This window comes from Acartia tonsa, chromosome 13 (genome assembly GCF_053477335.1).
Source record: "Acartia tonsa isolate MP-2025a chromosome 13, ASM5347733v1, whole genome shotgun sequence".
Lineage (NCBI taxonomy): Eukaryota > Metazoa > Arthropoda > Copepoda > Calanoida > Acartiidae > Acartia > Acartia tonsa.
The window spans coordinates 8,424,727-8,496,183 of NC_137272.1; the positions used below are offsets into that span (position 1 = coordinate 8,424,727).

A 71,457-nucleotide genomic window follows, 5' to 3' on the forward strand; every position below is an offset into this window, starting at 1 on the left:
TTAATTTCAAAATAAATCTGTAATCATTTTTAGGAGTGATTCTTTTTTCTTGGGGTGGGGGATTTCTCTTAGGGGGGCACCCTCTCCTAAAAAAGTTATAAACCTTCCAAGGACATATGAGAAGATCGCTGCAAAGGATAAACAGATCGGTTCAGCGGTTAGCGATATCCTTCGGTTAAGGCAGACAAACATCCTGTTACTTTTATACAATAATTGTGCAAAGCTTTAAAAAAGTACAAACTTAAAATATTTTTTTTTAATTTCTTGTAATTTATCATTATTATTAGCTTATTAATTGATATGTCAATTAATAAGATTTATAAAAAAAATATTAAATGTTTTCAAATTTAATAATGTGTTTAAAATTTTAAATTGATTATTAAATAGAATGGCGGTTTCTATCAAATTGTATTTAGTCCAAGGTAGAGAGGGGACAATGTGCTGTTTAATACACTGGTCCCCAAAGTTTTATAAGAACCAATTTTTATTCTTTTGGGACTTTGGAGAATTTTGATTGGTTGATTTATTAAGTTGAGTGTTCAAACTTATGACCACTAATCTTAATCTTAGGGATTGATATTAATTTTTAGCAACTCTATATTCGTTACCAGATAGTCCATATGTCCATTTTAAACAAGTCGAAGTTTACCTCTTTGACAAAAATTTTATGTATGATATATTTTTTTATTTATTTGATTTTTGGAATAATGATTACTGGGACAATAAGGTACAATATTAGATCATCCAATTGGTACCATGCAGCTAGTGTTCTAAAATAAGTAAATACTAGCATCTAGAGGCTCCTTATTCAAAGGATAGGCACAAAAATAGCCTAAGGCCGTACCAAGACTTGAATTTAAAAATAAAATAGCCTAAAACCATCCCAAAATCTATGTCAAGCTTTACTAAAACAGAGAACTCCTCTGATTCAGTAGTTATCGATATATTAAGCTACAGACTAAACCTACTACTTTATATGATTACTAGTTTATGACGTTATTGTAGCATGGGTAATAGGTGAATACATAACAACATCCTTTATATTCATATCAATATTGTATATTTTTATAGTGTCTTATCACAATTCCCCCTATAAAATATCATTATCGCTTATCATCATATACAATATACATTATCATAATTTTTATTTTGAACCAGTAGTAATCGTAATCTACAGGTAATAACTTTTCATAAGAGTTGTATTTCTATAAATAACATTTAGGACATTGTTCAAACTTTTCAACCAATAATATGAATCTACAAATGTTGTTATTTAACCACGTTATCTTATTCGTTGGCCCACAATTTTTAAACTTATTCAATTTTGATTTGTTGGTTTCTAACTAGAAGTGTCTAGACAATTTAACCAATAATATTAAGATGATCATTTATTTATCATCCATTGTCTTATCCCTTAAGATCACTGAGAAAACGTGGATAAAATTACTTTTAATTTTCAGAATATATGGAAAATAATTGTTTAAAATGTCAGAATCACGCAAATTGGACTATGAAGAGGTAAGTTTGTCTTTTTTAGTAGCGTAGCCTTGCTACTTGACAATTAGGTCATGGCCGTACGTCAATCATTGTAATATTGGAGTATGAGGAGGTAAGTTTGTCTTTTTAGTAGTAGCCTAGCTAGCTATTTTACAATTAGGTTATGGTCATACGTCCATTATTGTAAAATTTATCTTTAAGAGGCATGTTTGTCTTTTTAGACGTAGCGTAGCCAATTTACAATTAGGGTATGGCCATACGTCCATAATTGTTAAACTGTAATATGAAGAGGTAAATTTGTACTTTTTTTTGAAGCGTAACTACTTTATAATAATGGTATGGTTATACGTCTTTCATCGTTCCAAAAGACAACCAACCCTTTGAATTCAAAAACCCTTACTGTACATTGCTTTGAGTTGGATCAGTTTTGGGCTAAGGCATTCCATCTATTATTAATATTAATGAATATCTGACACACCAGCAGCAGGAACTATTTTAAACGTCTTTAGTAGGTATAACGTTCACCTTAACCGAGATTCGAACCCGACAGCATATTAAAGTTATATATGCTATATTATTTGTATTATTTTATATTTTTTAAATCTTCCCATAAACAAGAAAATGTTCATCCTTTAATCAGATGTACATAAAATCAGAGATTTACAGGGATAATACAACAGCCCCAATGTTGATAAACAAAATTACCTCTTCCGTAGATTATAATTAGTGGTTGAGTTGAAACGTTCGAAGACTTAACTTAGTTAACCAACCAATTAAAATTTATTAAAGTTGCCAAAGTTGTTAAGCCAACGAATACGAAAATGTTATTATAAAACTTTGGGGACTAGTGTCTATCTCTGACATAAAATATCATTTATTAAGAAGTTTTCTTACTAAAAATGTATTAAATTAAGTAATTATATGATATTTATGTGTTATATACATCTGTTTACTGTATTAAGTTTCATTTATCAATTTAATATAAAAAACAACATGAATTATGTTCATAAGGGGTGCTGCCACTTTTACCACTAGCAAAAATACAACCACTGTGTTTTTGACAAAAAGTGGGTGTGTTTTTGTCATTTCGTTTTTTGCTGTATTTTGGCAATATTTTTTTATCCACTGTCAAAGTTACACCTTTAATACTATCATATACAAAGTTATACTGTCATTTTCACAATGCATTAACTGTATTTTTGTCATACCTCCTAAAAATGCAGGTGTTAATTTGACAGTAAAACTGTGTTTATGACATCAAATCACTGTGTTTATGACAGTATTATCACTGTATTTTTGCTAGTGGTAAATCTGCCGTGTACCCGTTCATAAGTAGCGCAGCATTAGAAGTTTATGATAGCTTTAATGAAAAAAGAAAAATAAACTATTAATTTAAAATAACAGAAAGTTTTTGAAAATATTGAATGGAATTAATCAATTAAATGAATATGAATGATAAAAATACTAAAAGTCAAAATTAATTCTAAGATAAAGTACTTTAAACGCTGTGAAGTACGGACGGACGGACGGACATACCTTAATCATAAAGAATCTGTACTTCTAACAAAGGAAAAAACAAGGATAATAACATCTGTATGTCATTACACGCAAAAATATAAGTAAACGAATAGAGGAGGCATGATGAGCTATATGTAACTCTCCCTAAAGGGCAGGGACCATGTCCTGATCTTATATTGGGTCATTGGAATCAGCTGATAGCCCCGGAAATATAAACACAGCCGAGTCCATGCAAAAGAACAAAAAGAAAATTGCTAGCAGACGTGAAGGGTCTCTGCCACTAGGGGCAAGTAGTTGTCTGGATCATACATCTATACTAATACATTTATTATTACAATATCAAAATTACAAAGAGAAAAATACTAATGCAGATATATTATAGATTTATATTACAGGTTATGGAATATATCGGAAAGTTCGGCAAATACCAGCGTCGAGTCTTCTTTTGGCTGTGGCTGCTAGCCGCCGCCGGCGGTTTGGCGGTTGTTGTGTTCTCTTTCACAGGTTTGGACTTATCTTTTACTGAACCCCAAGATAGGAGAGGACATTGGACTGTAAATTATACTGGTACCCAAAGTTTTATGAGCAGCTTCTGTTATTGTTTGGCTTGAAATCGTTGGGGATTATTATTATTAGAAATAATGCTACTCTACAGATGGGGTAATTTTGGAATTATAATTGGAATGGTACATCAATTTATCGTTTATTGTCTTATCTGTTAGTATCAATAGTCATATTTGCCCTTATAATTAAGTAAAATTTTACGTATCTTAGCCGTTTTGATTGAGTTTTTAATTTTGATTAACAGTTGTTCTACAGGATTAGTACTTTTGTATAGATTGCTTGCTTCTAATTTCAAGTTGTCCTAAAAATTTATAATTTTTAAAAGCGAAGCTTTTCTATAATTAGGGTCGGTCCGTCTGTAAAGGATAGCGTTTTTCGTTAAAATAGGCATGTGTGAATTGTTCTATCGATTTCAAACTTTGCATGGTGATTCCTTTGGTAGTTAGGTACGATTTAGAAAGCGTAGCAACTCTATAATCATTATCAGAATGTCCGTACGTCCATTTTAAATATGTCGATTTTTTTTACTTTTTTAACAACAAATTTTCATGTGATCTATTCATCCGATTGATCTGATTTTTGGTATATTAATTCCTGGGGCAACAAAGTATAATGTTATAAGCGAAGCAACTCTATAATCAAGTTCTTCAAATGTAAGTATGTTCATAAACATTATCCTGTATCCAGCAGTTTTCCAACAAATTTACTTACAAATTATACATTTATATTTTGATTATTCAGTTCTGACACTTTACAAATGTTAATGTCTGTTTGTCCTACCGTTTCAGTGCTTCGCTTTTATGGATGTTGTCATCCTTGTTATTTTTAGCCTTTATACCAAAGCACCGAGTACGAACAGAATGTGACGAAGGGGACTCTTACTTCTTGGAGGATGGAAGGTAATACATATTTTAGTAATTTCCCTCAAAATTCCCAGTCGAGCACAGAATCCCCTCGCTCCAACCCTTATTTTCAAGCTATTACTAAAATCACTAAAATATGTTCATTATTAAAAGCCTAGCAACTGTATAAAATGATTATTCTTTTTATTTAGTCTACCAGAATGGATAAAACCCTTGGAAGGAGACGATTTTGCCCTCATGGATAAGGATTGTAGGTAAATAAACCTTGCTAGAAGCGAAGCTACTCTACAATGCCAAATGTACGCGTGTCCGACCGCTTGGAACGTTTTGGTGGGAAACTTGATAAGTGGCGAAGCTACTCTATAATTCTAAATATCGTTTGGAACATTTTGGAAAACATAAGTTTCTCATCTCACATTTAAGATTTTTCGAGAAGATTCTCCATAGAAATCTTCAAATATTATACATATTACTTGGTCCAAAAGCCATTTATAAATATCCATATAAAAGGATTTAGTGATTTTTCATTTATTCTTATCTTCTCGTTCTCTCCCACTTTGTCCTTTTGTCCATACAGGCTTTATGTTTATGGATGTTGTAATTAGTAAAGTAAATTTTTGACAAGCAACTAAACCCAATTTTGCCCTGTTTAACTAAGAAATGCTATATTGGCATCAAATTGAAATACTTTAAGGTATCAAGATATGAAGGAAAAAGTGGGATGTCTATATTTGTAGTTACGAAGCTACTCTATAATTCACTTTGTATGTCCGTCCGTAAGGCTATTAGGGAAATGTGAATTTCTCGGCTGCAATTGAAGATAGAGTCTTCTGAGATAAGGTACAAATTAATCTATTATATTTTTAAGGATTCCTGAAATAACTAGGGATGAGAGTGGAAAATGCATCAGAGCCACTTATACAAATACGGTAGGAAAAGTGTTTTTTTTTATTTAGCGAAATGTCTGTCTTTCTGTCCGTACGTCTGAAAGAAAATGAATAAGGAAACATAATATTTCTCGGATGCTGTTCCAGATGGAAGGCTCAATTTCTTTTATTAAATTCTCTGTACTTATGAGCAACCAGTATATAATTTACTTTGTCTACCGATACCTCAGTCATGCTACAAAAGACGATTGCATTTTTATGGACAGGGTTTAGTGATTTTTACTGTTTAGTTTATATTTGCTTAAATATGTTGCTGTGATTGGGGAGGTAAGAAATGAAAAACGAAAGCTAAGTGGGCTTGTAAGGGTTATGAAATTAAGAAAACTTAATTCACTGCCCTAAAATTAGAATAGGCCTTCTAACAACAATACATACAGAACAACTGAAATGTACACTTATAGAGTAGCTTCGCTACTAAAAATGCTACCTTACACATGTATTTTTTTGCAGAGTAAAGAGTTGGATTCAGATTCCCTGTCTGAGTTAATATTTGATGATGGAATTATGACCTCCTCACTGGTACAGACATATTCCTTTCTTTGTGGAAGGTAGGGATGAGTTTTTTTGCAAAAATATATATTTTTGAGGTCATGAAAAAATAAATCAATATATAAGAGTAACAGGATGTTTGTATGTTTGTGTGTATCTTGCTAACTGATGAAGCAATAAGGTTCTTATTTACTTTCAACCTCTTATAGGTCCAGTAAAAGATTTTGGGGCAGGGTACCCTCACCCTCCTATTAGAGATCGCCGCTTGAACAAAATAACGCCCGAACAAAATTTTTTCTTTTCTTATGATACTAAAATAAGCCCCCTCCCTCATTCCCTCATCTCTCTAAAGGCCGAAAGTAATTGAAAAGAAATTTTGAAAACTTGCTTTTTAAAATCAAATATTTGATCAAAAATCATTATAAATGTAAATAATATTTGTTTTAGAGCTGATTTAAGAACATTGTACAATTTGATCTACATGTTTGGTATGCTCTTTGGATCTTATTTTATGGGATTCATTTCTGATACTTATGGAAGGTAACATACTCTTTGCATGATGTAGACTCTTTGTAACTTTTAATACGACAGTACTCTTTGGACACTAAAGGAGCAGGGACGTAAAAACAGATTGCAAAGGATAGTCCAGAAGAGAAGTGGGGAATGATATTATTTATTACTACATATCTTTTATGCCTGGTTATTTTATTACAGATTTTTAAATATATTTTGTTTTTACGTATAAGAAGCATAAAACTGCAGTTTTCTTCACAATTACAACTAAGATCTAAAATTAAATAAAAAAGCATGCTCTACTCCAAAAGTTAAAGATTTCCAGCCTTCTTCTATAACAAAATATGGTAAGTACAAAACCAAGGACCTTTTTTATATGTCCATGCTCCTTATTTGATTTTACTAAAAAAGTTAACTATTTTTATGTTTCTAAAATAGTTTCTTTGTAAAATTTTGATTCTTCATTAGATTTTTATAAAAAAAATAACAATATTTTTATATGATTTTTTAGAAAAACAGCTTTGATGTTGGCTATTGTGCTGGTATCTGTATCTGGTGCCCTTGGGTAAGAACTTTGATCAAATTAAGATTTTATTTTTTAGTTGATTTTTATAAGGTTTTAGTTTTTAAAACTGTATTTCAAAAATTAGGAATAAACAGTTTAGCTTCAGGGCAGTTTTTAGTCCCTTGCTTGCAAGAAATAGTCATCCTCCCCCCTATAACCAGCAAATCAGTGCTTACTAGTTACTGAGGTGAAAACGCCCTAAGATTTGTTCTTTTTCAGGGCTGTTTGTATTGGTCCCGGTGGCCAAGAAGGATATGGATTCCTAAGATTTATTACAGGTAATTTTAAGCATAATGGACATATAGACCAAAAGAGGTATTAAAAGAGTATATTCGTGGAAATGGTGTATTTGTTCAAAGTGCCTAGTTAAGCACTAACCCCCCCCCCCCCACCCCCCACTATGTTAATTTTTTTTTAAAGGTGGGGAGAAGGAATAATTCTTTTGTTTGTTTATTACTTAAGGTTAGGCTATATTGGGTACTTTTAGTCTTGCAGGGGTTAGGCATAGGAAAAAAATCCTCCCCTCGCCCTCCTCATTTTTAATTTATTTCCAAAATAAGGAGAGAAGTCATTGCTCGATAGGCATTTTGAGTGAAAGTACTGGCTTTCATAAAGAATAAGAAAAAACGACTGCACATGTTCCATGAGAAGCCATATCAAAAGTTTTACATCAATACGACAACAACATCAAGTAAAAATTGAATGGAAACATTATCAGTATTGACGTATTTACATTTATCCTTAAAAACATCATGTAAAAAAAAATATTTTTTTCTTTCATTAAATTTTTATTAAAAATTCCTAGATTTGTTTGAATGTTTCTGTTACTATGCAGCATTTGGGCTTATTGGATCAAGAAAACGAAGTAGCGGGTTTCATCATGTTTTCACAATAGCTTTTGATAGGTTAGGTTAGGTAAATGTTAATGATTGCCCCGCAGGGTTAGGAAATAGGCCCCGCAGGGGCTAGAAATAGGAGAAAAGCTATTGTTAAAATCAAACCTGCTACTTCGTTTTCTTTCCATGATCCGATTGAATTTTAGATATTAAAAAACAAGTTGAAAAAGGATAATTGTTTATTATGTAATCTTAATCAAAATTTCAGTGATTACCCAAATAAAATCCACTTTTCAATTATATGCAAAGAAATATAATCTGGACTTAATTCAATCGATTTAAAGTTCAATAACGGTAGACAATATTATCCATTATTTGCAGAAAAGTTTGGACAATACTTGTTTTGAACCAATCAATCAAAATTTAAAATAAAAGATTTTAAGCCAACGAATAAAAACTACAGCTGAAAACACGTACAGGTTTCGTGATTTTTTTTCGAATTAATTACGTTTTTGGTATGAGCTGTAACAGATCTGACAATTATAAATATGAACAGAAAAAGTAGTTAGTATTTTTTTAATTTGCGAAGACTGAGGCGGGTTCTTAAAAAAATCAATCATCGCTATGGTATCCAGATAAAAAAAAAAATTTGCACAAATTTATCAATACATAAAGTGTTCTAAAATCATAGAAGGGTTATTAACATATGATTTTATTTACTTCTGTAGATTTTTTTATATTATTTTAGGGGATTTTTTACAAAAACGTTTTTAGTGATCCGGCTACCATCATAGCCAATTCAGCGACCCTTATTTTCAGAATCCACCTCTCATTTATCTTTCATTTATATATCCCTGTTATCAAATATATATTGCAACCAACGGAAGTAGAATTCCTATTTATTTACTACGGTTAACGCCCGTAAATTTTACACAACCCTCAAATCAATGTGTTGGTCAAAAAGTATATTGCTTTCACCACTATATTTTATTGAGGCTTCAAAACTTTGGGTACTTTAATTAAATTTTGAATAGTTAGTTTCTACTTTAAAAGTCCAATCTTATCAAAAATTAGTTTTGATCTTTAGAAATGTAATTGATGGGCTTTTTTCAATTTATCGTTCATTGTCTTATCCCTTTAGATCCCTGAAGTGAATGTACTCCAAAATAAATGTTACCAAAATGAATTAGTTTAGATTTGAGTGTGTAATTTTGCAGAATAATAAGATCTCTGAAACTGTCGAGCTAATCAAACATAATAATATTCATAAATCTTAAAATTTTAATTTTCTGATTACATTTTTATCCTCATGTAAACTAGCGAGTCGTATTTTTAATTACATCTAAATCTAAACATAAATACTGACCAAAGATTAATATTAGATCATTGCGCACTTTTTAAAATTATTGTAGCTGCTCTAAAAGTAATGTTTTTTTGGGGTGAATGATTAGCTAGTTCTTGTACTTTACAACCAAAAAATCTAATCTAAACGTCTTGAAACCCAGGAATCCAAAGAGATTAAGCAATGGACGATAAATGGATGTACTTTTTCAATGATAATAAATTAAATTATCAAAGGTGTAGAACTAACCTATCCCCTATAGCTTTGTTCTTAAACATATTTATGTACATAGTCATATTAGATTACTCAATAAATGTACTTTGTGAAATCCAAAATTTTTATTAAATTTTAAAGTTACTCATGAATATTATCAACCTTGTCGGTTTAAATTAAAACATTAATAATTAAAGCTAGATGTCAAAATGATATGAATTTTAATGAATACTTTGTTTTTTTTAATTTTAATTTCATGAATGCCTTTTGCCCAGCTCATATCAGCAATGAAATCAATTCGGGGGGAAATCACGAAACCTATACGTGATTTTCAGCTGTCGTTGGGGGGGGGGGGGGGACACTTAGTAAAATTGACGTCTGTTTTATCTGCTCCAAAATATTATTTTAGATTCATTTCGCTTGTTAGCTATACCTTATTTCTGTTTTTTTGCCATTTGAACACTATTTAGTTACAATTTGAATGGTGAAACCTTTGCTGCTATTAAATATAGATTAAGGTGGGTTGATTTCCAACTTTTTTGGAATTTCATATTTTTTCATATTGGCAAGGGTTACTGGGCCAATATAAAACCCTGTGAAATTTGAAAGAGGTTTTTTAATCAAAAAACAACGGGCGCGCGGGGGTTATAAAATGTGCCCGCCCCCTTATAAAACCAAAAATTGAAATTCCTTCAAACAAAGGCATGTTGCATATCAAAATGACCGCATTGAAATGCTGATTACAGATCTGAAAACCGCTTTGAAAAATATTTATTCAGTCTGCAATGATTTTCAAATAACCTACCAAAATGAACAATTTTGACTAAATCAGCCTTTTAGGTACTTAATGAGCTCTTATTCGAACCAGGAGCAATATTTTTCAAAACGGTTTTCAGATTCATAATCAGCATTTCAATACGGTCATTTTGATATGCAACATGCCTGTGTTTAAAGGAATTTCAATTTTTGGTTTATAAGGGGGTAGGCACTTTTTATACCCCCCGTGCGCCCGTTGTTTTTGGATTAAAAAACCTGTTTCAAGTTTCACAGTCTGTCCATCACGCAATTGAGCAAAAAAAGATTTATTTGGGAGTTATTCGAAGTTTAGATACTGTTAGTTTGTATCCAATAACTCAATATTCAACAAAAGTACCCAAGGTTTTTTATCCAACGAATCAGTAAAGTTGCTTTCAAAGTTTTTGGATACCAACCAGTGTAATTTACAGTCCAATGTTTGTAAATGAGATTTCTTTAGCAGATTTCTCTCTCTTTTGTCTGTTTGGCTTTCGTTTGTATTTCAATAAAATTCGTGAAGTACTTTGCTGCCTATGGAAATTATCATTCTTGTTTTTATTAAGGTGTTGGAGGCATCGGCTGTTTCATGGTTTGTTTTGTCCTTGCTGTGGAGCATGTCGGATCTAAGGTTTGATAGATAGATAGATAGATAGATAGATAGATAGATAGATAGATAGATAGATAGATAGATAGATAGATAGATAGATAGATAGATAGATAGATAGATAGATAGATAGATAGATAGATAGATAGATAGATAGATAGATAGATAGATAGATAGATAGATAGATAGATAGATAGATAGATAGATAGATAGATAGATAGATAGATAGATAGATAGATAGATAGACAGACAGATAGATAGATAGATAGATAGATAGATAGATAGAATTTCCTTTTATATTTTCATTGAAGGATGATATTCAAGTCTGTCTATCAAAATTTCTTTATATAATTCAAATTTAGTGATGCTTCGATATTTGCCAAAATCTAAAATAAAAACATATAGCTCCTAAAAATATTTGCTTGAACTAAGGATCTTAAGGAATAAGACAAAGGCCAATAAATCTCCAATGATGATACAAAATTACCCCTTTTAGTGATTAAAATTAGTAGTCGAAACGTTTGAACACTCAACTTAATGAAACAACCAATAAAAAAATCAATAAAGTCCCCATAGTTGTTGAGCTAACGAATAAAAAAACATTTGGGACTAGTGTAATAAACAGTTCATTGTCCCCTTTTTTCCTGGCCAAAATTTTAAAATCAAAATGTATAACTATTGAATAAATTTGTTCTAACTCTAGTTTTTAATTAAAGTGCATAAAAAATCTATCATCCTGTTGTTTTCTTGATTTTAAATACAATAGAATTATAACAGTAGATGGACTGTTACCAGTTATCAGTTATCTAGACGGAGCCCAATCTGCACCACTTTTGTACCACTTTTAATTCCGGTGACGTCATAAAAATGAGGGAGATGAGAGGAGAAGTAGAAAGAAAACCCCTAAAAAGAGATGGAAGAGAATCCCTTATTTTTATGACGCCACAGGAATCAAAAGTGGTGAAAATTGGGCTTCGTCGTTATCTGTCCAGCTAGCAGACAAATATGTTTTCATATATAGCCACATATGATTCATTCCAATAATACGAGTGACGAAATTTGTGCACGAGATAATTTCCTAAAAGCTAGACTAGTAATGGGATGAAATAAAAAATTACTGATATTTCTTACATATTTTAACCAATTATATGGACGGATTGTTGCTTCGTTGTGTTTTATTGGTTCAATTTACTTATTAGGGAGCTAAAACAACTTTATTTGTTTTAAATTTTATATTTATGAAATGTCAACATAAAAAATTTCAAAGATGAAAAATAATAAATAAGAAGCAAAAACTATGAAGGGAAAAAGTCATTCAATAAAAATAAAATTTGTATATACATAAATCTTTTTTAGTACACCATGTTCGTCGGAATTGCCATCGAGATCCCCTTTGCTCTGGGGGAAGCTTTAATCGGTGTTGAGGCCATGATATTCAGAGATTGGAGGGTGCTCCAAGTAGTGGCCTATCTTCCGCTTATAGGTAAGGTTTTAAGCTATTTGAATCTAGTGAAGAAATGATCTCCTTTCTATGAGTTTTTTAAGCTAAAATTTATTTGCTTAATTATATATCGTATTATGGACAGTTTCCTACGGATATAAAAGATTTCATTACTCGTAGAAAATGCCTATAATATTATACGATACATAATTTTCAGAATGGCTGCGAACTGGTTTTAATCCAGCTGATGTTAGTCAGATTCGAAGCCATGCCGGAAAAAAAATTTCTATAATTTTTTTATTGACACAATGAGTTGCAAAGCAAAAATAAATTGTGGATGAAAATATATATTTTCATAAAAAATAAATAAAAGGATCACGAAAGTATGTATTGGTTTTTGTAGTATGACCTACAAGTTAATTATATTTTCAATTAATTTTGAAATAAAAGTAGGAGAAGTATGTGTGCTCGATTAGGCGCTTTTAAGGAGACCGTGCCATCATAACCTTTTCTTTCATTAGCCCATCTAAATCTACATTGAGTACTTATTATGAGTACTACAAAGACTAGAATGAACTAAACATAGAACTAAAACAAATAAACAATAGAAAAAAATTTTAAAAAGCCATATTAAAACACTTTATAGATAACTAAAAAATGTTCATAAACTGTAGCGATCATAATTGCATTATCTGTTACTAAACCTATATAGTAGCCCATGTACATTGTACAATATGTACATAAAGAAAACAATTGTGACTATACACAAGCTATCTGCCTTCAGCCTGCCTTGTCCTCCGCCGCCTTCTCATAATCAGCAACCTGAAAACTAAAATAAGTCATGAGTAAACCTGCAATAGTATTCAAAATACAGTGTAGTGCCATGACTTCCTAGTTATATTTAATTATATATTATTATTTGTAAATGTATATGCTTAATGTAATGTACTTATATATAATTAGTTATTTATAATTAGTGGAATTAATAAATATCATCATCATCATATTTTTAGCCCTTCTTGGCCTGTATTGGGTCCTGCCTGAGTCCACCAGATGGTTGATAGCTAATGGGAAAAATGAACAAGCCAGGAAACAGATTAAGTAAGTACCTTGCCATGGATAAGACATTGAATTATGATAAATTAATATTTATACCCAAATGAGGATAAACAAAATTAACTCTTCCTGTAAACTAAAATTCTTGGTTGAAACGTTTTACACTAATAGTTTTAAACTAACCATGAATCTACGAGTAAGATAAAATGTTTATAGCTTTGGGTACCAGTGTAATTTACAGTCCAATCTCCCCTCCCTCCAATCTGATTTTTAAAAGTTTTTGAGCCTACGAATAAAATAACATGGTTATAAATCTTTGGGTACCGGTGTAATTTACAGCCCAATCTGCCCTCCCTCCCTGAAATAAAAGGAATAGGGTTAGTCCCCCAGCTGATTTTCAAAATGTTAAAAACTTAGATTAGTTTAGGCTTATCTAAAAGTTTCAGGATGTGTGTCTAAAAAGAAGGGTCCCGCTAACCGCTGGACCGATAGGGTTTTCCATTGCAGGGAGCTTTCTAAGTCATGGGGCGGTTCATAACTATTTTTGGGGAAGGGTACCACCACCTCCTTAAAAGAAATGCCCATCTAATACAGATATTATATTTTTTTAGAGATGCTTCAGAGATGAACGGTAGACAGATTCCAGATTATTACTACCAAGAGGTATCATTAAAATTTAAAAAAAGACATTCAAAAAAGCGGTTTATAGGCTAGATGCTGCTTATACCAATACCGAAATCATTCCAAAAAAAATACGAAATCTTTAAGTATTTTCAACTGTCGTTGGTTGTCAACACATTGTAGAATTGACGACCTCTATATCTGCCCACCCAAATATTATTTTAGATTTATTTCGATTGTTGGCTATACCTTATTCCTAGGTTAGACGCTTTTTGAGACGACCTATTTCTGAATTTATCTATATCCAAAAAGCTCCAATATACAACTTACTTGGTCCGTAGGTCTGTCGGCCATGCTACACTATTTATCATCATATATTACGTTTTCTCCCTCTTTTTTTTACCCATGAGCACTCTGAAATCATGTAGTCCAATTTTTAAAAGCGAAGCTTTTCTATAATTAGGGTCGGTCCGTCCGTACGTTCGTCCTTCCGTCCGTCACGGATAGTTTTTTTCGTTAATTTAAGCATTTTAGAATTGTCCTATCGATTTCAAATTTTGCATGGTGATTTTTTTTATAGTTAGGTACGATTTAGAAAGCGTAGCAACTCTATAATTATCACCAAAATGTCCGTACGTCCATTTTAAACATGTTGATTTTTTTACCTTTTTTAACAACAATTTTTTATGTGATCTAATCATCCGATTGATCTGATTTTTGGTATATTGATTTCTGGGACAACAAAGTATAATGTAATAAGCGATACAACTCTATAATCAAGTCCTAAAAATGTAAGTATGTCCATAAACATTATCCTGAATCAACCAGTTTTTCAACAAATTTACTTACAATTTTGCTTCGCTTTTATGGATGTTGTCATCCTTGTTTTGTATAAATTAAATGACGTCAAAAATGTTGTTATAATTTAATTTTTGTCCAGGATGCTGAAAAGACAAAGTTTGTTAACGAAGAAAAGGGAGAAACTCAAGGAATTATTTTCATTTTAAACTTTTATAAATCTTAATTATTAATTAAACTTTATAATGAATAATTAATTATTAAAACACTAAAAAGTAATAATAGCAATATTAATTTATCTACTAGCGATCTATCAAAATATCCATCTATTAATCTATCTATCAATCCATCTATCCATCCCAATCTATTAATCATCTAATAATCCATCCAATAATATACCCAGCAATCCATCTTTATATCCATATTTTTATGTTTCTACAAATCCATCTATCAATACAATGATCAATTCATCTTTCTATCCATTTATCACTCCATCTATTAAAACATATATCCACCAATCCATTTATCACTCAATGTATCAATCAATCCATCTATTAATTCATCTTTTAGTACATCTAACAATACTTCTATTAAGCTATTTATTAAATATTGATTAATCATTTTAATCTTTCCATTAATAAACCAATCTATCAATCAATCTATTTCATTGCTAGTTTAAAAATAAAAAAAAACTGTCAGGGCCAGCTAGAGCTACAATCCTGGACTTGTTTAGATCCAAGCTTATGATCACAAGAACTGTCAACATGGCTTTCCAGGTATAATAATCCTTTGGGGATACGGTGGGTGTTTTTTTTGGGTGGGGGGTAGGGACTATATTATGGAAACCAAATTTACAAGATACTATTCTATTTGGCGTAGTGTTTGAGCTTTTCATTAGACTAATTTAAAGTTATAGATATTAGAAACTCCTGAAATAAACTTGATGTATTTTTTATCAGAGAACAAGGATAATTTTTTAATACCCATATTTCTTTATTTCGGAAAACAACTTACCTTGTATATGAATATACTAGTGGTTACGCCCCTAGAGGCATATACAAGTACACATATACACAGAAAGACATGCTGTTACTTTTACATAAGTATGTCTATTCTAGTGGTTCAGCGTGACAATGTGCTATTATGGTTTGACCTTCGCCTCTTCAGATATTTCAGATGATACCTATGTCAACTTTATACTCATGTAAGTGAATATGATTTTGGGGAATAGATTCTGCGAATGAAGCATAAATGTAGAAAATGCGTACTGGCATGGGAATATTCAGTCTCCTACAAAAGTGGGGCTATTTGATTTGAGCACTTACTATTATAATCTAGATGCATATTGGCCTCAGATATTTCTTATGACACCTATGCCAACGTTACACTCATGTAAGTGTAATATTAATTTTGCGGAATAGATTTTGCGAATGGAACATAAATGTTGAAAATGCGTACAGGCAGAGGAATATTCAGAATTCTATAAAAGTGGGGCTATTTGATTTGAGCACCTACTTAATTTAGATACATATTCTCCTTAGATATTTCAGATGATTCCTAAGTAAACTTTATACTCTTGAAAGTAGAATAGAATGTAAATAAACAAAAGAAATCTGTAGTAGTAATCAATATTATATTATAGATGTTTGATTGAGATACCCAGTTATATTTTCTGTATACTGGTTATGGATATGTGGGGCAGACGTCCAATTTTGTCTTTTTGCCAGGTAAATTTTTTCCCTCACTGTTTTTAATCAAATAGCTTTATTGTCCACCTTTTTTTCCAAAAGTAGCCAAGAACAGATGTTGGATGGATAAAACAAGCAGTGGGATAGACAGAGTAAGTTATAGAGTAGCTTTAAAAAAACATCTTAATGAACAAATTATAGACAATTTCCAGCTAATTTGTGGAAGAAATCTAAAAAGTTCTGTACCTGCAGGGCTACCCTGTACCCATATTAACCTAACCTAACCTGACTTTAAGTGAACAGACAGTCAATGTAAGTCATACCCTAGTTATTAGTAGCTACACTACTTGAAAAATATTATTGTTTTTACAGTTATTGGCTGGAATATGCTGTGTGACTGTTGGCCTACTTATGGAGAGTGAAGGAATTACTGCTTTAAAGGTGATTATTATATTTCATAAGCAGGACAGGGTTATTGTAGGAATCAAATAGAAAAAAATTTGACTTCGATTTTACTGGCAGTAAAATATTTGAGACAGGATTTTTTATTAATGCTTTCAAAAAACAAGGAAAAATCTTTTTGTTTTTTGATTTTTCCAATGCTAATTAGTTTTCTTTAATAGTACAAGGTTGCAAGGGCGTTCAAGCTTTTTTATTTGGGGTTATTTTTTTAACCCCCCCCCCCAAAAAAAAAAAATAACACAGGGGTTAAATTGGCTTGGGGGGTAATTAACCCCCCTGAAATCAGTTGGGAGGGGTAAATAACTCCCCATAATCTAAAAAAATTACCATCGGGGTAAAAATATTTTTCTGGGGGGGGGGGGGGAGTAATTTAATAAAGTAAAAAAGTTCCTACATAATAATAAAGTACTGTTAAATATTTATTAGTATCTCATTACTATAAAAGAAAACACAATAATCAACTTACAAGTTTTGCAAACAGATGAATCAATATGAATCTCCTTTAAAGTGTAGCTTCAAATAGGTCCTGGTAAGGGTTTTAACTGGTTTTGGGGAGGGTACACCACCACCCTGGCAGCCTGCCAAGATAAATTGCACTAGAAAGACTTAATTTGTATAATTCAAAGCTTACTTATTATTGAACATTATTATTCTTGTTATTTTTATAGGTGACCCTGTCGCTCCTTGGAAAGTTTGGTGCCTCAGCTGCTTTTGCTATTGTATATGTGTATACTGCTGAATTATTTCCAACTGTTATCAGGTACAATATACTTACACACTTGAAGATACGCCCCTAGAGGCCTCTATAGACGGAAGGGGGGGGGGGGAATGATAGAGTCGACCATTCACTTTATATTTCATTTTTGATTTAAAGGAAGCCTGCAAGAAATAACATGCTTTAACTGCTGAAAGACTGCCATAAGAAGACCAAATACCCCAAATTTAAAGCCTTAAGCTTCAATAACAAAAAAGTTCTAGGCATTTCAAAATAGCATTTTATGTACAATGGAATTCTTGAAAGATTTCTAATGCTCATAAAAGAAAAAACAATATTAAATTACGTCGCCTAGACACAAAATTATAACCTTATCTTTGTCAGAAACTTAGATTGCCTGTAACTGATTACATTTTTACAATAAAAACAGCACATTTCATAGTCAAAATCTATGAAAAAAATTCGATTTAAATTGCATTTTTAAACAAAAATCTAGCGGAAACAAAAGGGTAAACTAATACAAGCTTAGCTGTGATTGGTTGTTAAGCTGATTCAGCCTTCTGATTGGCTACAGTACATTCGGTACAACGCAAGTAAAACTTATTTTTTTTAATGATTTTGAATATAAAAATGGGTATTTTTATTGTAAAAATATAATTAGTTACTGGAAACCTAAATTTATGACAAAAATAAGCTTATAATTTTGTTTCTAGGCCACGTAGTTTAATTTCAAAGTTTTCAACATGAGCATTGCAATTCTTTCAAAATTTTCATTGTACCCTTTTTCATTTTAAAATGCCTAGAACTTTTTTGTTATAGAAGCTGAAGGCTTCAAATTTGGGGTATTTGCTCTACTTGTGGCAGTCTTTCAGCAGTTAAAGCGTGGTATTTCTTACAGGCTTCCTTTAATATAAAAAGTTTTAAAAATGGTGGTCGGGTTATTTTTTCAGTGGAGATTTCTTTTTTGAGGTTGGAGTCATAAATAGTTATAAACCTTCCCATGGCCTAATAAAAGTTTCACTTTTAAGGAGAACCATATCGGTCTAACGTTTTGCGGACAGAAAGACAGACACACATACTCACATCCTGATACTTTTAAATAAGGATGTTATGAAAAAAGGGATGGATTTTTATGACGTCACATATGACACTTTCCAGTGCTTCAAGATTAGTTTTCATTTTCATTTTTTTTTTAAATAAAATAAAGATTACTGTCCCTATAATTTAGAGTAACCAAAAACAATAGAAATAACAATATTCAAGTGGTGGAAAAGTATGGAAACTTTTTTTCAATGAAACTATTAACTTATTACTTTCATTTTTAGAAATCAAGCTGTTGGCGTTTGTAGCTTAGTTGCAAGGTAAAAGTTTTAATTTCAACCAATTGACAGTCATATAGACTGACAAAAAATTGAGTTATAGAGTATCTACTTGGTCAGGGGAATTTTCACTAGGCATTTATTGGTCCCTTTGTTGTACCGTAGCTGATTCCCCTCTAACTTCTATCTTTCATAACATACGAGAAAATCTTCCCCTTAGATGGATGTACCCTCTACTACACCCCACAAGAATCTACACACCCGATACACCCCCCTAATAGCCAAAGGGATGTCAAAGTAAAAAATACCACAACCCCCTATATTTAATTTGGCTAAAGTGGGGTGTTAAAGTTTTAGGGTGTGCTTCGCTTACCCCCCCCCCCCCCTTCTAGCAAAACCCTCTGCACGCCACTGATGGACATTTAGAAATATTTTGCATTTGCTTCTAATAAACAGGCTGATATAACAGGCATTATAACTACTAATTTAACTACGTTACCTACTAATTTTCAGGATTGGAGGTATGCTTGCACTGGCGCTAGACCTGTTGAAAGAATTCTGGTTACCTGCCCCCGTTTTCATTATGGGGTAAGTTTTTGTCTGTCCTCAGTTAGCCCGTCCGTCTGTCCTTCAGCCTGTCAGTCTTTCTATCTGTCTGTCTTTCTGCCTGTTTGTCTGTCTGTCCATCCGTCTGTTTATCCATCCGTTTATCCGTATCTCCGTCCGTCTGTCCTTCAGTCTGTCTGTCAGTCATTCTATTTGTCTGTATGCCAATCTGGTGTCTGTCTGTCTCTCTGTCTGTTTGTCTGTCTGTCCTCCAGTCTTTCTGTCCATCTAACAGTATGTCTGTCTGTCTGTATTTCTGTTTGTCTGTATGTGTGTATGCCAATCTGTTTGTCCGTCTATCCCTCCGTCCATCTGTCTGTCCGTTCATCAGTCCGAACGTTCGTCCGCCCATCTGTCCTTCAGTCTGTCTGTCTGCCCTCCATCTTATCAGTCTCTCTTTCTGTCTGCATGTCTATTTGCCAATCTTCCTGTCTGTCTGTCTTTCTGTCTGTTTGTCTGTGTATCCATCTGTCTGCCCGTCCGTCTGTCTGTACGTCCGTCTGTAAGTCATGCTACAAAAGAGACATACATAAAAATTTATATTCGTCTCTCTCTCTCTTTTTTTTATATGACCTCAACAGCTGTTTGACTAAATTATGAACTCTCTTTAGTTGTATTGCAACCATAGCTGGACTCTTTGCCCTGCTCTTCCCAGAAACACTAGGACAAAAACTTCCTGAAACCATGGAGGAATCTGCTAGGTAAGTAGCCAATAGGGGGTTGGGCGCCGAATATCCGGCCGGATAACCGGATATTGAATTAGCAAAGGAAGTTAAACTTAAGTCCGTCAATCCGTAATATTAATGATGTGTTACTTATTGCTTATATATAGTACCAAGAATTTAAGAAATAACGCGTGTGAGTGTTTGTTAAGATGGATTTTTAATATAAATTATAATATTTCCGGATATCTGGCCGGATAGTTTCAATATCCTGTATCCTGCCGGATATTGAAAATGGTACAACACTATTGTATACCATGTAATTCTCATAAAACTGGGGCAATAACACTTCTAGTAATCTGCTATGTTAGTAACCTACAGGTGTAAGATAAATAAGAAACGAAAGCAACGAGTTTAATTATTATTTACCATGCTATTATCATAAATCCTTGGGCAAAAAACTTCCTGGAATTGTAGAGGAATTTAAAAGGTTATGGACCAATAGGAGCTTGTTTTTTTTATTAACAACTAGCGGCTATGCTCTTAGAGGTCTCGATCTAGTTTTTAAAAAGAATAATGAAAACAAATTTAAGGGGTTCCTTTTTTTCTAGTTGCGATTTCTCTTAAGGTACCCTCGCCTAACATTGTTTTAAGCTTTCTTAAGACCTATGAGAAGCTACATTGTAAAGAAGAATCATATCGGTTCAGCGAAATGCTACAGTATACACACATACACACACACACACATACACACTCACACACACACACTTTTAATTACTTTATATTAGGATAGAAGCAAAGTAAGTTGAATTATTTAGCCTAAAATTCCAAGAAACCTGTCTGATGGTTTTTTTTCAGAATTGGAAAGGATTCGAACCGCAAGTTCTGTGAATGTACCTGTTTCAATCCTCTGGATATGTTCAAGGTGATTTGTTTAAGCTGTTTTCCAAAAGTAGACACTGTTGGGAGGCCAGATTAAAGAAGTTTATTTTAGTGTTAGGCAAAAATGACTTTGCAATTGTATCAGTAAGTAGGTCTAATAAGACCCTTTGCTAATTTTACAATCCTAAACAAACTAAATTAAATTTTTGAAAAATTTAGGTTTGAAAAATTCAAGTTCAAATTTCATCCCCTAAGAAAAACAAATATTCATACTTTTCAATTCTTTACAACTTTGCTTTTAAGAGGACTTTTTTAAAACCACTCTATATATGATTTATTTAAGGCTGAATTTCCGTAACCTTAGCAAAGCAACTGATAAAAATGGCCACTGATTAACTCCCTTCTGGAGTGGTTTTATGAAGAACTTTATAAAAGCAAACTTGTTCAAAATTTTAAATAAATAATCTTTGCTTTTCTTGTCATGATTTTTCGGTAACTCCTAGGGGATGAAAATTGAACTTAAAATTTATCTCAAAAATTAGATTTAGTTGGATTTTAAAATTAGCAAAGGGTGTGTGTTATTAGACCTACTTTCTGATACAATTGCAAAGTCATTTTTGCCTAACACTTAAATAAACTTTTTCCATCTGGCCTTCCAACAGTGGTAGAGGATATTTGGCTGTAAATGTACAAAGATAACAGCAATCAAGAGTAACATTTAACATGAAAACCCATTCTGTAGATCAAAATTATTTGTGGACAAGATTGTCGACACAATAAAATTTCCCTGAAGTTCCCAAAGTTTATGATCCATATCCAACAAATAAGAGAACGATTTTGTAAAATTTTGGGGATCAGTATAACTAACAATCCGATGTACCATCCCTCTCCTTAAAACTGTTGAAACTTGTGTCAAATAATAATTGATGTTTGATAATTTAAAAAACGAGCATTTTCCAAACTTTTCAACTAATAATTTTAACCAACAGAAAGGGTAATTTTGTTTATCATTATTTGGGATGTACATCCATTTATCGTCAAGATACTAGCGTTTTTTCATACGTTGGTCGTTTTGGTCATAAATAATCATTGGGGATAAATTGTCCATTGTCTTATCCCCAATTAATCAGGGACTAGGGAATGATATTCTGACAAACAATTCTAAAGGAAAATTTCCCCAAAACGCCCTTCCCCTTTTCCTCCCCTTCTTTCCTACCACTCTTTACTTACATTAAACACTTTAAAAGGTTTCGTGATTTTACATGAAAAACTTTATAAGGTTTCGTGATTTTTTTGTAGAATTGATTGTTATAATAGCTACCCCTGCCAATTAATGTTTTAAATCTTTGTTTAGGAGGAGCTTCGAGAGGTAGAACAACCAGAAAAAGGAAAACTCTAATAATTGTGCCTTATTGTAATAGATATCGAATAGTGGATATTGTACCAAGAGAGTTTTTGTCGTTAATTTAGGTTGTCAATATTGTCCTCAATTCAGAATCGGGAAGGGGATGGGGTAAAATCATGAAATTATCCAGCTGGGAGAAACATTTATCAGGCTATGCGAGAATTTCTCACAATATCCCCGTATTCTATATCTATTTTTTTTCTGTTCTTAAGTGTAATGTTTGTCAGCAAAAGTCACAAATCATGAGAAAAATTGTTAAAAATGTAAAAAAAGACTTACGACAATTATTTTAATTCGATTTTATTAGTTGCAAAATTATTGTCAATGATACTGAAAAAAAAGAAATATTTTGATTTCCAAAATATATTTATTGCGCAAGGTTTTGCATGAAATAGTTTTTAAAAATATCTTTTAATCAATTTTGAATTCGTGGCTTTTGCTAACAGGTTCAAATCAAATTTTTTATTATTGTTTGTAACAATCACTATTTTGTATACTTATTGTAAAAGTCTTTGTTTGTTCATTGCGTACTAGCGGCTACGCCCATAGAGGCATCTAGGAGGACTTGAGGGAAAGGGGGGGGGGGAGAGTCCAACCTCCAGTTCTTTCTATTTAAGTTTTATAAAAAAGTAAAAAAAAACTTTTGGGGGGATTATTCCAGGATGATTCGTCAGAGGGAGGGAGGAGATATCCGCCCCCAAAATAGTTTTTAACCCTCGTCTTTAGCTTTATTTTATTTTATCATCTATTCTATTGATATAATGCATTTTCTCGTATTCATTCGAATCCGGTGGATAGGAACCGGTTCTCATCCATACGAAAAAACTATGTCTAGCATCGTATTATAAACGGCTTTCTACGAATATAAAAATGTACAATCATAAGATTAAAACTAGTTTTTTTAGCCCCGAGGTGCCGAATGATTGTACATTTTTATATTCGTAGAAAGCCGTTTATAATACGACGCGAGAAATAACTATTATTGTACAAAATTGTAAAATATACGCGACTTTTGTGATGTGCCTTCACCTTCGCATATTATATCAATTTTTCAAAACATCATGGCGGCTTTTCATAACAAGGATGACAACATCCATTAGTAGCGAAGCTCAAAAAATCATGAAATGGACAATGTGAGTTATAGAGCAGATGTTTAGTTATCATTACAAATAAAGAGAATATGCAAATATCTAAGAAAATCACGAAACCTTAGGAAATACGTGGCCATGTTCTGAGAAGCATGACAGACAGACAGACGGAAAAAAAACAATGTATAGATGCGCCTAGGAAGCTTAACTAAAAATTTCAGCTGTCGTTCTGCATTAGCAATTGAAAAAAATAACATTTCATGTACGACGTTACGGAATACGAATGAACTGACTTATTGACAGACAGACAGACAGACAAAGTGAATTGAAGAGTAGCCTCGCTGAAACAGGTCTCTGACCTCAAATAATTCCATAATGTGGCTTTTTTGGCGGTCATTGGTGGACAAAATGTGGATATGAAAATATGCGGAAGTGAATTATACTCATATTTATATCTTTAAATATTTTTTTTTATAGATTTTTATGTTTTATAATATAACATATTTATGATTTAATAATACATTATTATAAGTATATTTAGCATACTATTAAAAGCGATGCTTTTTCATAATTAGGGTCTGTCCGTACGTAACAGATGTTTTTTTCGTTAATTTAGTCAAGTTAGAATTGTCCTATCGATTTCAAACTTTGCAAGATAATCTCTGTAGTAATTAGGTACTATTTAGAAAGCGAAACAACTCTATAATCGTTATATACCAGAATGTCCGTACATCCATTTTAAACATGTTGATTTTTATAACTTGTTTAACAACAGTTTTTTTATGTGATATAATCATTCGATGGATCTAATTTTTGAAGTATTATAAGCGAAGCATCTCTATACCAAGTCCTAAAAATGCCAGACAGTATTCTGTATTTAAGAAGTACATGATATAGGTATAATATAACACATAGGCTTGAGCTTCTGTTTTATAGAGAGGTTTATATTTGGTGATGTAAGACATGAAAGAGTTAATATCCGTCTGTCATTCCGTTTTAACGCTTCGATTTATGGATGTTGTCATCCTTGTTTAAATCACAAAACCTTTCAATTTTATAAAGGTAAAAAAAGGTTTTAATTCTTTATTGGGATAAAGCAAATTTGGCGATTCTTGTTACAAATACGACATTTACCCCTTGTTGCAAATACGACATTTTAATTTGATGTCCATTAGCATGTTCTCTGCTATCATGTTTATATTTTGACAAGGGTAAATATTACAAAATATTTTTTGAAATAGGTCGCAGCTCTAGTATGAAGTGACTGTGTATTGGAATCCGCAGAAAAAAAGCCTAAAATATCCAGAACCCATATGTGAATATTCGATAAATAAAAAAAATCAATCGGTTTTTCGTTAGTAGAATTTGATTCTTTTCAAGAAAGGGAAGGAACATTGGACTGGAAATTGCACTAAATATCTAGTTTTGACGTAGAAAAATGCGACAGGTTATTAATAAAAAATCCGGGAAATTAATATTTTGTTCATATTTTGCCCTGCAGAAGGGAAAGGTGGTGTGAGGGAATGCCGCGTACAATTGTGTCCGTGCGCTCACTGTGACGTCACGACACTGCTCTAAGCACAGACAAGCCCGGGAGCCGATTTTTACGCGCCGCTTTTTCAGCGACTTTGCCGCCTTGAAACACCGTTCCCGCCGCCCCGTTACAACTGCCAGCCGCCGCCGTACGCCACCCCCAAATGAATTTGCTAGCGAATTTAGCAAAAATTAGTTATTTCCTACGGTGATAGTTTATTCAAATTAGAATAAGTGATAATCCTACCGGCGGCCCAAATTTGTTTTATTTTGGTGAATCTGGGGGTATCGAGTTTTGTTCCCCTGTTGCCGTTCTTGTGATATTATTGTTGTTGTTTGGAGGCACCTAGGCAGAAGAAATGGGGTCTCCAGGTATTAACTGTCATATTTATTTATTTTAAGTTAACATGATAACAGCTTCTGAAGCTGCCTACTCAATGAGATTAATGTCTTAACGGGGAACACTAACATTCGCGAGAGAAAGATTGCTTGAAATTGGCTCCAAGCCATCTCAAACATACAACTAAAAGTACTTTGAACAAACTTGGGACTCGTGTCACGATGATCTCGATCGGGTTAGTGGTTAGCGAGATCTTAAGTGACGCACTATAAAACATTTCTTAGATAAAGTAGTGATGTGTTCATGTACGTATTAATCAGGGATCTTAATGGGCATGACAATGGATGATTAATTGATGTCACACATCCCCATTGAGCCAGACAAAATTTTTTCCACCTTCTGTAGATTTATAGTTGAAGTTTGGACACTATTTTATATTAGTAGGATAACCATAAATCAAAGTTCAATAAATGTATCCAAAGTTTTTGAGCCTACGATTAAGAGATAGCTGTAATAATTTATTGGGTAGTACTGTCATATATTTAATTATAGTTCAATGTCCCCTCCCTCACCCTGGTATTCATGCATATCTCTATGCAAATATTTTAAATATGATTTATTTATACACGGAAAAGTAAATTAATTTAAAAAAAACTTTCAATCCAAATTATGATTGCTTGATTTAACTAGCGGCATCGCCCCTAGCCTCTGGACGCCTATATTATTTTTTTTCCTCAGCAAACTCTTCAAATAATAAAATTTATTTTTTACCTGTCCAAAGTGTACCTGGAGGCCTGCAGGACCTGAACCTGGAGGCCGATTTTAATTTTTTCTTCTGATATGTCAATAACATCCATACAGATGTATATTATGTTTTATAAGTATTTTTAAATTTTTACCTGTCCAGAAACAACATTCCAGCCTACAGCACCTGAACCTGGGACCTTCAAAAAATGATTAAATATACGTGAAGTACTACCCAAAAGCAAACTTTTATCCCAAATAACCTATGGTCTCATTACCTAGCCCAATAATCACGGAGTAAGCGAAAATGGGAACCCCCCCCCCTCTTATTAAGCCTTTGAATAGGATATTATCTTATATCTCATGTAAAAATTCATAAAATTTCTAGGTATTATGAATTTTAACTTCTATGAATTTTTAGATATTTTCGAATTTAGAGCTTTGTTTATTTATAATATTTTGTAAGGTACTTCTTTTTGGTTGATAAACTGTTCAGGCTTTATGCTGAAATTATTTCTTGTTTAAGGAAACAGTGACATCCAGTGGGCCTTCTCCCAGGTCAAGGGCACTTTGGACGATGAAAGAGTCACCGAAGGTAACTTGTTTTAATATATTTTATTTACTACTATTACGCCCCTGGGCGTACTTAAGAGAGGGGGAATGGGGCAAGATGAACCTCCACTTTCAATAATAGTTCGTTACATTAAAAAAAAAATAACTAGTTGAAGAAAAATATTTTGGGTATTTATTCCAAGGGCTTTTTTCGTAGGAGGATAGAGGAACAAACCCTTAAAATAGGTATAAACCACCCATGGAGTTTAAAGAAGCTTCAGTGTAAATGAAAATTTGAATGTTTTAGACTCGAAAGTAAATCTACCTATTTGATTCTATCTATTTTTTTTATATTTTTATAACATCTTTTTCTTTTACAAAGTTTTGAAATATTTCCTAAACCTACCACACCTACCTAATGATCAACTTTTATAGTATCTATATTTGAATAACCACAGTTATATTTCAGCGGATATTATTTCCTGTGTGGAGTTTAACCAGGATGGTGAACTGTTGGCCACTGGTGACAAGGGCGGCAGAGTTGTCATTTTCCAGGTATAACTTTCCCTCCAGCCCAGCACACCATTAAACCTGTATCCGCTTGTTGTCGGAAAGGTTCAAATCTCGGCTTAACACAGAGTCGTAACTAAAGATTTTTAAAATTGTTCCTACTGCTGTTATGTCAGTTGCGCGACAAAAATAGTTAAAGAAGGCGGAATGCCTTTGCCCAAAATAGGTATAACTCATTACCATGTACAGGACTTATAGACAAAGGTTGGTTGTCTGTAGGGCGGGCAATATTTTTCATGCACATCAGTAAGCAAGACTTGGTTCAAAGATACTTTGAATTAATAACTCGTGGTGTATCCTGTACACTCTATTATTAAAGACCTTACTGAATTTTACTGTCCTCCTTGTCTATACAGTGTTTAAGAGGTTTTTACTCGAAAGATATTTAAACAAAATAAGTTAATTTGCATATAAACTTGTAATCATTCTCAATTTTTTTGCTAATAAAGTTTGTATCTGTAACACGTAATGTTAAAATCAGCGGGTGGTTCTAACCACAGTGGACACTGTTGTTATTAATACATAACACATGATAACAGATCTTACTGATTCTACAAGTAAAAAAGTTCGTGGTTCTTCTACAATAGTGCTAGTTCAAGTTTTAAGAGATATTGTCTAAATATTAATAAAAATAAAAGTTTTAAATTTTAATACATCATTAATTTTGTCTTAAGACTGGTGTATATTTCCAAACAAGTTTGATTTCTTCTCTCTTTCTGTATTTTCCCCCTAGGTAATTTATAGATTAAAAATAGGTAGGTAATGTCATTATCTTATTTTATACACCTATGTTTCCAAAAGCAATGCCATTTATTTAGAAGTTGAATAACTTATGTTGATTTCGACAATAATTAATAGATGGATCGTGTAACCCGAACTAGCAGTGAAACAATGAAGATGTATAATGTGATTTATTTCAGAGAGACGCAGGCTCCAAGGCGGCTAATCCCCGTCGGGGCGAGTACAACGTGTACAGCACCTTCCAGTCCCACGAGCCAGAGTTCGACTACCTCAAGTCACTCGAGATTGAGGAGAAAATAAATAAAATCCGCTGGCTCAAGCGAAAAAATCCAGCACATTTTCTTCTATCCACAAATGGTAAGCTAGTTCATTGAGTGATTGGTTGGCCAAAGTTAATACAGGGATCGCAATGGATAAGACAATGGATGTTGAAAAAGTACGTTCCTAACTAAAAATGACAAATTACTTTTGATGTAGATTACAAAAATTGGTTGAAAAGTTTGGACACGGCTAGTTTTAACCAACCAATTAAGATTTGATGAATATCCATTAAAAATGCCAAGAAATGTAAGAATAATGATTAAAAATAAGTTAGCAGAATACATTTTTGTCTTTGTCAAGACTTAAGTTTCTTATACTCTTTTTATTTGTATTTAAGATAGGTATTTGATATACAAGGATGACAACTTCCATAAAGTTGTATTTAAAATTTTTGATAAACAAGGATGACTAAAGTTCGATATCAATCTGTAGCGAAATTTATTTGATAAAAGAAATACTTCACTTTCATCATTTGCCTTATCGTACTGGGAATTACTGTTAATTCCATGATGTAAAAAGTGGGTGTCAATTAACTATTAAATCAATGTGCTCAAATTCAAAATGGACGTATGTTCTTTTTACTTGGAATTGATAATAAAGTTTCGGCGCTTTAATAATTGTACGTACTTGCTATAGGAATCATTATGCAATGTTTAAAAGCTTTAGTATGATTTCAACAAGCCACTTACGGACAGACATGCCCTAACTATAAAGCATTCACAGAAAAAAGTATTAAAAATGTATGATTTAAAGTCGAGTTATATTAAACTTGTTTGTGTTAATTGGGTTAATTTTTAATGTCAAAAGATCGCTGTCACATTTGGTCTATTTTTTATCTTAGGATTTTTTCTTAAATAAGACAAGTTTAGAACTGTTTTGAATGTACTATGAATGTACTATTGTTTCATTTTAAAAAGGCGAAGCTTTTCTTGAATTATTGTTAGTACTTACAACACGTTCGTAATGGAAAGCTTTTATTGTTAAATTAGTTAAATTAGGCATGTCGGAATTATCCTATCGATTTAAATCTTGGCATGATGATTCCTGATATTATTCGGTACAATCTACTAAAGAGTATAGCAACACTATAATTGTTACACAACGTATTTCATTTTATTCATGTTATTTGTTTGTCCTACTACCAAAATTTTTAAAATAAGAATCCTATAACAACTTAACACTATGAAAACATTAGTTTTTAAATATCAAACATTCATTATTTTAAGTTTTCAACATCAACATCATAATATTTTCGTTCAGATTTTAAAATAAATTCTTTGTTTTACAGCTATATTACGAGCTGAATTGTTTAGCTTCGCTGTTATGGATGTTATCACCTTGTGTTTTATTTTGTTTATTTTCATCAAATTTCATCAATCTGCTGGCATATTAAAAACAAATTAGCAAAATATTTTTTGCCACTAAAATATTGACACGTTCTTCTTCATGTGTTAGCCGTCCTAATTGGTATTTTGAATTTTAGTTTTTTTGCCATTTAAAAAAAAATTAACGGTTCAAAAATTTATTCATATTTTGGGAGTCACAAAATACCTTTCCTGTGTAATAACAAGTATGATAACATCCATAAGTAGCGATTTAGCGAAGAACTAGAAAACTGAAAAAAATAAGGAAAAAAGTTGTCTGAAAATTAATAAAGAATAAATTACAAAACCTTGTTTTTATTTGTTTTAATAATATTTATATTTTTGTACCATGACTGACAGACCGACGGACCAAGTAAATCATATACTGGCACAAATGGAATATTGAGGCTTAATAAAAGATTGTAAACTGATGGACGGACAGACAAAGTTAATTATTGAGTAGCTGCACTACTAAAATTCCTTTGATCCTTTTTTCCTCATTTTAGCCAAATATTGATTGTTTTCTTTGCCCTCTCATTTCATATAGGGAGGGAGGGTGCATTGGGCTGTAGCCTGTAAATTACACGGGTAGCCAAAGTTTTATAACTACGTCGCCTTATTTGATGGCTAAAAAGCGTTGGGTATTTTTATCCAATTTTGAATGGTTATTTCCAAACAAGTGGTGTGTCCATACCTTTAACTAGGGATGGCAATCCGTCAAAGTTTTGGACCGGATTCTTGCAAGAATCCGTCAAAAAATATGTCGGATTCCGGACTAGCAATATTTTAAAAGGCTTTTTAAAAAAATAAGTGCGCTATATGTCCTCAAAATTAATGTTCTTGGTGTTCTCAATAATTCACTTCCGAGAACCGAACCAAATTTCAAAAGATTCATAATATAAATTTTGATGATAATCTTTGCCTTCAAAAAGGGGGAGTTGAAAGAAAAAACTCAAGACGCTAATTTTAGCCTATCAATTAAGAATCCGAATCCGCTATTAAAAAAGCGGATTCCGGATTCGGATTGCCAACCCTACTTTTAACCAATAATTTTTTTCTATTTAAGAGAATATGCCTCTCCCCAAGAAAAGGGTTAAGGGCGAGCGAATTATAAAATCTTAATCTATTTGAAACACTGAATTGCTGCCCCTGCCTAATTTGAATTTTTTAATATCACAAATTGCTTTGAATAAATATTTGATTATTTTACAAATGGGATTAGAATGGGAATGAATGTCAAAATAAAATAAAAGGTTGATATTAAGATCTTTTATTTTGAAATAGAATTTCTCTATTTTAATAATGAAGAAAGTTGCTAGGTTCGAATCTCGGCCAACACCGTGTTATAACCAAAGTCGTTAAAAACGGTTTCTTATATTGATATGTCAGGTGTGCGACAATATTAGAGTAGGGGGAATGCTTTGGCCCCAAAATAGGTGTGATCCATTACCATGCGTAGACAAAGGTGTATTACTTACTTTTTGAGGTACAGTCAGTTCTAGTTAAAGTTGCTACTTGATGACTTTTAAAGGGGGAAGAATAAGCCGATTACTGAATAATATTCATATTGTAATTTTAACCCTTTGTGGACGATTTTAAAATATTTATAATTTTTTTTTTTTTTTTTAGATAAAACAATCAAACTGTGGAAGGTTAGTGAACGAGATAGAAGGGCTGAAGGATACAATCTCAAGGAAACCAACCATTCTCATTTTCCAAGAAATAAAATTAAAAACGAACAAATTCAAGTTACTAGGTACAGGGTGACTGGAACTCCATGGATCGCAAGGGATAAGACAATGGCCGATAAATTGATATACATCCCCAATGCTGATTTACAAAACTACCCCTTTTGTAGCGCGAAATAAGTTAGTGAAACGTTTGAACACTCAACTTTAAAACCAACCATAACAATTTAGTGCCCAAAGTTTTTAAGCCAACAAATAAGAAATCGTAATTATAAATCTTTGGAGACTAGTATAATAAACATCCCATTGTCCTCTTGCTCTCTCTGCTCGAATTCGAACTCTGTGCGTTACCACTGCATAAGCTACTATTATAATATTCAAATGGTATTCAGATTTTTTTTTATATAAAACTAACGTCATTTCTCTTAATAATGGTTAGATTTCACCTAAATAAATGATACCTAGAATTAATTTAAAAGAATTTCTTTTTTAATTGATTAAAACAAAAAAATAATTCTTAATTAAAAATATTGAAAATAGTTATTTCTCGCATCGTATTATAAACAGCTTTCCGTGGATATAAAATTAACAGTTGTAAGATTATTTAAAACACTGTTTTTATATCCGAGATGCCGAAGGCACTCGCTAAAAAACTGGTTTTAATCTTATGATTGTACATTTTTATATTCGTAGAAAGCTGGATATAATACGATGCTAGACATAGTGTTTTCGTATGGATGAGAACCGGTTTCTATCCAACGGATTCGAATAAATACGAGACGTTAGACTGTAAATTATACTGGTACCCAAAGCCTTCTAAACAGGCTCTCAAATTCGTTATCTTTTAAGAATTTGTGGACTTTCATTAAATCTTGATATGTTAGTTTGAAGGGGTAATCTGTTTTTAATCATTGGTGATATACATGAATTTATTGTCCATTGTCTTATCCCTTAAGATCCCTGCTACCTATAAATTCCTGATAGATTTTAACACAATTCTAAATATGCCCATCCCAGCCTAGGCCTACACTTCGCTTCTTTTCATATACATTTATATGTATATACCGAGCTGTGGACGGGGAAATGTTATTTGAAAAAAATGCTGATTAACTTACAACTGTACTTAATCTAGCAATAGTTATAAATAAACATAATTTGACTTTCTCGTTGATTAAAATTATTTGTTGAAAAGTTTTGACACTGGTATTTTAACTAATCAAGTGTTTAAAGCCAACGAATGAGAAAATCTTTAGAAAACGTTGGGTACCAGTATTATTTACAATGTCAACTCCCCCCCCCCCCCCCCCTCGTATGATTGCACGCCCTTTGTCTTGATGTCCCAAGCTTTCGGAATTCTTTGTTAGTAGTCATCTGTCGTAGCTACTTTAAACATTATTTAAATTTCAAATGTAAAGCTATTTTCAGTAAATTTCGAACGTTTTCTGATGTTATATTACACCCTCATCCCATAAATCTTGGACGTGCTTGTGCAGATTACTTATTCACTTTATTTAAGTGTCTGTCTGTGTCACACTATGTTTAGGAAGCTTATATATTTAAACAGAATATCAGGGAGAGAGGGATACAGCTATTTGGCTAAATTAATTTCTAATTATTCTATGTATATGTATATTTGGGGAAAGAAAGGGTTGTATACTAATCTTACTGTCATTGTAACCCCCTCCCCCACCCACCCTGTAGGAGAGGAAAATAAAAGTTAGTTGTAAAGTAAACAAAATTTCAAAATGTTAGATAAACATTAGTAGCAGTCGTGATTTTCGGGATAGTTTTTAAAAAAATTTTGGACAATTTTTTTTATTAATTTCATTTTGTAGATTTTCCGCACCCTTAGCCCTTAGGTATCAACTTCGCATTAATATGGCTTAAAACCAGCCTGGAACCATTTATACCACTGTCTTGAGTGCATAATAATTACAAATATAAAAACTCGTTCAAATTAGGAAATATTTTTGAATTTGTATGAAAATAATTTCTCTACAAATATGTTTAAAGAAAGAATAAACATAAATATATACATACACATAATATAAATATTACAATATTTGAAAAGATTGTTGTTTTTTCTATTTAAAAAAAACCTAAAACATTTTTTATTTTATTCTTTTCTTTAGAATTTGATTAGATAAATTTTTATAATAAATTTTGCATTCTTTTGCTGTCTGTCTGTCTGCAAAGCTATTTATACCATTTTTAACGTCTCTAGTAAGAAGAGGTATGGTCCCTACTCGAACCCGACAGCAAGTAGACACATTACCTTGTTACAGGGGCGTCCAAGCTTTTTTATTTGGGGGGGGGGGGGGGGGGTAAAATTTTGAAAATAAAAATTTTGGGGAGGGTAATCTTTATTTTATAGAGGCATTTTTTTATTTGGGGGGGGGGGGAATTTAAAATCCAAAATTTGGGGGATAATCACCCCTTTACCCCCCCCCCCCTTGGACGTCTATGCCATGTTACGCTAATACCGTTGGTTTTAGCTGAAGTAGCTTTGAATTCATATTCTTTTAAATACGTAAATGAGAATGGTTCTGAATATAACAGGAAGAAAATGGAACGCTTAGAGATCCTTCTAATATAACATCTCTTAGGTAATGTATTAAATATTTCTCTGAGTATCCCTAATATCGAATTAATTCACATTATCTGTCCGTGTCAGTAGCGCTATACTGTGATTTTATCGGCTTCTATTTTGAATAGAATTATGACTTTTTATTTTGAAGATATCCCGTTAGTCTGTCGGTCATGATTTTCAATCTTATCTTTTTTTTTATTTTTCCTTTTCGTTATGTACCCTCTGTTTTTATGACCACTGAACATATGCTCTATAATGACTCTTTTCTGTTTTTCTCTTCATGTTTTTTTGCGCTTAACTATCTAAGAAAGATATCATCCTTGCTCATAATTATAAACAAATCTGCTTTATATAAGATATATTAGAAACTATGTGACTAACAATTTTGAATTATAGCAAAAGTAATTATAGAGGGATATTTACCTAATATGAATATGGGTTTTGGTCACACCCCTGGCAAAACCCTGTGCATGCCACTGATATAAACGTGATTTCCAGGCTAACCAACCAGAACAAATACTTTTTTTTCAGAGTGCCAGTGTTGAAACCCATGGAATTGATGGTTGAAGCTTCACCCCGCAGAATATTTGCCAACGCACACACCTATCACATCAACTCAATATCCATAAACTCAGATCAGGTATAGAACTGACAGACAGACAAACAAATAGATAGACAATCAGGTATACAGACTGATAGACAGTTTGACAGTCCGCTTTCACTATTGCATAGGCCGATTTTGCTGTTTTTGAAAGGGAGGAAGGGACATTACCAGGGGCGAATATTCTGTACAGGATTCTCTTTTTTCCCGGCTTCAAAAATATTTCTTTCTCTACACTCTCCCTCTCAATTTGTCGTTATTGTCTTATCCCTTAAGATCCCAGTACTTAATACACAAACTGATATTGTAGATAGACAGACAAAAAAAAACTTTTCTCTTACAACAAAAGTTATCTAACCCTCTAGAGAAGTTATATATTACGTTGTTGACCTAATTATTAGTTGTAACTAGCACTACTGGACAGATATAGTGGCACCCATAAATTATAAACTTTCCATAAAGAACCTGGGATCTTAGGGGATAAGACAATTGACGATAAATTTTTCCCCAAACTAGCTATTATATAGTTTGTTAATTTTGGAAATTGCTAGATTGGAACTAAACAATCAATTACAACATGGTACCCAAAGTTTTTTGAACTAATAAATGAGATAACGTGGTTTTAAACTTTGGGTACCAGTTTAATGTCCCTTACCTCCCTGGAATAAAGTACACACTTGGTAAAAGGGAATTATAAACATGTTACTTGACATTAGTTTATACTAAAAAATTTGGCCAAAATTTTTTTCCCCATCTAGGTCAATTTAGGGATTATTTTTGCTTAGATAGATTTTTAATAGAATTAGGTGTCTAGTATATTTATTTAGAAACCTTCTATTAAGATTTTAAGTCCTAAAAGCAGGTTTTTGTTATTAAAATTCAAATATACATCTATATATTCTTGACTGATAGAATTTTGCTAATGGCTAATGGCCAGAATGAAAATAACAGGGAGGTAGGTTGTGCTTAAATTCCGTAAAGGATTAGATTTAGAACTCTAAAATTTTGTATGGCTGTTGCTCCAATATAGTACAACACAGTACACATCCTCGTTATACCCCATTAAAGCAACTGGCATGCTAAATTTTAGATTTCTACTTCTATTTTAAATTCTTAAAACTCAAAATTTACGCAATTTTAGCACAACCTACCTTCCCCTTTGTCGATTTTGAACAACAACATTTGACGGATTTTTTAGCATTTACTTTCAGTAATATATGAAGTTATACGAGATCGATGCCGGGATTTAACCCGTTGTCCGCCCGACAACGAGCGAATCCGCTACGCATTATGTCAGAGTCTTATGTTTACTTACTAACTTGTTCAGGAGACGTATCTGTCCGCGGATGACCTGAGAATCAATCTGTGGCACATGGAGGTCACTGATCAGTCATTCAATATCGTAGACATCAAGCCAGCAAATATGGAAGAACTCACAGAGGTAGGTAGATAGATAGATTACAGCCAGGTACTAACTTATTCACATAGAACAAAGTATAGATACCTAGTTAAAAAGATAGATATTATGATAGGTAGTTCGAATTTTATAAAGAAGATATCAAGTTAGCAAATGTGGAAGAACTCACAGAGCACAGTTCACTCGAAGCGACAGTAAGAGAAAAAAAAATTTCCTAGACATAAGGCCAACTGTTTCTAAAATGTCCCAATGAACATATAAATTTAGTATAAAAGACTTGAAATCTTAAAATGAGGCCTTTCTGAGAAAATTAGATTTGAAAATTTCAAGCTCAATTTTCACCCCCTAGGAGTTTCCGCATAATCATGACAAGAAAAGCAAAGATTATTTATTTAAAATTTTGAACAACTTTGCTTTTATGAAGTCTTTCATAAAACCTCTCTATATATGATTTATTTAAGGCTGAATTTCCGTGACCTTAGCAAAGCAACTGATAAAAATGGCCATTAATTAACTCCCTTCAGGAGTGGTTTTATGAAGAACTTTATAAAAGCAAACTTATTCAAAATTTAAATAAATAATCTTTGCTTTTCTTGCCATGATTTGGCGGTAACTCCTAGGGGATGAAAATTGAACTTGAAATTTTCAAATCTAATTTTCTCAAAAAGGCCTCATTTTAAGATTTTCGTTTTTCCACTAAATTTATATGTTCATAGGAATATTTTAGAAACAGTTGGCCTTATGTCTGGGAAATTTTTTTTCTCTTACTGTCGCTTCGAGTGAACTGTGAGAGGTAGAAATAAGATGGATAGATAGATAGATAAATAGAAAGATAGGTAGATAGACAGACAACTAGGTATCGAGATAAATGTTAGGATAGATAGTTTAAATTCAATAGCGAAGACATAGGTACTTAATCATTTTATAAAAGTAATAGTCTGTCTGTCTGTCTGTTGCATAAGATCTATCTAATTGCTCTACCGACAATTTTCATTTCGCGTGTCTTAGAAGTCTAGGGAAGGTTATAACTATTTTTGTGAGGGGTTGTACCTCCAACCTCTTAAGAGAAATAACCTCTTAAACCCCCCCCCCCCCAAAAAAAAAAAAAAAAAAAAAACTTACATATTCTTGTAAAAACTAAAACTGAAAGTAAAGTGTTGACTCCCCCCCCCACCCCCTATCTTCCCCAAAGTGCACCTAGAGGCCTTTATGACATAGCAGCTAGTACGTAGTTAATATTATATTGCATACATCTTAAATCCAAATTGTTTCAGGTGATCACAGCATCAGAATTCCATCCGAGGGAATGCAATCTCTTTGTATATTCAAGCAGTAAAGGTGAGCAGGTTTTACACAGAAGATTTGCCCTGCTTTACCTCAAAGAGTGCCTATCGAGCATTGACGCCTTTCCCGCCCATCTTAAGTTATAATTAACGATAAATGGATGTATTGTACAATGTACATCGCCAATGATTATAAATAAAACCGATTAGACTCTGCATTTCAGGGAATGTACCAATTGGTGTTCTGGTTTAAATGCTATCAAAAACGCTTTCCGTTAAAAAAAGACCATGTCATATCCAAAACAAAATCTTAAACCCCTGAACAAAAATGCGAAATAATGAATTTTTTGTGGTAAAGTATTTTCCCCCTGATTAATTATGTATCTATTTAGGAACTATACGTCTGTGTGATATGAGAGCCCAGGCCTTGTGTGATAGTCATGCTAAAATGTTCGAGGAACCGGAAGACCCCACAAACAGGTACATACACGTGGACGTACGAACTTTATGGTAACAGTTTTAGAGTTGTAACGCTTTCTAAATTGTAAGCATGCAAAGTTTTAAAGCGTTAGGAGACATCTAATATGCCTTAATTAACGAAAAGAGCTATATAATACGTTACGGATCAACAGACCAACCCTAATTTTGGAAGAGAAACATATCTATAGTATAGATGTATATACAGACAACTACCTCTCTTCCTTTTTTAAAAACTTCTTTCGTTTGCTTCTAAATTATTTTCTGATAGCTGTGTTAATATAAGCGACACCATTGGTTGATTTTCAATGACCCAATAGAAAGGTTGCACAAGACGGTTGCGATGGGGAGATACAGTTATTTAACCCTTTCTCCCTCTAGTTTTTTTTTACTCTAATGGAAGATATTTGTTTTTTAGAGAAAAAAACTAGTTAAAATTGGGAAATATGTCTTGCTGATTTTTTATCGTTCAATAATGTTAGAATTGTGGTTTCACAAAAATCCCACATTTTCCGCAGGATCATTTTAAATCCAGAGATGGGTTTTTAATAAATGCCGCGTTTTTTCGACAATTTTTTAGACATTGATTGATTGAACGAAGACGATTGGATTTCAACACAGAGTATACAACATAAGAATTCAAAATTTAATAATTATTAATTTATCCATTTGTATAATGTCTAATACAACTTAAATCCATTTTCGCTGCATAATTATTAATGCATCTTTTTAGAGCTGTGTTAGACATTATACAAATGGCTAAAATAATAATTTAAAATTTTGAATTCTCAAGTTGTATACTCTGTTAAAATCGTACGGGGCATTGATCTTCAAGATGAAATAAGATTTTTAACAGAGTTTACAACTTAAGAATTCAAAAGTTTAAAATAATTATTTTGGCCATTTGTATAATGTCTAATACAGATCTAAAAAGATGCATTAATAAATATGCAGCGAAAATGGATTTAAGTTGTATTAGACATTATACAAATGGCTAAAATAGTAATTTTAAAATTTTGAATTCTTTTGTTGTATACTCTGTGTTGAAATCACATCGTCTTCGTTCAATCAATCAATGTCTAAAAAATTGTCGAAAAAACGCGGCATTTATTAAAAACCCATCTCCGTAATTCATTTAGTTATTTTTTTTGTTGGTCACTTTGCTTTCACTTAAAACCTATTTTATGACCAACGAACCTCCCCCCCCCCCCCCCAAATATGCATCCTCTTAGCTATACGGGTTACTTTCCCTGCGGGGCTCTTAAACCCCTTACTTGGCACAATAAAAATCTAAAATAAGCATCACAATAATTGGGAAATCGCAAATGAGAATTATATCGTATGTTTTGGAAGAGTTGGGGTAGGGGAGGTGCTATGAGTTTCTCACCGTCGGAAAAATGGTCGATACTGTGGTTTTCTTTAGTTTTCCTTGTTCTAAAATGAATATACTTTTATCAGTGCAGGGGTGTATCATGTACTGTACATTTCCATAATTTAAAATTTAAAAATAATAGTATATATTCCAAGAGTGGGGAGTGTTTTATCGCCCTTCGAAATCCTGTTACTTTTATATAAGGATTGCATAACCCCGACATGGTTCCTATGTTTTTATTCTAACTTGAATAAAAGCTTGTTTACCATATTTCTAGTTTTTAACAGGGAGGGAGGGGACATTGGACTGTAAATTATACTGGTACTTAAAGTTTGACAATTTTCCTTTGTTGTTTGCTGGCAATAAAAACTTTAGGAAGGTACTTTTATTAAGTTTTGATTGGTTGATCTCAGTTTGCGGTATCAGAACTTTTCATCCAATCAAAGTTGAAATTTTGTCCATTGTTTTCAGCCCCTTACATCCCTAGTTTAATAACTTAAGTATATGAATCAAATTATTGCAGTTTTTTAGTCTGGTGCTTAGCCCCTCACCTAAGAATATACTTTTAAAACACGAAATGAATGAAATCTAATATATCTATAGAACGAGAAGGATTTATTTATTGCATAGTTTTTATAAAGAATTTAGAAAATTCTTGCAATTTTTATTGGTTTTTATACTCTTCTTTATAAGAATCAAGGGATCAGGTATTTAGCACTGAAAACAGTACATCAATCTATTATCAATTGTCTTATCCCTCAGGATAATTGAATCACTTCACATTACAATTATTGGTTGAAATGATTAGACACTATGAGTTTGAACCAAACAAGTTATTTAAAACTTTGGGTACCATTATAGTATACCGTTTAAATTCCCCCTCATCCCCTACCCTTCCAGAATGTTACTACGATTGCTTCACATGAAATGGCAGAATAACTATAAAACTCAAACACTCCTGATTTTACAAGTCTTTTTATTCCTGACCGGTTTCAAGTTTAGAAGCTTATGAGGACGGTAATATAGAATCTAATAATCAAATAGCAAAACACAGCATAGATAAATATTGAAAGCATAGATGAACAATACCTTAATTGGATCAAGAGTATTACTGTAAGAACAATCCGACCGTATTGTTGGTTATTGTTTGTAAGTAAACACACTTTAGTTTTATTTTTTCCACAAGTCTAGGTATGCTTTTTTATTTGTCAAGGTTAATTGCAATCATGGAAATTTCTTCAACAAACAGACGAACATTGCCTAACTATAGCGCAGCTATACAACTTTACTTTTATTTTCAACAACTAACTTTTATCTATGTTTTTAAAAAAAGCTTTTTGCGTATTTCCTAAAAGTGCAGCTTTAACCCCCCCCCCCCTCTTCCACCTTTTTAAATTTAAATCAATTGAAAATAAGAGTATTATTTTTTATTACTTTGTGGCAGGATAGGTTAGGCTATTTTGTGTATGGGATTGGGCAGTAGCAAAAGTTAGAAACAGGGGAAAAAATAATCCCCCTTCCTTTAGTTTTTTTTTAAAAATTAATCTCTAAAAAAGAGGGGGGATTTCAGTGCTCATCAGGCAATTTATGGGAAAGTCCCAAGCTTGTTGTACCAGCCACTCATGCGGAATTTATTGATTTTAAAAAAAATTCTTTCATCTAACTTTTATATTAAATTTTTAGCAAGTACAAAAGTAGTTTATAATGATTTTTAAAATTAAATGAATGACTTTAGAAAATAAAGCTGTTTCAAGATCTTAAAGTAACACACAGACTGACCATACATAAATCCAGCTAGGCACCAGATAAGATCACTAAACCGCTCGACGATGCCGGGGGTCGTCGAGTTCTAGTCCAAAACCACACAACTTCATACTAGAGACTTTAAAAACGGTATCTACTGCAGTCTGTTGCTATGTCTGGTGCGTGATAGTAATGAGAGTATAAGAAATGCCCTGGTGTGTTAACAGGCGCAACGCACAATTAGTCCAGGTTTGTTCAATCAAAGGGTTGGTTGTCTGTAACTTATCAAACTACTGTATAATACATTTGATGATTGCATTCCATTACGCGAGGCTAATGGTTTCGGGTTCTCTAGTAGATGTCTTGAAATAAAGGGGGAACCCCGCCGCGCCTTAACGAGGTTATCAACTAGTTTGACCAATAATTTATTATTAATTTGTTATTTTTTCTTCAGATCCTTCTTCTCTGAAATAATTTCCTCGATTTCTGATGTTAAATTCTCCAACTCTGGTCGCTACATGATTTCCAGGTAAGCTTGTTTTGTTTACAGCGGTCTGCGGATACGAATATGAATTATTTTTGCCGTCGAAATATCCAGACCTGTGCATCTAGTATCTAGTATTGGATGGGGTAGGGAAGAGCAGAAATATGGTCTAAAACCATCCTCAGACTTAAATGTTAACTATAATAGCCTTTACCAGTATGGGACAAATGTGAAACTTTTTTTATTGTTTATCAAGCAACCTTATTCAAATAAAAATAATAAAATAGATACCAGTTTTGTTAGCCCGGGCTATAAGCCGCTATAGGCCACTCAAGGCTAACAAAACCTGGCTCATTTTTTATTTTATTTTTTCATTTAATATCCGTGGAAAGCTGTCTATAATGTAATACAATAAATAACTATTAATTTTCAGAGACTACTTATCCGTCAAAGTTTGGGATCTTCATATGGAGACAAGGCCTATTGAAACTTTCACAGTAAGAAACATTTATTTACAGTCGGTTTATTAAGCTACTCTATACATATATTTCATTTCGTCCGTCCGTCAGCCTGTAACGCTAGGGAGAAATGTGATTTTCTCGGCTACTTCTAAAGATATCCTGCTTATTTTATTGTTTGAAGATCTATCTTACCAATGAGCATCAACTTTTTTGGTCCGTTAATCTTTTGGTCATCAACCACCCTTTCCTTTTTAGTGTCACTTGGTCAATATTTCCAATGATTTTTTTGTGCTTTTATTTATGAATATTGTCATCCTTGCATTGTAGACAAAGTCTTATAAACTTACTCAGTAAATTAAATAATAGTTTCATGTATTGATTGATTAACCCTGGCCTATAGGATGGGCATTAAAGGATGGATTAAAGTGATTTACAAGAATACTAAAAAATCCTTATTTTATATATTTTTTTTAGGTTCACGAGTACCTTCGCAGTAAACTCTGTTCTTTGTATGAGAACGATTGTATCTTTGATAAGTTTGAATGTAAGTATTCGCTTGTGTAGCGTAGCTGCTTTGCAATTTGGTTTTGTACTACCGTTGTTTTTAAGTTGTCTCAAACGAATTTATATATAAATTAATTTGGCTTTAGACAGGGATACTAACATTGGACCTCCAATGATGATTTTCAACATAACGGTATTATCCCTTCTGTGTAATTATTTGTTGAAAAGTTTAGACACTACTAGTTTGAAACCAATTTGAATTAATCGAAGTTTTTAAGTCAACGAATAAGATAAAAAGTTGTTTTAAAACTTATGTCCCCTTCCTCATTTTGTTGGGTTTTTGATAAAAAAGTTTTAACCAATCAAAACCAGAATTTATTATATTGTTATTCAGGGGTGTATATTCTACATGGGATCCCCTGCTCAGGGGGGGGGGGGGAATAAAAAATAAGTGATTTGAGGGGAAAAAAATGTAAAAATTAAGAAAACTGAAAACATTTTTTCCATTTCCCCCCCTGGTTGGTATAAAAAAATAATAAAATGTGTGGTAGGAGGGATAAAACAAATAAATTATAGAGTTCTTTAAATATTTTTCCATTTTCGCCCCTACTTAGTGAGAAAAAACTAGGGGGGGAAAAAAATAAAAAATTTTGTAGCAGGGGGAAAAAAAAATCTTGTGCAGAATATACACCCCTGTTGTTATTTGGGTAAGGTTGGGGGGTTGAAAAACAATCCCTATTTCCCTGGTAAAAGGAAAACTGAAGTGTCATCCATATAAACAAATTTATCATAAATATTTTGCCTGAGAAATTGTGTGAAGGAGGGCTGTTAAACTTTTATTTTGAACAAAGTCAGGGAGGTGGAAAATTGTTAATTTTACAGACAACTTGATATCAGGTTGGTAAACAGGTTCAGGATGATGCAGGAGTGTGCATAGGAGCAAAAAAAGGACGATTTTTTGTGAAATTTACAAGAAGGGAGTGGATATTGAACCTTTATTACTCTAGTCCCCAAAGTTTTATATTAACGTTTTTTTATTCGTCGGCTTTACAAGTTGTTATAAGTCTAATATACAAAATAGGGTAATTTTGTGTATTATCATTGGTAATGTACCTAAATTTATCGGCTATTGTCTTATTCTTTTATATCCCTGATAAGTTACAGATATGAAGCTCAAAAGCTTAGAATGTGCCATTTTATTTACACGAAACCCCATTGTAGTAATTTGCTATAAATCCCCATTTGATGATAAATTCAATAAAAGAACCTAAGTTTTTGAGCCAACCGAACTCTACATAAAAGAGTTAGGCCTGAAATAGGTGCATTAGGTATCATTTTACGTGGTATCAGGGTTATGAATAACCCAAAAAAATTTATTACAACTTAAGTTAAAAGCCTTGAAAAATGTGGTCTTGTTATTTGTATTTTTTGTATGTCCCTTTTTTCCAGCAAATATATTGTTGACAATACAATCTCCGTGAGATATATTTTGAAGCATTCATCGCTATGTTGCACTCAATTTAAATTTGTTTTTTGAGATCCCTGTAACGCCAAAGGAAAAACCTTTAAACAAGGTTGTATATTTTCCAGGATTTACCTCCCTCTCCGGCCTTCTCGGGTGGTGGAAAAGACATTCAAAACAAATAATATTCTGTATTTTTAATATATATAAATGGGGGGTGGAGGGAATAAGTATAAGTCAACAAGGTTCGTAAATATAATCCACCACTGCCATTAACTGTTTACTTGGGTACATAATCTATATATTTAGGTTGTTGGAATGGTACAGATTCTGCTATTATGACCGGAAGCTACAATAATTTCTTCAGGTAAATATCATATTATATTCTTCTCCTAAGCTTCTTTACCTATAAATAACATGAGTGCCTACCACTTCATGAGAGTTGTGTGTGAGTTGCCATAGTTTCTTAGAGTTTGGACCTAAGAAGGCAAGGAATAGGACGAGACACTTTTGTATAGCCACTAGGGCCAGTTTATTCTCCAAGTTCAAGTACAATATGACTTTGTCTCATGGTATCTATTCTTTATTACCTCACCCTCGCCGAGTATTGCAGGTGTCCCAAATTAAGTCACCGTAATGAATGATTCTCTCCGCAGAGAAGCTTGGATAAGGCTGTACTGGTATTATGTACGTGACTATTGGGTATCCAAACAACTTAATAATCTCTCTTTTACACAACTAAGGGGGAAGTTGCATTAATGTATTAGGACTGAAAATTCCAGGTTGCCACATGGGGACTTGAACTGACGAGAGTTGTAGTGTAACTTAGTTTCTAGCTTTCTTACTTACTAATTAGGATTCTTGAGTTATAAGACAATGAACGATAAATTGATTTTCATCACTAATAATGCTGAACAAAATTACCGCTATTGTAGATTAAATTATTGGTTGAAAAGTATTGACACTACCTACTAATCAAGCTTTATAAAAGAACCCAAAGTTTTAATCCAACGAATGATAATCACTAATAATGTTTTCTTTTTATTTTAACATGAATTTATCCCACTGATTTTAAATGCCCCCTCCACCCTCTGTAAAATTTCTAAACTCCAGAAATAGAATATTTTTTCTCGTATTCATTCGAATCCGGTGGATAGGAACCGGTTCTCATCCATACGAAAAAACTATGTCTAGCATCGTATTATATCCAGCTTTCTACGAAAAAACTGCGAGAAATAACTATTCTTCTTCAGAATGTTTGACCGCAATTCCCGGAAGGAGGTGACACTGGAGGCCTCGAGGGACGTCGCCAAGCCAAAGACGGTGCTCAAACCTCGCAAGGTAATTTAGTGTTAGCTTTAATATTGCTTCATTCACTAGGTGCTACAAGTGACAAAACAAATCGAAATAGATTATTAAAATCGAAATATAGCTGCAATTTCTAAGATAATGTGATTTTATTAACAATAGGTTGAAAAAATATTTTATAGGTTTAAAATTGTTTTAAGAATAAGCGTTCTCTTATAAAGTGTAAGTCTGAAAAAAGGGCTATATCTCAGGGATAAGACAATAGCCGATTGTTACATATCCTTACTTAAAGTAATTTGGTGTGTTTTATTTAATAAATTTAATGGCAGATGTCCCAATTTAATCTGCAATGAATGTCTGGAATTAATTTGCGCACACGACTGGACTGACCTTGTTTTTATATTTTGTACAATTTAGTGTAAGCATCTAGATAACTAATCCTTTTAGAGACCGTGTGGTCAGCAAATTGTTCCTTTTAGAATCCAAATATCATCAAATGAATATGCACTTGGAGTAATTTTATGTAGCTTAGTCTGAGACTTTTTTATATGTTACTTAAATGACTGATCTTCTACTTTGTTTGCCTCATTTTGGATAACCTTAGCTTTGTTAGGACATGACACAACAATCTTTTAATTTTAAACTTTTGGTGAGAAGTCTTTATGTTATAGCGACTGTTTATTATTGCCAAGGAACTCCCCTTTTTATGCGCTTATGCCTCATTTGGCAGCAGTCAAGAGCTCATTACACCTCGAAAATCTTTAAAGGCGTTGAGATCTTGTCAGTTATCTATAATACAAAGTAGAATGATGTCTGTCCGTCTGTCTGTCCGTCCGTCCGTCTGAAGCTTAAGATCTCGGTAACCACTGAATCGATTGAATTCTACTCTTCAGGGTATATACCTATTGGTCCTGTGGTGGTTTTAAGCTATTTTCTTGGGGGGTGGGACACCCTCAACCCCCCCAAAAACAACAAAAAAAAACATTTTGTTTTATTTGATACTGTTCCAGTCCAGGGCAGTTCCAATTTTTTGTTCCCGAAAATTTTGAAATTGATACTGGGGCAGCTCCAATTTTTTTTTAATAACCTCTTGGGGCAAAGCCCCTAGAGGCTAGGGGCGAAGCCGCTAGTTTTTTAAACAGAACTAGTCATCTATTTTAAGTTTTCTATTGAATCTGCCCCCTTCATAGTTGTAACGAAGTTTGTGATAACCTTACAGAATTCCAAATTAGATTTTTATAAGCAGACAAAATTCATACCATCATCCTTTTCTTGCAATATTTACTTCTTTTTAGCCCCCCTCCCCCCTCTTCGTGAACGACTTTCTGGTGCTTTTCCTCAAAGTCCCTAACGCGCACAGAAATCCCTTTACCCTACCTAACCAAGTTAAAACCAAAGCAAATAAAAACTACTTTCTTTCCATTATTTTCAATTTATTTTAAAGTATGATAGAGGGGTTTTGTGCTTGACTAAGCATTTGAAGGGATACCACCGACTTACTTTAAAAAAAAAACTCCTTAGCCATCTTAAAAAGTATTTGTGTATTTTGATTTTATTTGTTTGATATCGAAATCTTTTAAATATAATATTGTTTGAGTTGTGTTAAGGTTATACTTGTCATTTTAAGAGCTTATTGATTCTGTGGTAACCGCCTCGGTTTAATGGCTGTTACCCAAGTTCAAATGACTACGGCAGTGCGGACAGACGTGGACACGTACAATTATAGAGAAGCTGGGCTTCTCTAGCTATCACCAAATAACAAACAGAATCTATTTCAGATGTTACTTTATTCAGAGTCTAAAGGTTACTAAAGATATACAATATAATATAAATGCACATGGATTAGGAATAGAGATAGTCAAAGGTAAATTATAATAGTTAAACATAGATAATTGCAATGGTTAGGTAGATGGCTATCCCTGTCCGGGGGAGGCAAGATAGCCCATGGAACAGCAAAATAGGTAGATAAGAATAGAGGGGTTGAGTGGTAGGTCTGGGTACTAAAAGGGAAGGTTTGATGATTACTGTGACAACAATAGTCTGTGTGGGTGGTGAATCTATCTGGTGAAAGAAGGCTTAGAACCCCTATCCTCAGGGCTGAGGTGGTGCTGATAACTTGGTGGTTGAAGGGGAAGGTTCCGGTGCTTAAGAAGGGGGAGGGAGGGGTCACACCCCTCCCTCCACTTGCAGGACAACTGAGAGATGAAATCAGTACCAGTATCTTGCATATTTGCAGGTGGCTTTACAATTGTAGAATAACAGGATTAGCTGGGTGCATAGCATCACTATAATATCTTGGTTTCCGTCGAGCATACCACAATTCCTTTGTTTTAATTGTTGTCTTAAATGGCTAATGATTTAAATAAACTAGTCAATTAGAACAGTTGTATAGACTTTCTATACTAGTCAATTAGAACAGTTGTAAGGACTTGCCTTGTCTGTATAACTAGCAGCTATGCCTCTAGGGCACTTGAGGGGGGTGGGTGGTTTAGTTTTTTAAAGTAAAAATTGGCGATTTCTGTAGAGAGGGTAGTGGTACTCTTTCTTAAGTTATATACCTTCAAAGTACCTATGAAAGGCTACACTACACTGTAAAGGAGAACCGTATCGGTCGATACAGAAAGAGAGGAATCCTGTTACATTTATTTAAAGACAGTATAATTTTCTTTGGTAGAAAAAACTTACATGTACACACTACACACACAAACACACTGCCATAGAATTCATGATTACCATTCATTGTAACCCAATTTTACATAAAATCCAATTTTACTTCAACTTTAGACAAGATCTAAGGAAAATAACATTTTTATTTTATCTGATGTCTAGATTTACATTTGGCAATAGATTTAGGAAGCCTAGATCTCCAATCTCTTTAATTGTTCCAATAGGAACCATAAAATTATTCTAAAATAAAAATCTTGTGTGACTAATTATAAGTTAGACGTATTTTTGTGTCTAGTTGATCATCTAGGGTAATACATCTATTGGTTTGACCTTAGTACAAGACCAGGAATTAGGTAAGCTGATACTTTAGTGAAGTTGTTATTCATGGTAAAAATAAGGACCTTTATATTACTTCTAGAAGACTTTTCTTAATATATGTTTATCATTCAAGGCACTTTAATTTCTACTAGAGACAAGGCCCATGCATCTAAGGCATGCAGAAAGAGGAGACAATGGGCAGTTTTTTTCCCTATAGTTTTACAATAACGTTTTTTATTCGTTGGCCTAACATCTTTGAGGACTTTAAATGAATTTTGACTGATTTATTTTTATTAAATTGAGTGTCCATACGTTTCAACTAATCCACAGAAAGGGTAATCTTGTGTTTTAACATTTGGGATGTACATCAATTTGTCGGCTATTGTCTTATCCCTTTAGATCTCTGCATCCAGGGACTCTATTCGAAGGGTTAGAGAGGTAACAGAAATATAGCCTAAAACAATCCCGGGACCTTTGTAAACCTTTCCTAAAATGAAGAACTCAATCGGTTCAGTAGTTATTAAAATAATATACTTTCTATAAAGGTGTAAAACAATAGATTTTTCTTTGGAGAGAGGGGGGGTTATTTCATGTCCATTCTCCTATCCCTGAACCTAGAAAGTAGTTTAATATTCTGGACAGAAACCTTTTTACTTTTAGCATCCTCTCTGTATTAACAGTTTTATTTGTCTATACTTCAGAAAGTCAATGCTCGATAGAAACCAGGAATATTGGACATAGGTACCCAAAGTTTGTAACCTTTTAAGCTCAAAAATTTTGGGTACTTTTATTTATTTATTCTTTAGAATTCAATGCTCTATAAAAATCAGGAATATACGGATGGAAAATTCTGGCAGTTAGGGGGAGAAAAGGAATGTGAATTACACTAGTACCCAAACATTTATGCCCATACTATCACATTTGTTGGCTCAAAAAACATGGGTATTTTTATTGAATTCTGAATGGTTGGTTCATAACTATATAAGTGTCCAAACTTTTCAACCAACAATTTTATATACAGAAAGGTTTATTTTTTCAATTAATTGTGCATTGCCTTATCCCCTTTAGATCCCTGATACTTAAGCAGTTAATGCTGGATAGAAATCAGAGATATGGGGATGGAAAATTTTAGGATATATAATATTAATACCCTAAATTTTCTTGTTTTAAAATCAAGTTTTTTTTGAGTATTTGAAAGTTTGTCAAATTAAAAAAATTATCTAGGTACCTATTGTTTTTAAAAATAAAGAATAACACGTTGGTGGATAAATGTTATGGAAACAAAATGGGGAAAAAGAGGGATTCGATCATTAATTTAGGCATACAAATATCATCCTATCGATTTCAATCTTTGCATTGTGATTCCTTCAGGGGTGTATATTCTGTACAAGATTTTTTTCCCCCTGCTACAAAAAATCCATCCCCCCCCCCCACCCCATGTTTTTTCCTCACCAAGTAGGGGGGAAAATGGAAAAATATTTAAAGAACTCTATATTTTATTTATTTTATCCCTCCTACCACACATTTTTTTAGTTTTTTTTTCACCAAGGAAAGGGGAGAAATGGAAAAAATGTTTTTTCCCTCCAACCACTTATTTTTTATTATCACCCCCCCCCCCCACCCCCCGAAGCAGAGGATCCCATGTAGAATATACACCCCTGGATCCTTTTTAACAGTTGAGTACAATTTATAAAGTGTAGCAACTCTGAAATCGTTATCAAAAGGCGTTATACAATTCTAATTTGCAGATACTTTGACATAAAAGTTTTATGAGATGTGGTTTTCCTATTATAACATTAAATGGTGATTTCTAGTAAGATTAGCAAGTTTTAAACAGTGATATGTATGTTTCAGCATATTTAGAGTTAGTACACTTATTTTATTTTTATCATCTTTTTCTCTATTCTTTGACAATGCCTAGGTGTAGTGAAAGCAAACAAGAAAAGTTTCTTTAGACTTTTTAGACACTTTACTTTTTTGTTTGACACTTTCAAGTGTTTAACTAAGTTTCCGCCAGTAAACTCGTTTTCCATAAACTTGACATTGTTTTATCCAGAACCAAAATTTTCAATATCAGCGAAGGCCTTTTTTTCCAAGAAAACTAAAAAAATAATATCTACCTAGAATTTAAATTAGTGAAAATAAAGTATAGAAGTAATATTAAATATTGGAATTTTTTTTTTTTTGAATCCTTAGTTTGACTAATATAGGAAAATAGTGAAGGATCAATTTAACCACATTATACTTAAGCATATATTGTTGTTGATAAAAGTTTAAAATTATAAAAAAAAACAGAGTTTCATTATTAAATGTTCTTAAAATTTGATTTACATGAAGTCTGTAAAGTTCAATCCTAGAGTACAAGTTGCTTCCCCTTGGACACTTGTCGGAAGGGGGAGGGTTTACCCGACCCTCAACTTTCGATTATTTATTATTATTTTTGATAAGAAAAAGTAAAAAATCTGATTTTACATTTTTACGTGAGATTTTGTTCTCAGAAAAAAGATATAATTCTTTACTGGAAGTATATAAAAACTTCACTGTAGAGGAGAACCAAATCGGTTTATTGGTTAGCGAGATCATTCGCTACCTTTTATAATTAAAGGATTTAAGAACTTTTATTTTTGCAGGTATGCTCTGGAGGAAAACGCAAGAAGGATGAAATCGGGGTGGACTGTCTCGACTTTAATAAGAAGATACTTCATACTGCCTGGCACCCTCAGGTAAACACAACAAAAACAAAATGGCGGACAACAAAACATAATGGTGGACAACTAAAATGAAATGGCGGAAGTTTTGGCGCCAAGTGTGTGAAACATAATTGTGTGTATGTTTAAAATTGGTATGATTTTCCTCAAAGTGATTGTTTATCATTTAACCCCATCCACTTATTTTTTTTATAATAATATTAAAATAAGGATTGGAATTGTTTTCAATGTCAAGTATCCTACATAACATAACCTGCAATACATTTTATAGAAAATTATTGTAAAACTGAAACTTAAACAAAAATATTTTATTTAGGAAAATATCATCGCAGTTGCCGCGACAAACAACCTCTTCCTATTTCAAGAGAAATATTAAATCTCCACAACTTTAAAGGTAAATCATAAAACTTGCGAATGTAAGATTAAAGAAAGCTAAGCTTTAAAAAAATGATTTTCATGTTAAAAAGCAGTATTTTAAAATGCTTTTTTTTTAAAGAAAAAGTCATGTGGCATGTAACTTTTTCCTCTCGTCATTTGTTTGACCCTAGGAACCTCGAAAAATAATGGCCCTTACATAATTTCATGTCTTCAGCTATTTTTCATCAGATTTAATTTAAATTATTCTTTTCGTCTATAATCATTTTAAAACAAGTTCCATATTTCTATTTACCGGGATCTAATTCTGTCAATGTCTGTCTGAGCTTTACTTCAGGGGTATATATTCTGCACAAGATTCATTTTTCCCCTGCTGCAAATTTTTATTTTTTCCCCTCCTGGTTTTTTTTTCAATCATGGAAGGAGGAAAAATCAAAAAAATTTCAGAACTCTTTATTCTATTTAAAATCCCCCTTCCCACACATTATTTTTGTTTTTTCATCTGGGAGGGGAGGAAAAATGGGGGGGGGGGGAAATGATTTCATTTCTCATTTTTTCCCCAAACAACATATTTTTTTTATCCCCAATTTAGCAGGGTCAATTTTGCAGAATATACACCCCTGCTTTACTTTGAAATTAGATTTTCAATTTTTCCCGCCGAAATTGTTATCCATGAGAGACAGAGTATAAGAATAATAAATGATTGATGAAAGATATCGGGGGGGGGGGGGGGGGTGTCATTAGTTAAAAACAAAATATTTTTTACTGAGGCTATCCTAACATTAATTGCAAAGAAAAACTAATTTAAACTTTTTTTTAGAGTAGAAGTTGAATTGAAGAAGAAACTTTCACAAATAAACAAACAAATCTCAACCACTAGAGATCACAAAACTATAATAACATTAAAATCTTGTCAGTAAAATAATTTAAAAATGTGTTTAAGGGTTAGCAAATTATGGGCTCTTAAAATCGCTGCTTTCAAAAATGTGATTTTAATATTCCAATCCTGATAAAGGTGGTTTGCAGTTTGTTGCTGGCTACAGCAGTTACTTGGATCCTGCCAGGTGCGTCCTGCTGGCTCCAGTGGCTAATGGATCCAGGTGTGGCCGCTTCAAAACTAAAAAATCATCCAAGTTCCTGTAATGTTGCAAAAAAAATCCAACATGCAAGACACAAAAATTACCATCAACAATGTTTAAGCTGACAAAAAATATCCAATATTAATTTTAGTGTGAAAAAAAAATATTAAACAGAACTTTTTTTTGTGAATTCAAATGCATTATTTTATCTACCAACACCGCGTGGCATACTAATAATAATTTCAATAATGTTTGTCAATGTCTCCCAGTGGGATTCTAAAATTATGTTAAAATAAACTACAAGTGTCCTATGTAAACAAAGGTTGTTATTGAAGATTAGCATAATTTTAGATCTTTTTGGGGACTTTATAATCATGAATAAACCTCCGGTCTCTTTATAAATCTTGACTTAAAATCTTTTTAGTTATTATTTCTTTAAAAATTAGATAAAAGATTACATATGTAGAAGTTTATATCTCTTAATAGCTTAAATGTTAAATTAAAAGCGTATTTTATGTACTTCAAAAAAAAAAAGATTATAAGTTAAGATTAAAAGTCTTTAAAGTTCAAAGCTTAGTAAAAAAATGTTAAAATGAAGCCGCTCTGGTAAGTTAAGACTAGAGAAATCATTTATTGAGTCGTGAAAAATTCGGACAGAAACCTGTGACACGTTACAAGTATTATAATCATCATAATTTCAATGCTATTATCATTATTCATTATTAGGTAGGGTTCTTCACAATCACAATATTTTAGGCTTTAAACTTGGGTTTTTTAAATTATTATTTGAATTACCCTGACAAGGCTTTGTGTTGTGCTTAGTGAAGAACCCTATCCTGCTTCTAAATGATCTGTAAAGTTTTACTAAATGCAACTCTTATTACTGAATTCTCTGAATAATAATAATAATGGTTGCTGTGGCTCACAGAAGAGCCCAGCTCCATCATTTAGCTGCCTGCTAAAGCAACACCCGCCATTTTTATAGCATTTTATTTAAATATTATCTACAAATTAAGTTTTATTCACTTTTTAATAGAGAAAATAAATCCAGTTTTTTTAATTTATGAAATAATTTAAGTATTTTTTTAATTACATTAGCTGATCATTTTTATAGGTATTTTCATTTAATGAGTATTTTTCAAGCTTTTATTCTTTTCTGATACATTTTAGTTACCTATTTAATTTAATCTTTTATTAATATTTAAGTTTATATATTTTGTATTTTATTATAAAAAAAGAAGGTTACAATTAAATGAAACAGAATTTTATAATTTTTAAATTAAATGTTTATTTATTAGTATTTTATTATAATTAACACTAACAAAAAGACTTAATTTATAATTGAATAAGAATGTTTTATTTTAACTAAAAAATGTTTCAGTGTTTTATATAATTCTAATTATGAAGGAATAAGAGACTTTATTTTGTAAGGAATTAAAGTGAGCTTATGTATTTTTTTATTTTTCACCACTATGTAAAACAATATCACAAAAAATCTATTTATAATTTACCCTAAAAAATTATTTGGTTTTAAGGGAGAGAAATAATTTAGGCATTTTTTGAGGAAAACAAGTTTTCTGAAAAAGGTACCTATTAATTTTGTTTTTAAGAAGAACAATTTTATTACTTTGCTTTCAAAATATGCTACAAATATTTGGGTTAAAAGTCAGTGAGGAATGGGATAAAATTACACTGGTACCCAAAGTTTTATATATTAATACACTCTACAAAACTTTGGGTACTTTTTATAAAATCTAAATTGGTTGTTACTTACTTTCAACCTAAAATTTTTTTTATCTACAAAAGGTGTAATTTTGTGATGAACCTCAATTTATCGTTAATTGTCTTATCCCTACAAGATGCCTATATATCTCTATTTCCCTGAAACCTTTACTTGATTGGAAATCGGTTGTGATTTATTAAATTATTCTCGAGTCTTCCCCCCCTACAAATAATAAAAACTGACAGGGAAGTGATGGAACAGCCAAGTATATCTGTAGGAGACTTTTTATGGATGAGATTTGGTCAGTTTCACCACTTTATAATGTTCGATTTTGTACTTTTTCAAAACGAGCCAAATAGTCGAATACATCTTAAGTTTAATCTCATGCTTTTTCCGGTAAAAAAAAGCTTAAAACAATCCAGTAACCAAGCTTCGTAAAGATCAATTATTAAAAGCTCTTAATTAAAATCTCATTCGTGAATGGTTCCCCTTTCAACAGACAATGCCCGGCTGATGGATTCAACAAAATTGTGATTTTTTATATATCATTTTCTCATATTTCTTAACCTAATCTCAGTAATTTTCATTTCATTATTCATGATTTACCTTTTCTCATAAATTAAGGGAGGGGGGAGTTATGTTATAACCTCGTAACCATTAATTTCCAACTTCTTTGTAATTTAATGGGATTGTTGCAAGAAATGTATTTCAGAAACGTGATTTCAACCATAAGTAACGAGTTTACCATCAAACATATAATTTTGTATCACAACAAAAACAAACAATGAGATATCACTAATTTAGTTGTTATGCCGTTTTTGTGAAAATAAGCTAGCTGTATAAATTGTATATATTACAAGAATACGATTTTCAAGTCTTTGTATTTTTGAAACTACATGGTAGAAAATTGAAATTCTTTCAAATACATGCCCTGTAAATATAGTCTAAAACATTGAACAGGAAAAAATATGCAGTTCACTAAATTCAAATTTAAATGCATTTCGTGCAACTACCCATTTGATTACTAAGATTCTTGGCGAATTTTTGTATACTATATCTTTACATTGTTCCCCCTTTTCCTTTCTCTTTACTTTATTCAGTTAAATAAAAAAAATATTTTATTTCTTTTAATAATATTAAAATTCTACTTTATACTAGATTAGGTTAACCAAACAAAAACAAAAAATAACAAAAAAGTGGTGTTAAATATTGTAAACTAAAAATCGTGTGATTAATGTCGAAATTCTCGGTTTAAAAAAATGTGTTTTTTTAGTTTTATTTTCTCTATTATTAATATTTTATAATAATACAAAAATATAAGGGGATTTTAATTTGATGTTTTCAGAATATTTTTTCAATCCCCCAAAGTAGTAAGCCTTATTTCTTTTCACCTTAATGTTATAGGTATTTAATTGGTGAAATTGTTTTATTCATGAAAAAATCTATGTAATCTTAACTGGTGAGTTAAAAAATCTGAACAAATGTTTATATAGAATGGTTTATTATTTATAAATTATGTAATAATTATAATCTCTCCGCGCCACTAATACAGTGTGTTCCTTCACAGTTTATTAATTAATCTATGTTGTTTTATTAAAATGTAATTTTTTATTTAATAAGAAAGTAAATATCATAATTATTGTTATAATCGTTAATGTTAGATTCAATTTTAACTACTAAAAATACTCCCTGTTGTAAAAGAATAGCTTTTTATACGCCCCTAAAGATTTTAAGTTAAAAGATTCCTACAACATTGAAAGAAAAATCCTCTAAAATGAATTTTAAAAATCTTTAAAATATTTTTTTATCATAAATTCTAAAACTTGGTTTGGATTAATATTATCAAAAAAGAATCATACATATAGTAAAGAATCACTCTTTATGTAAAGCACACAAAAAATGTCTAAATTGCTCATTTTCACTTCCCCGCGCGTCAGATGGTATGTTTATATAGTTTGATATTATTAATCTATCCCTCTTCTCCTTCCCTTGTTTTTTTTTTGTCTCGCTTCCTGCTCAATTTTAGTTCAGCCTTGGGGGAAAACGTAAAATGATTTATTGAAAAATACATATTTTTACTCAATGTTTTTTTTCGTTTTTTTTAAAGCGAAGCTTTTCTGTAATTTTGGTCGGTCCGTAACGGTTAGCTCTTTTAGTTAGTTTTTAGTCATGTTAGAATTGTCCTATCGATTTCAAACTTTGCATTGTGATTTCTGTATTATATAGAGACGATTTAGAAAGCGTAGCAACTCTATATTTATTACGAATGTCCGTACGTTTTAAACATGTTAATTTTAACTTTTTAACAACAAATTTTTATGCATTATAATTATCCGATTGATCTGATTTTTGGAATACTGATTCCTATGACAACAAAGTACAATGTAAGCGAATTATCTCTATAATCCAGTACTAAAAATGTTAGCATGTCCTTAAACATTATCCTGCATTTACGCAGTTTTTCAACAAATTTACTTACAATTTTGTTTCGAATTTTATACATTTATATCATGATTAATCAGGTCGGACACTAAACAAGTGTTAATGTTCATTTGTCCTACCGTTTCAGAGCTTCGCTTTTTTGGATGTTGTCATCCTTGTATTTTTAACAAAGCTTTTCCACAATAAGAGTATGTTCCGCCGCAAAGGATGGTAACAAGTTGCAAGTGATTTTTAGTAGCGAAGCTACCAATTACCCTAAAATTGAAGACTTCAGCTTTAAAAACAAAAAAGTTGTAGCTATAGGCATTTTAAAATGACATTTTAGGTATATGAAAATTTTGGAAGTTTTTAATTGCTCGTTATAGAAATTTCTAAATAAAATTCGGTCGCCTAGCAACAAAATTACAAGCTTATTTTCAACATCAAGTTAGGTTGCCTGTAACTGAAGACATTTTAAAAAACGAAGCTTTTCTATAATTAGGATAGGTCCGTCCGTAAGTCTGGAACTGATAGCTTTTTTCGTAAATTTAGGCATGTTCTAATTGTTCTATCGATTTCAAACTTTGCATGCTGATTCCTTTAGTAGTTCGGTACGACTTAAAAAGCGTAGCAACTTTATAATCATTACCAGAATGTCCCTACGTCCATTTTAAACATGTTGATTAATTTTACTTTTTTAACAACAAATTTTTATTTGATCTAATTATCCGATTGATCTGATTTTTGGTATATTGATTCCTGGGAACACAAAGTATTATGTTAAAGCGAAGCAACTCTATAATCAAGTCCTAAAAATGTAAGTATGTCCATAATTATTATCCTGTATCAAGCAGTTTAACAACAAATTTATTTACAATTTTGCTTTGACTCTTATACTTTTATATTCTGATTATTCAGTTTAGACACTATACAAGTGTTAATGTCCGTTTGTCCTACCGTTTCAGTGCTTCGCTTTTATGGATGTTGTCATCCTTGTTTCATGAAATTTTGACTATAGAAGGGGTGTTTTTATTGTATAAATGTAATCAGTTACTGGCAACCTAACTCAAGGCCAAAAATAAGCTTATAGTTTTGTTTCTAGGTGATGTAATTTAATATTGAAGTTTCTATCACAAGCAATGGGAAACTTACAAAGAACGTGTCCTAACTTTTGTGATTTTTTTAACCCATTCGTGACGAGCTCCCAAAGTTCAAAGTTTTGATTCCACAGGGTTCAACAAAATAGACTTTTTCAATAATTACGCAACAAAATTAAATAAGTAAGGTGTCAAATTAAAGATCCTACTAGTCTTGTTCATAATGGCAATTTTCTTCTTTTTTTTGTTGCGTTTTAGTAACTTAAAATTACAAACTTAATTTCAGAATAAGAGGTCTATAAAAAAATGATTGCATATCAAAATTCTATGGATCATTTTACATATACTACTTACTAAAAGCACCAACTAGCTATTTTTTACTTAATCACAAAAGTTAGGACACGTTCTTTTCATATTCTAAAATTCCTATAACTTTTTTTATTATTGCTGAAGGATTAAAATTTGGGGTATTGGGTTTACTTGAGGCAATTTTCCAGAATTTAAAGCAGTGTATTTTTTGCAGTCTTTCTTTGAGTTCTGACAAGTCATCAGAATTGTTTTATATTGTATGAGAAAATTTTGTATACTATAACAAGAGGCTTAAATGATGTGCGATTAAAGGTAATGCTGTGCATACAATTGCTGTGCATACAATTTTAGAAAGTAGTTCAAGCAATATACCCGCAGTTAACGGTGGAAAGAAATCGTGACTTTATCCGTTCATCATTATTTGTGTTATCTTATAATCTTTAACCCCTACAGATCGGGGGGAGGGGGGGGGGGCTAAATCAGCCCCCTACCTCTAGCTTTTTCAATATCTTTTTTTGGTAGGTAAGATAGAGAGCTGTGACTTCATGGCTTTTTAAGTTTAGTAATTATACGTCGGTCTGTGTCGGTCGTGGTGTCCGATCAAAGTCGGTTAAGTGGCACCAAAATTAGAAAAAATCTAAATAAATCTTAATTTCTACATTACGACTTTTTTTAATAAGGTAGAGACCTAATTTTGTGAATACTTAGTAATTTTTTAAAAATACACATGAATCACCAGAAATTTTTTTATGTCTCTATCTGTAACAGGAGCCGAGATAGAGCCCCCCCCCCCCCTTCCTCCCGATCTATTAAAGGAAGCCTGCAAGAAATGCCACGCTTTAACTGCTGAAAGACTGCCATAAGTAGACCCAATACCCCAAATTTGAAGCCTTCAGCTTCTATAACAAAAAAGTTCTAGGCATTTTAAAATGACATTTTATGTACAATGAAAATTTTGAAAGAATTGCAGTGCTAATGTTAGAAATTTTGAAATTAAACTACGTGGCCTAGAAACAAAATTATAATCTTATTTTTGTCATAAATTTAGGCAACCAGTAACTAATTATATTTTTACAATAAAAATACCCATTTTTATAGTAAAATCATTAAAAAAAAATTAAGTTTTACTTGCGTTGTACCGAGTGTACTGTAGCCAATCAGAAGGCTGAATCAGCTAAACAACCAATCACAGCTGAGCTTGTCTTAGTTTCCCCCTTTGTTTCCGTTTGATTTTCGTTTAAAAATGCAATTTAAATCGAATTTTTTTCATGGATTTTGACTATAAGATGTGGTGTTTTTATTGTAAAAATGTAATCAGTTACCGGCAATCTAAGTTTCTGACAAAGATAAAGTCATAATTTTGTGTCTAGGCAACGTAATTTAATATTGTTTTTTCTTTTATAAGCATTGGAAATCTTTCAAAAGTTTCATTGTACATAAAATGCTATTTTGAAATGCCTAGAACTTTTTTGTTATTGAAGCTGAAGGCTTTAAATTTGGGGTATTGGGTCTACTTGTGGTAGTCTTTCAGCAGTTAAAGCGTGGTATTTCTTGCAGGCGTCCTTTAAGGTGCGAATTGGGGCCCGATCTGTAAGGGTTAAACTTTGCATGATGATGTCTGTAACAGTTAGGTAAGACTGACAGAAAGTTTTTTAACATGTTGATTTTTAATTTTCGGATCATGGAAACAAAACGAGGTTGCAGGTTTCGTCGTACTTTCACAGTAGCTTTTCTCCTATTCATAGCCCCTATGTGGGGCTCTAGCCCTGTGAGACATATTTTTTAACCTAACCTAAAAAAAACTTTCAAAAGCTACGATGAAACGCGCAACTTCGTTTTCTTTCCATAACCCTAATTTTCTTTACGTGATCTTTTGTGCTACTACCATGATCTATAAAATGGTGATTCAAAAAACTATTAGACATAATATGATACGAGAAGCATTTCTTTAATAAAGTATAAAAAACAAATCACTAAATCAAAGTTTAAGTATTTAAGCTCTTTTACCATATTTTTTATTAATTTTATGCTTAAATTCAGCCACTATATAGTTCGTTTTTCCTACTTATATGTTAAGCTTCACCTTATGGATGTTGTCATCCTTGTTTAATTGATTTATTTATTACTAGCGGCTGCGCCCCTAGCATCTAGAGGCTCTGCATTGCAAGAGCTAGGAAATGGCAAAAAATGGCCTAAAACCATCCGAAGACATAAATCCGGAAATAAAATAACCTAAAACCATCCTGGGACATATTTGAAGATTCCTTGAAAAGGAGAACAAAATCAGTTCAGCGGTTAGTGAGATCCTTCGTTACAGAGAAAAATAAGCTTATTACTTTATATAATAGGATTTTAATGCATTCGTTGCGTGTATACTTTAAAATACTTATGGCCCCAAGAAAGAAATTTCGATGTATTAATAATTTATTTACAATTTTAGATTTTGTATATTAGCAACAACTTTTTTATGAATTTTGATGGGTTGGTTCCATAAGTTGAGAGTTCTAACGTTTTAACAACTAATTATAATCTAAAGTAATTTTGTGTATAATCATTGGGGATGTACATCAGTTTATCGGCCTTTTCCTACCGTCTCATTTAAGAGCTTCGCTTTTATGGATGTTATTATCCTTGTTTTTAATAGCTTGTAAAAGTGTCTCGTAAAAAAAGAAATTAAAAATCTTGTTTGCCGAAAACAAGGATGACAATATCCAAAAACGAAAAGCTTAACAAATCAGTCAGATAAGTCAGACAAATGAACTGTAGCGTACAGAAAGGGGGCGAATGGGGGTGTCAACACCCCCCTTAAAATTGAAATTGGGAAGACTTGCCTTTCCTTTTTTCACCCCCAAATGATTTCCCCCCCCCCCCCCCAAGAAAGTGAAATGGATATATAATAATAACTTGGATCATGTTAAAGTGAAATTCACAACGGGCTAAAATAACGATACCCCCCATCTACCCCCTTTACCCCATACCTACCTACTTGATGAACGAACTGACCAATAAGTAATGTCTATATTAGCAACCTAAACCAACGACAATTTTTCCCCTGTCATAATATCCACGTATATTCTATATCCATTGAAATTGTCAGACCAGTTATTTCCAGAATATTGTACTTTTAAACCCTTTGCATGAAATGAAAATTAAAAACCTTGAATGGTTGTTTAACTTTCACTTATTTGAATTTCCTAGGTGTAAATAAAGTTGACGTGTAAGAAAATTCCGTTTTTCAAATTTGTACACGGTCATACGCAATATTTAAAGGGTGTCGCAAATTTCATACTTCAATTTTTGCAGAACAATATTATTTGATTTACCTATATCTATAATACAAAATAGCTTGATGTCTGTCCGTCCGTCCGTCCGTCCGTCTGTCCGTCCGTCTGAAGCTTAAGATCTCGGTAACCACTGAACCGATCGGATTCTATGCTAAATGCTAAAATGCTAAAATGCTAAAATATTTATTACATGAGATCAAATTGACAATATGTTTACAAATAAAATATTTTTATTAATTATTACTATTGTTGTATATTGTAAATCATGATGATTTTGGTCGAGTTCATAAAAGGTAAGATCCATGTGATCCAGATTCCAAGAAGGCATGTAAGCTATCCACTGTTACAAGGAAAGCTTGCCTGTAAAGCTGGTTCCGGAATAGAGTAATTAATATTAATAGTAAAATGGTGATGTTGTTGTCAGGAGTGGTGGCTCGGTGGAAGCCCAAGCAGGACAAGGTGGGTTGGTTCAGGTATAGAAGTATTAAATTATAGTAGTCACGTATGATGTAAATATTAATATTTGTTGGTAAATAATTTAGTATGGTGTTCTCTATCTTTAACTAAAGTACAAAAATCTATATCGAATTTAACAGGTAATCCTTCACTTTTTTCAAGTTTAGAATTCTATTAGTTTCAAGATTCTTAAAATCATTAGGTAACTCGTTATAAACACAAGGGAAATTAAACAAAGGGTGTTTAAAAAATGAAATACATCGAACATTGGGGATATAGAAATCTTCTGCATTGCGCAGAGCATAGGCTCCACGTTGACTGTTTTGAATCCATGTGCCAGAAAAAGAAATTGGGAGCCTATCTAATTTAAAATCAAGCATAAATTTAAATATATTATAATTAATAAGTTCAGCTAGAGGAAGAATTTTATTTTCTTTAAACAAGGGTGGAGTGTGTTCATTGTATGAAGCTCCACTAATAATGCGTATGGCTTTTTTTTGAACAATTTTTAATGGTTTTAAATATTTTTCAGGTGCCATGCCTAAAATATTACAGCAATATTCAAGGTGTGATTGGACATGAGCATTAAAAACTAATTTCATGCAATCTTTGTTCAAAATGTTTTTGACTAAATTAAGACTATACAAGGATCTAGAAATTTTTCCATGGATATGTTTACAATGTTCTGATAAATTCAAGTTGCTATCAAGATAGACACCCAACATTCTAATTGATTTAGCATCTTTATTAGGTACCATCTGTACACGAGAAATTTTAGTTATGTTAGATTCTCCTGGTGCATTATTATTTATATGCATTATACTCTTCAGGGTATATACCTATTGGTCCTGTGGTGGTTTTAAGCTATTTTCTTGGGGGGTGGGACACCCCCAACCCCCCCTAAAAATGAAAATTTCCCCCCCAAAAAAAAAATTTTCATATTTTTTTCTAATTTTAATGTTTTTTATGTTTTTATATATTTTTATATCTTTTTATATCTTTTTATATTTTTTTATACTTTTTTATATTTTCTTTATATTTTCAATTATTTTTCTTCTTTTTAAATTTCTTTTCTTCTTTTAAACTTTGTTTTATCAAATTCAAAAAGATTGTGAAAACTTCCTTCTCCTGTAGGGGCGAAGCCCCAAAAAGGCTAATGGCAAAGAAATTTTAAAAACAATAAAAAGAAAGAAAAACTCAAAGGTTTTAAATAATATAAATCAATATAAATAAATATAAAAAGTTATAAAGAGTTATAAAATGTTATAAAGAGTTATAAAATGATATAAAGAGTTATAAAATGTTATAAAATACAGAAAATATCTAAAAAAAAATGTAAACAAAATTTTTAAAATTCTCCCCTAAACCTTTAGAAAAAAGCCCCTAGATGCTAGGGGCGAAGCCGCTAGTTCTTTATAAGATAAAAGATATTTTTAAAATTCGCTAGGATATAAAAATGTATTTTTCTAAAACCATGAAAACTGATATATGAAAGGGGTAGTTTCACGAAATACATTTGAACTAAATTTAGTGAACTGCATATGTTTTGCTAGTTAATGGGTTAAACTATATTTATATGGCATATATTTGAAAGAATTTCAATTTTTTACCACGTAGTTTTGAAAATATTAAGACTTGAAAATCGTCTTTTTGTGATATATGCAATTTAAAAAGACCTTTACGTCACCATTCCGAGTTTGGGTATGATTGCGTACCACTTTGAGAAAAGGAATTTTTTTACCAATCACCCAAATAAATAGATATAAACTAGATACATACTCTCTAAATCAGCCAATTGGAAAACAGTGAGTGAACAATCCGGCAATATTATTGGTTAGACTGTAAACCAAATACGAAATGACATCTATATTTTAATTTCATTTGCATAATAAGTCTGCTATAAATTATAGTCACATTTCTTATCCATAATACAAAGTATAATGATGTCTGTCTCTCCGTCTGAAGCTTAAGAAATCGGTAACCACTGAACCAATTGGCTGTCTGTTCATCCGTCCGTCCGTTAGTCTGAAGCTTAAGATCTCAGTAACCACTGAACCGATTAGATTCTACTCTTCAGGGTATATACCTATTGGTCCTGTAGTGGCTTTAAGCTATTTTCTTGGGGGGGTGGGACACCCCCAACCCCCAAAAAATGAAAATTCCCCCCTCCCCCCCACAAAAAAATTTAATTTTCTTAAGAACACATTAGACTATGATCAGCACCAGTAGTAATTTTCTTGAGAACACATTAGACTATGAGCAGCACCAGTAGTACTTTATTTTTTTTATAATTTTTTCTTTGGGCAAAGCCCCTAGAGGCTAGGGGCGAAGCCGCTATTTATAATAAGTCAGCTATAATTAAATGAATTTCTTATGATAAAGTTAGCTTTCGAGAAATTTATCATATCAACGTTGCTCTTATAATTGCAGAGAATTGAATAGAAATTCAAATACAAAATGGTTCGTCTTCTTGGAATTCTTTTTTAAGTTTGACGAATTAAGGTAATAGATTAACCATCTAGATCTACTATATATATCGTTTAAATATAACCTCAAACACCAAGAACATTGCATACATTATTAATAGTGAAGCTACTGTATAATTCGAAATGTCGAAATGATTTTCTCGGCCCCTTTTTAAGATAGAAACCTGAAACTTTCAGGGGTTAAATATGTTGACATTCTTTGGGTGCTAGATCGATTCCTACATGTTTAAGTTTTCATGAATATCTCAACTCCTATTCAAGAAAGACGGCTGAAATTTTCAGGCATTGAATACCTTAATATTCTGCATACTTTTATCAAGTTTTACTGAGATTTGCTTATTGGTTGGGGTGCTAATTCGATTCCTAGATATTTAAGTTTTTTTTACTCCTATTCAAGAAAGACGGCTGATATATTTAGGGATTAAATAAGTTCACAATTCACATATCCCCACAAAGTTTCACTAAGATTTGCTTATTTGTTGAGGTGCTAGATCGATTCCTAGATTTTCACGCTATAAATCTTAAAAGGTTTCGTGATTTTTTAGTTTTTTAGTTTAATGTTTTTTTATGAAACTGCTCTATAGTTATTTTTTTCCGGATATCCATCCATAATTTTTGAGCTTCACTACTTATGGATGTTGTCATACTTGTTATTATAAAAGTCCTAAACCTTAATTTTCTCATAAACTATTTTATCCTCAGAACAGATTTTTAGGACTTTAGTTAACAAAGCTACCAGTTTTTAGCAAAAAGCAACATACCAGCCCCCATCCCGTAGCCCACTTGATGAAATTTGCAGATATTTTAATATATAAATGTGCATTCATAAATATCCTGTAAAGCAATAGATTTGCCTTATAATGCAGCTTTGTTTAAATCATGTTTTTTTTTCATTTTTATGAAGCGTAACGGTACCTTACCCAACGAAAAAAAATGTTTTACTTTTTAAAAGAAATCTAAGGGGGTGGTTGATAAAAGATGGTTCAAGGTGAAGCCAACATTCCATAAAATTCAAATAATAATTAGTGATGGACAGGTATTAAAACATTGTCCCCTCCCTCCCTGCATTCAGTTCACTTGATTTTTAAATTAAAATAGACTTTATTTAAAATGTATTCCTTGTCCCTGTGTTTAATACCTGTCGATGGGTAAAAGATAAAAGCGTCTACTTTTCTAGGGAAGGGATATGAATACGGAAAATAGTAAAAAATATCATTCCTGAGATTTTGAATATGAAGTGATAACTTAAAAGGCAACTATACGCCCCGTAGAAGAAAAGTTCAGATAAGAAGGAGAGTTTGGTGATATATGAGTAGGAATATAGGGAGAACTGGAAGGAAAAGGGATAAGTAGAAAAGAAAAGTAGAGAGTTGAGTAGGAAAGAGTAGAATTGAGAGGAAAAGGTAGAATTTGGTAGAAAAAAGGAGAAGTTTGAAGAGAAAAGGGAACAAAAAATTGGGAATATATGGGTAGGAAAAAAGGAGAAGGAGGTAGGAAAAAGGATGAAGAAGGTACAGAAAAAGGGAGAAAAGGTAGGAAAAAGGTAGAAGAAGGTAGGAAAAGGAAGAAGAAGGTATGAAAAAGGTAGAAGAAGGTAGGAAAAAGGGAGAAGAAGGTAGGAAAAAGGAAGAAGAAGGTAGGAAAAAGGTAGAAAAAGGTAGGAAAAAGGGAGAAGAAGGTAGGAAAAAGGGAGAAAAAGGTAGGAAAAAGGGAGAAGAAGGTAGGAAAAAAGGAGAAGTAGTCGGGAAAAAGGAAGAAGGTAGGTAAAAGGGAGAAGAAGGTAAGAAAAAGGGAGAAGAAGGTAGGAAAAAGGAAGAGAAGGGGTAGGAAAAAGAAAGAAAATGGGAAGGAAATTTGGAAAAAGTGGGGTAAGGAAAAAAAAGGTTGATAACGGAACAAGAAGGTGGAAAGTATAAATGGGAGAGTTAGGTGGAGAAATGGGGCATATATAGGAAGGAAAAAGGGAAAAGTGGGAGAAGTTGGTGGTAAAATGGGGCATATATGGGAAGAAAAAAGGGAGAATTGGGAAAAAATGGGGAAATAAGGAAAGGAAAGAGGATAGGTGGTAAGACAAAAAAGGGATTGATAAAATATTATGGAAAGATAGACTGAATAAGTCACATATAGAGTAGATTCACTCTTTAATATAAAAGTAAAAATTGGAAAGATTATTTTAAAGAAAAACTCTCCTTATTCTGGTGAAATAGAGTAAATATCCAAAGAGCTTTGATAAATGTGAAAAGTAATGTGCGATAGAATCCAGATAGAGAAGAAATTTTTTCGATTATTGATTCATCAATAACCCCCCCCCCCCCACCTTTCATTCTATATTTTGTGCAGTTATTATGGTTTTAGGACAAACGCAAGAGTGACAAACGTAACAATAATTAAATAAACGGATGGTTATGAGGGACTGAAGGACGGACGAACAAAGTAAATTATAGAGTAGCTTTGTTAAACAAATAAACGACATTATACTTGAAGTTTCTTGTGAAAGTTGAAGGTATGAGCATGACAAACAATTTTGGTAGCACTACACACCCATCTTTTTTGTGTTGTCATTATATCTACACTAGAGTTGGGCTTGATATAATTATCTCGCTATTGGCTAGGTTTATTCAATGTTTTATTTACTTTCTTTTGGTTATCTGAATTCTGACTATTAGCCCTATTCTTCCATTATCTTCTCCCTTTCTTTAAACTATTTTAGGATCTTAATATTTTTTATTACAAATTATCGTCCTGAAAGGGTTAAAATGTTTAGTTAACTGATATATTTTAGTTCAATATCTGACCACATTACGCAGGTATCGCTAGTATCAAATTATTTTAAAACTAAGGTTTCTTTTATTTACTATATTATAAATTTAAATTTTCTGTTTTATGGATAGAAATTTAATACTTCAATATAATTCAAATAGCAACAAAATAAAAAAAATGAATTTATTCTTTATACAGTAAAATAATGGGTCTTATCGTTCTGGTCAATGAGAGTTTATTACGGATTATTGGAGCACTATGAGTTTTAAACATTTATCGCTTGGAAAACTTGAGCTCATATATAGACATTTATTTCCTATATAGATCTGTCATGGATCTTGATATAATAAAGTAGGCTGTTTTGTAAATGTTAAAAATTGGAAGATTTCATTAAACAAAAGTTCCCGCAAAATAAATATAAGTATTAAATAAGACTGAAGTGATAATGGTTATAGACCAAAGAAGTTCTTTGATATAGATTCTGTAGATATTGTGACAGTGGATTTTTTGTCGTCCATTTAGGTTGCTGATATAATTATAGTATATTGTTCAATAAGTTCCTCAAGGTCATAGAAGTGGGTTGGGCAAAGTCATAAGAGTGGAGGAATGAGGGGTGTCCTTATATTAGCCAGCTGGTAGAAACATTTTATCCAGGTATTCGATAATCTTTCAAAATATCCACGTATTCCATGTCCATTTTAGTAATTTCATTATTAATTGAAAGTGTATGTTGACATTGACAAACCCCAAAATGTCCCAGTTTTGAGCAAGACGATTCCAGTTACGTCATATACGTTTCGGGAAAGAAAAAGGGAAGGGGGGGGGGAGAAAATCTCTTCAAAAGATATGGGAGAAAAGGAAAGAGATTTTCTTCCCCCCTTCCCATTTTATATGACGTCACAGGAATCGTCTTGCTCAAAACTGAGACAGTTTGGGGTTTGTCTTGACAGACATTTCAAGTAGATTGTAAAAAGCGGGGGGGGGGGGAGGACAAAAATGGTCCAATAGCAAATGAATTTAAACTCCAAATGTGCTTTTCCATTTCTTTCATTTACACTTCACTTATCACAAAATATCTTAAATTTCAGGATGAGAATCCTCCCATGGATCTAAAGGGATAAGACAATAGCCGATAAATTGATGTACATTCCCAAAAATGATACACAAAATTACAAAATTAATGAAACGTTTTGATACTCAACTATACGAGACAAAAAAACAAAATGCAATAAAAGTCCCCAAGGTTGTTAAGCCAATGAATAAGAAAACATTACTATAAGACTTTGGGGACTAGTGTAATAAAACAACCAATGTCCCCTCCATTCTTAAAATCCTCTACCGTTTATACTGTCAAAATATTTTTTTTAACCTCCAACATTTTAAAATATAGACCAATTCCCACGAAGAGAAAAGGGGGATTAGACTTTGGGTTCTTTCCATCAATTGATAAACATAAAACAATTAAAAATACTTGTAGAGTGTCAGAACTTGATAAAAATAATATAAATTTTTAAGTCAAAATATAATTACATGTAAATGTGATCAAATTTACGTAAATACAGGATACATGATTACATTTTTTTGTCCTAGGAATAATTATTTTAAAAACATTCGACAAACAAGAGCCTTATAATATACAAACATTTTTTCAAAATTTTAAAGATGTCATTTTTAAGTGTCTATTGAGTTCTTAACCAACCCCTTGTATTTTTTAAAATAAATATATTAAAAATGTTCTTTTTTTTCTCCTATTCCATGCCCCTTACTTTAACCCTTATAGATCGGGGGAAGGGGGACTCCAAGAGCCCCTCCCTCTAGTTTTTTCAATCTCATTTTTTTGTAGGTAAGATAGAGAGCTGTGACTTCATGACTTTTTAAGTTTAGTAATTATACGTCGGCAAGAGTTGATTTTATTAGGATATCTGGTCTGTGTCGGTCGTGGTGTCCGGTCAAAGTCGGTTGGGTAGCACCAAAATTAGAAAAAATTCTAAATAAATCTTAATTTCTACATTATGACTTTTGTGTATAAGGTAATAACCTAAAATTTTTTTGGTGAATACTTAGATATCAATGACCTTCTGAGAAAAGTGGTGTTATGACCGTTTGACCGCTCCCTGACCGACTTTTTGACCGATTTTTGTCCGGCTTTTACTACAGACATATATTAGGAATATCGTGGCTTCTATTACAGCTAGAGACCTATAATTTTTTTTGGTAAGTCCTTGAGCAACAATAAACAGATAAAAATATTTATTGGCGCCGCCAACCGCCTGTTTACCGCCGTAACCGCCGAAAATGGCGGTTTCCGTTATTTGCCCTTTTTTCGGCGATGGTCAGAAAAATTAATTTTTTTGTTATGAAAAATAAAAGTTCGTCCTAAAATTTGGTCATCCTAGCTGCAAAATTGGCCGCTCTACAGCTGTTTTAAAATTTAGCGGCTAAGGAGCGGTCTGACCGCTATGACTAGAAAAAGTAATTTTCTCTAAAAATACGCATGAACCACCAGAAAAAAATTTTTACGTCTTTATCTGTAACAGGAGCCGAGATAGAGGGGGGGCTCTTGGAGCCCCCCCCCCCCCCCCCGATCTATTAAGGTGGGAATTGGGGCACGATCTGTAAGGGTTAAAATTAGTGTTGTGGGGATGCGCTCGATATTAGACATTTGAAGGGAAACCACTAATTAAACTTATCTTATGTACTTTGACTTCAACTTTATGAAAGTAAAATTTCAACATAAAAATACAAGGATTACAACATCCATGAAAGCGAAGCTCTAACAAACAATAACACGTGTAGAGTGTCAGAACATAATAATCAGAAAAGAAATGTATAAAAAGTCTAAAAATTGTAATTAAGTTTATTAAACAAGGATGACAACATCCATAAGTAGCGAAGCACAAAATCTATAATAAAAAAGACAAACAGACAAAGTAATTTATAGAGCTGATTAACTGTTATCATAACAAAGAAAAGAAAGAGATAAATATGCAAATAAATATGAAAAACTTAAAATCATGAAACTTTGAAAAATTAAGGTTTCTGAAAGTTTTAAAAAGAAAAGCAGCTTAAAATCAATCAGACTACCAAAGTTAGGAGCCGAGAAAATCTGTTGCAAAAAGTAACAGCGGTTAAAGAGCTGTTTAGAAGCAGTCTTGCCGCTATTGATGATGAATACTTAATTATGCTTCATATTGTTGGGAATGTTGACAAGAAGTTTCAGCCTTCTATCTTTTACAGGAGCCGAGAAAATCAGTTTTAAAAAATAAAAGCGGCTCTAAGCTGCTTAAAAGCAGTCCGACCGCTATTGACGTTTCATAATTAATTATGCTCCATATTAATAGAAAAATTGACAAGAAGTTTCAGCCTTTTATCTTTTACAGGAGCCGAGCAAATCAGTTTTGAAAAATAAAAGCGGCTAAAAAGCTGCTTAAAAGCAGTCTGACCGCTATTGATGTTTAATGCTTAGTAATGCTTCATATCAATAAGATTGTTGACAAGAAGTTTCAGCCTTCTTTCTTAAAAGCAGTCCAACCGCTATTGATGTTTTATACAAAATTATGCTCCATATTGATGGAAATGTTGACAAGAAGTTTCTAAGAAAATCAGTTTTGAAAATTAAAAGCGGCTACAAAGCTGCTTAAAAGCAGTCCGCCCGCTAACGATGTTTTATACTTAATTATGCTCCTTATTGATGGGAATGTTGACAAAAAATTCAGCCCTCTATCTTTTGTATGAGCTGAGAAAATCACGTTTCCCCCAAAACGTTTCAGACATACATACATACATACAGACAGACATACAGACGGACATTTCAAATTATAGAGTAGCTTCGCTACTAAAAACTACTTAGATACAGAATAATGTTTAATAACATACTTACGTTTTTAGGACTTGATTGTAGTGATGCTTCGCTTATAATATTGTACTTTGTTGTCCTAGGAATCAGAACTCGAAAAATCACATAAAGAATTTGTTGTTAAGAATTAACATGTTTAAAATGGTCGTATGGAAATTCTGTTAACGATTATACAGTTGCTACGCTTTCTAATTCATACCTAACTACTACAGGAATCACCATGTAAAATTTGAAATCGATTAGACAATTTTAACAAAACAAAAAAGCAATCCGTTCTGGACATACGAAAGGACGAACCTACCCTATAATTATAGAAAATCTTCGCTTTTAATAAACAATATAACATGTATTTATGAAAGAAAAATTATTGACTAATTTTCCTGTCTGAACTAAAGTGCCAAGTTTAAAAATAGCGTTTTTCTACTTATTTATCAAAAGTGTACACAAAAAATCACGGATGGTCCGGGAAGTGACTTCTAATTGGTTGGTTCAAGCTAGCAGTGTCAAAATTTGTTGACCAATGATATTGATCTAAAGACAGGAGAATTTTATTATTTTATTCTTCATGAGTTATTACTGTACATTAATCTATAGTCTATTGTCTTATCCCTAAATATCCCTGAGAGAAAAAACCACTAGCAAATTGGATTTCTTGTTCGATTACATTGTTTGAAAGTGTAGCTTCTCTACAGTTAGGGTCGTTTGTACGCTTTTCTGTACTTGGGTATTAGTATAAATCATAAACTATTAATAGGCTAAAAAACTTTTGGGAGTAAGATTTTTCTTTAATCTTAATTGGGGTGTCTAATCGTTTTTCCATTAATTTTGATCTGCATAAAGGGTAATTTTATCCATCATAACTGTATACAACATT

General features: G+C 32.3%; 2 protein-coding genes across 51 annotated transcripts; both read left to right on the forward strand.

The window, feature by feature from the left end:
• The first annotated feature begins 1,451 nt into the window (after positions 1-1,451).
• On the forward strand, positions 1,452-22,911 carry LOC145335499 (organic cation transporter protein-like). Its single transcript, XM_080181282.1, has 24 exons — positions 1,452-1,518; positions 3,411-3,519; positions 4,409-4,478; positions 4,634-4,696; positions 5,311-5,371; positions 5,840-5,937; positions 6,326-6,418; positions 6,903-6,956; positions 7,176-7,234; positions 10,706-10,770; positions 12,103-12,229; positions 13,201-13,288; positions 13,855-13,906; positions 14,805-14,851; positions 15,360-15,438; positions 15,781-15,866; positions 16,305-16,389; positions 16,723-16,791; positions 17,481-17,572; positions 18,853-18,888; positions 19,360-19,434; positions 20,064-20,153; positions 20,973-21,039; positions 22,351-22,911. The coding sequence occupies exons 1-24, from the start codon at positions 1,486-1,488 to the stop codon at positions 22,393-22,395; spliced, it is 1,743 nt and encodes a 580-aa protein (XP_080037408.1). The 5' UTR covers positions 1,452-1,485; the 3' UTR covers positions 22,396-22,911.
• Positions 22,912-25,029: 2,118 nt separating this feature from the next.
• Positions 25,030-55,997, forward strand: tws (protein phosphatase 2 regulatory subunit tws). Of its 50 annotated transcripts, none has more exons than XM_080145958.1 (22): positions 25,030-25,394; positions 26,633-26,701; positions 27,128-27,213; positions 28,149-28,326; positions 31,284-31,346; positions 33,900-33,948; positions 34,464-34,572; positions 35,861-35,974; positions 37,225-37,288; positions 37,626-37,713; positions 41,280-41,354; positions 41,743-41,806; positions 42,245-42,314; positions 44,046-44,103; positions 44,990-45,077; positions 50,660-50,752; positions 51,054-51,131; positions 51,933-52,580; positions 52,757-52,917; positions 53,573-54,187; positions 54,414-54,490; positions 55,073-55,997. In XM_080145958.1, the coding sequence occupies exons 1-17, from the start codon at positions 25,382-25,384 to the stop codon at positions 51,111-51,113; spliced, it is 1,341 nt and encodes a 446-aa protein (XP_080002084.1). In that variant the 5' UTR covers positions 25,030-25,381; the 3' UTR covers positions 51,114-51,131; positions 51,933-52,580; positions 52,757-52,917; positions 53,573-54,187; positions 54,414-54,490; positions 55,073-55,997. The 50 variants fall into 50 exon arrangements, with proteins under 50 accessions (XP_080002084.1, XP_080002086.1, XP_080002088.1 ...); XM_080145960.1 differs by having other exon boundaries at positions 53,573-53,777; XM_080145962.1 differs by having other exon boundaries at positions 53,573-53,777; positions 55,078-55,997.
• The last annotated feature ends 15,460 nt before the right edge of the window (positions 55,998-71,457 follow it).

Bases quoted from the DNA above. Each gene is read 5' to 3' on its own strand.
- LOC145335499 (XM_080181282.1), top strand. From the start codon at position 1,486: ATGTCAGAATCACGCAAATTGGACTATGAAGAG. The intron at 12,230-13,200 runs GTAAGGTTTTAA...TCATATTTTTAG, and splicing joins GGCCTATCTTCCGCTTATAG to CCCTTCTTGGCCTGTATTGG. The intron at 16,792-17,480 runs GTGATTATTATA...TTATTTTTATAG, and splicing joins AAGGAATTACTGCTTTAAAG to GTGACCCTGTCGCTCCTTGG.
- tws (XM_080145966.1), top strand. The intron at 35,975-37,224 runs GTAGGTAGATAG...AAATTGTTTCAG, and splicing joins ATATGGAAGAACTCACAGAG to GTGATCACAGCATCAGAATT. The intron at 37,289-37,625 runs GTGAGCAGGTTT...GTATCTATTTAG, and splicing joins TGTATATTCAAGCAGTAAAG to GAACTATACGTCTGTGTGAT.